This window comes from Lynx canadensis, chromosome A2, assembly GCF_007474595.2.
Source record: "Lynx canadensis isolate LIC74 chromosome A2, mLynCan4.pri.v2, whole genome shotgun sequence".
Taxonomy (NCBI): domain Eukaryota; kingdom Metazoa; phylum Chordata; class Mammalia; order Carnivora; family Felidae; genus Lynx; species Lynx canadensis.
In genome coordinates, this window is record NC_044304.2 from 6,637,514 (window position 1) to 6,709,602 (window position 72,089).

Consider the following 72,089-nt stretch of genomic DNA (forward strand, 5'->3'; position numbering starts at 1 on the left):
TATTTCTCTGTAAAATTACCAATCATTTTATATAACTGTAGCAGAGATATACAATAAAAAACATATGATCACCCTTCAACTCATTCCAGAATTAGTAAACATTTAAATGTTGACTTTCTGCTGTATTGGCTTCAGGTCATTTTTATAAAGTTATACACACACACACACACACACACACGCGCGCGCGCGAAAAGAAAGCACCTCTTTCTATACACCTCCTTTTCATTTTTTTTAATGTTTATTTTTGAGACAGAGAGACCTAGCATGAGTGGGGGAGGGGCAGAGAGAAAGGGAGACACAGAACCAAAACAGGCTCCAGGCTCTGAGCTGTCAGCACAGAGCCCGATGTGGGTCTCGAACTTGGGAACCACAAGATCATGACCTAGGTTGACAGACGCTCAACTGACTGAGCCACCCAGGCGTCCCTACCCAGTTCTTCTTTGTTCCCCTTCTCAGAGACAATACAATCTTGAATATGATGTCATCCCCCCATGCATGGCTTTATATTGCACATGTTTTCATAAACAGGTATAGGATAAAAGGCATTAACATCATATCTATCTGATAGGGAATGGAGAAATAAATAGTAATAAATATACCAACATAATCAGAAAATAAATTCCATAAGAATGCTCGTTTTACATGGTATGGGCTGTATGGTTCCATTTATATGAAGCTTTTAAAATGCAAGAGAATGTAATTTTCATAAAATGATAATACCAATCATAGTAAAAATCACAGGGGAGTAATGTATATAAAGTGAATGTAGTGGTTCCCCTGGGGAAGGAAAAGAATCAAGATTTGATGGTGCAGATTTATGATGTGGGGGTTTCACCTATATCTATATTATGTTACAATAAAAACACCTAGAATGAGGACATTAAAGTGTCTAAATTTAATGATGTCAACCAGTGGGAAACCTGGACCTTTGTTGTTATCTCTGCTATTTTTTGCTTGGGTTTATTTTTATTATGGATTACTACCTGAGAGATTTCAATATATATTTCATGTTTTCTCATGCTATAGACTTTCTGTCATATAAATTTTTATAGGTTTTTTTTTTTACATTTTTTGCTTTTATTATTATTTTTTAAATTTACAACCAAATTAGTTAGCATATAGTGCAACAATGATTTCAGGAGCAGATTCCTTAATGCCCCTTACCCATTTAGCCCATCCCCCCTCCCACAACTCCTCCAGTAACCCTCAGTTTGTTCTCCATATTTATGAGCTCTTCTGTTTTGTCCCCCTCCCTGCTTTTATATTATTTTTGTTTCCCTTCCCTTATGTTCATCTATTTTGTCTCTTAAAGTCCTCATATGAGTGAAGTCATATGATTTTTGTCTTTCTCTGACTAATTTCACTTAGCATAATATATAGGTTTTTATTTTTTCTCAACTTATAAATATGATTCATTTTACTATTTAATTCATTTTAATTGCTATATATTTCATCATCTGTCCATGCCAAATGAATATTGATATCATTCGTGTTCATTTCATACCTTTTCCACACAATGAAGGTTCCCAGCTAGAGGTTCAGCTCATAAATGCTTCCCTGAAATTTGCAGTTATCATGCTAGGGATGTACTCTTTTTTTATTGTCTTTCCTCTGTTGCCCACCCCACTGCTTCCTTCTGAGAACCGAAATATTCCAGGTGCCGTTGTTCATGGACCAAACAACACACACACAATAGGAAATGTTATTAGGAGGGTCCCATATACTCAGTGCTGTGCTGGCTGCTTGTTTTCTATGCATTGCTCATCACTGCAGCATCCCCATAAGACTTTGACAATTTCCACTCTACATCAGGGACACCAAGGCATCTCATACCATTGAACAATTTTCCCTATTCACAAAGCAAGTGGTGGTTTGGATTAAATTCAGAATGGTTGAGTCTAAGTAACACACCAAATGAAAAAGGCTGTCATGACCACTTCTGTCTCCCCCAGGCAAAGGAGAACGACTGCTTTACAGAAACATTTCTGTTAGGGCACTTGATTATCTTACGAGTATCTTATAAATCTGTACTCTCTTGAAAGTCTTTGTCTTCCAAAGGTCAATAACTGCTGTGATTTCCCTCTATTTCCTTAAGAGTCTATGCATTTTATTTTTTCTCTCATTTAGCTGTTCTTTAAAAAATGATACCCTACCTATCACCTTGGTCGGAAAAGTCCCCTTAGGATGGAGAACATCATTGACATAGTTGTCCAGTTTCTTTTAGAATGAATCACTAACACAGGTGACTAACATGTCCCTGGAGGAGTCCTATGAGTTTCAGGTTTATAAGCAACATTTTAAAATCTATGCTTAGGTGCAGAGGATATACTTGAATGGATGTCATGACCTACTGTACTTTTTCACACTGCTACTCTATTTCATGGGTACAGGTGGACATGCCTTGTAGCTGAGGGAAAAGATTTGAGGCATTTTTCAGGATGAAAATATTAAAATTTTAAAAGGAAATTATGAAACATGAGAGATGGTTTAAGAATGCTAATGCTGTATCATCCAGAGGCATTAACAATGATTGGTCAAGACACTCAACTCATCTCATATGAGGAATTTAAGAAACAGAACAAATGAGCATAGGGCAAAAAAGAGAGATATGGGCTAACCAAGAATCAGACTCTTAACTATGGAGAACAAACTAATGGTTACCAGAGGGGAGGAGGTGGGGGGATGGGTCAAATAGGTTATGGGGATCAAGGAAGGCACTTGTGTTGAGCACCTGGTACTATGAGGAGATGTTGAATCACTGTATCGTGCACCTGAAACTAATAGTGCACTGTATTTAAAATGCAATAAAATATTGCTGATTCAAATAAAAGATTTGCTGATTCAAAAGGGCACATGCACCCCAATGTTTATAGCAGCACTATTAACAATAGCCAAAGTATAGAAAGACTCCAAATGTTCATGAATAATGAATAATTAAAGAAGATGTAGTATACACACACACACACACACACACACACACACACACACAATGGAATATTACTTGGCAATCAAAAAAATGAAATCTTGCCATTTGCAACAACATGGATGGAACTAGAGTGTATTATGCTAAGTGAAATAAGTCAGTCAGAGAAAGAAAAATATCATGATTTCACTCATATGTGGAATTTGAGAAACACAACAGATAGAGGGGAAGGGAATGAAAAATAAGACATAAACAGAGAGGGAGGCAAACCATAAGAAACTCTTAAATATAAAGAACAAATTGAGGGTGCTGGAGGAGAGACGGGTGGGGAGATTGAGCTAAATGGATGATGGGCATTAAGGAGGGCACTTGTTGGGATGAGCACTGGGTGTTATATGTAAGTGATTAATCACTGAATTCTACTTCTGAAACCATTATTATACTGTATGTTAACTAACTTGGATTTAAATTTTTAAAAACTGCACTGTATTTAACTAACTGGAGTTTAAATAAATAAAAAAAAAAAAAGACCGTCAAATCAGCAGTCAGACAACCTGAACTCAGATCTAGTCTTTTCCACACACCGTGTACTTCACATCCATGATATAATCTCGTCTCACCTGAGTGTCCCCAGGGGAGAATGGAGCAATAATATGATTTAAGTCATCAGTAATTTGACAAACCTTCAGATGATTCTGAGCATGTCAAAGTTTGGGAAGCATACTCTGCAGGAGAGATTGGATAACTTTATTCTCATCTATTTGTTCAGAGGCAAGAAATACTTCTGAAGGAAGCACCATTCTTATTCATTTTAGACTCAGCACTTAGCACAGTGTGTGAAACAGAGCTGGTGATATAAGGGCCAATAGCGGGAAAAGAGGGAAGAAGATGATAGAGGGAAAAATTAGCAGAGGGAAAGATTGAAATGTTCACATTGATTCTAAATAGGTTGTTTTTCATTTTCATTTTTTAGAAGGCACTGGCTCTCAAACTTTGGGATATATCAAATTCATCTGGAGAGCTTGCCAAAACATCAGTCACTGGTCCTCACCTCAGAGTTTATCACTAGCATGTCTGGAGTGATACCAGTATTTGTATTTCTAACAAGGTCCCCATTGATGCTGCTGCCACTCAGTCGGGGACCATTCATCTTATTTTATTTTCACTCCATCTTTTCCATCAGATTCATTAACAACATGATACCCAGAAACAAAACAGGAGTTTCCGAATTCCTTCTCTTGGGATTGACGGAGGATCCAGAACTGCAGCCCCTAGTCTTTAGTCTGTTCCTGTCCATGTACCTGGTCACCATCCTGGGAAACCTGCTCATCATCCTGGCCATCAGCTCAGACTCCCACCTCCACACCCCCATGTACTTCTTCCTCTCCAACCTGTCCTTTACTGACATCTGTTTAAGTACAGCCACGATCCCAAAGATGCTGGTGAACATCCAGGCACAGAATCAGAGCATCACTTATGCAGGCTGCCTCACACAGATCTGCTTTGTCTTGGTTTTTGTTGGTTTTGAAAATTTTCTTCTTGCAGCAATGGCCTATGACCGCTATGTAGCCATCTGCCATCCCCTGAGGTACACCGTTATCATGAACCTCCGACTCTGTGGTCTGCTGATGGTGCTCTCACTGTTCATTAGTAGTGCCAATGCCCTGCTCCATAGTCTGATGGTGCTACGGTTTTCCTTCTGCAAGGACTTGGACATCCCACAATTCTTCTGTGAGCTTGGTCAGGTGGTCAAGCTTGCTTGTTCTGACACCCTCATCAATAATATCCTGGTATATTTTATGGCTAGCTTACTTGGGGGTGTTCCTTTCTCTGGAATCATTTTCTCTTATACTCAAATTTTCTCCTCTGTTTTGAGAATGCCATCAGCGGGCAGGAAGTATAAAGCTTTTTCCACCTGTGGGTCTCACCTGTCAGTTGTGTTCTTGTTCTATGGGACAAGTATTGGAGTGTACATTAATTCTGCAGTTACTGACTCTTCCAGGAAGACTAACATGGCTTCAGTGATGTACATTGTCGTTCCTCAAATGATGAACCCCTTTATCTACAGTCTGAGGAACAGTGACATGCAGGGTGTCTTGAAGAAACTTGTCAGTAGGATACCTTCTCTTCTGTGATTGTGCCATCCACTTTGGGCTGGGTGTTTAGAATAGATCAAAGTTAGAGGAGTCATATGAGGACTCGGATGCTAGAGTCTTCTTTCATCAAATGCCTCTAACATGACTAGATAACATAACAGCCAAGTACATTTTGACTTGGGATTGAAACCTGACGTTTACGTTTATTTAGCTTTGTTATGTTTGACCAATTATTGCAATTCCTCAATTTTTTCTCAGTTCCATAGAAGCAGAACCTGAGGCAGAAGTTAAAGTGTTATAATGTTTATATGGATGATTCTCAGAAAAAGGAAAGCTGTAGAATATGGATAGCTCAGAGACAGGATAGAAGTGCAGCTGTGGTCGGATCCAGACACTGGCTTCCATCTATCCCACAACAGACCGTGTCAGTGGAAACCCAAAGTCGGGCCTACAGTGAGGCAAGGGAGTTCACCTCTTACACCCCAATTTAGCAATCATAGAGACCATTCGCTGGTAAACTGTATTCTTTTGAGGCAATCTTAGCATTCACTATACACAGTTTTATTATCTATAAAATTGGTATGATGATATCATCTCAGCCTGAAATAATTATGAGCTAGTTGTACTTCATCAGTGAGGAAGTCTTCGGTTCTAATAAGAAAAAATTCCTATCTCTAATATGGTCAAACGATAAATAGTTGTTTGTCATTACTAGGACTTTAGAGATAGGGAATGCACAGGAACAGGGGAGTAGGCCTCACTCTGTTTCTCCATTTGGTGGCTTTGTCCTAGGACTGGTTCTCTTCAAGTCACAAGATAGTGGCAGCAAATATGGATGCCATACTTGTAACTGATTTCCAGAGACAGAAAATTGTCCTTCCCAGGGTCAGATGATAATAGGCCTTTTGATGGAGTCAACCAAAAGACATCTGGTGGAGGTTAAATGGTGGCCCTCAGTCCAATATGGCTAATATCCCAATCCCCTTAATTTGTGATTAGTAACTCATATATAATGGGGGCGCCTGGGTGGCTCAGTTGGTTAAGTGTCCAACTTCGGCTCAGGTCATGATCTCACAGTTCATGGGTTCGAACCCCATGTTGGGCTCTGTGCTGACAGCTCAGAGCCTGGAGCCTGCTTCAGATTCTGGGTCTTCCTCTCTCTCTGCCCCTCCCCTGCTCATGCTCACTCTCTCTCTCTCTCTCTCTCTCTCTCTCTAAAAAATAAACATTAAAAAAAAAAAGTAAAGTAACTTGTATATAATGAAAGGATGAACATACTTATTTGGAAAAAGGGCCTTTGCAAGAGATGTACTTATACTGCATTAAATGGGTGGGTCCTAACCATAAATGATACGTTTCCTTATAAAATAGATAGGAGTGAAGGAGACACAGAAAGGAAGAAGCAATGTGACCGTGGAGACAGATATTACATTGATGCAGCCAGTATTTTTTTAATTTATTTCTTTTGAGAGAGAGAGAGAAAGCACACAAGAGTGTGACCAGGGGAGGGACAGAAGAGGACTTGACAGGGGGCTCGAAACTATAAACTGTGAGATCATGACCTGAGCTGAAACCAAGACTTGGACGCTCAACCGACTGAGCCACCCAGGCACCCCTCATGCAGCCAGTATTTGATTTCCAGTATTTGATCATTCTTGTCCCGCAAAACTGTCATTTTTATAGGACCCTAATGTGTCTTTGTCACTCCTTAACATTGCCCAATTCTATGAATTAAATAAATTTGACCTTATATTGACCTTATTAGAAGTTTAAACTTAATGAATTCTCACCAACATCAGCAGTATGGCAGAATACGAGGTTCCTACACTGACCATACTGGTACACACAGATTAATTTCCTTTGAGAGAAACTCAGAAACTGGCTGGGTGGCTCATACATATCAGGGGACTGAGAAAGGACCTACATAGAAACAGGTAAGAAAAGTTGAGGTATGCTCACACCATCGACCTCACCCCCTGGGACAGCACCTCACAACCAGGAGAGAATCCCAGACTCAGCTTATCCCTGAGGAGTGAAGGGTTAGGACCACACACATAGGGCACCAACTTTTATGGTAAAACTTAGGGACTGGCTCCCAAATCATCTAGCTCTGAGAGCAATGTGGCTTGGCATTACAAGTCCCCAGATACCACAGGAAACCAATGGGCAGTTTTTACACAGGTACATGAGTATTTCTTGTGGTTATACCCCTGGGTTCAGCAAAGAGGGAGGATGCGAAAACACAAGGCTCCCACTTTTCTCCTGTAATGTGTTTGACTGCATGCTTCCCCAACTGTTGCCCAAGTTATGGGCTCTAATAAGCTATATCTGTAACCTGATTGGGCTCCTCTGTAAGCCTGAAATGGTTTCTGTACGCTTTTTTTTTTTAATGTTTTGTTTATTTTTGAGAGAGAGAGACAGAGCACAGGTGGGGGAGGGACAGAGAGAGAGGAAGACACAGAATCCAAAGCAGGCTCCAGGTTCTGAGCTGTCAGCACAGAGCCCAACACAGAGCTCAGACTCATGAACTGTGAGATCATGACCTGAGCTGAAGTCAGACACTGAGCCGACTGAGCCACCCAGGTGCCCTGGTTTCTGTACAATTCTGATGGAGGCATCAGATGTCCTGATTTCAACCTATTCTACAAACTTACAGTGATCAAAGCTGTGTGATACTCACATTAAATCAGACACATAGACCAATGGAACAGAACTGAGAGCCCAGAATAAACCCTCACATATACAATCAACTTGTATTTGACAAAGGAGTCAAGGATACTCAAAAGAGAAAGGATAATCTCTTTAGTAAGCAGTGTTGGAAAAACTATATATCCTCATGCATAAGAATGAGATTGAACCCCTATCTTACATCACTCACAAAAAATTAACTCAAAATGGATTAATGACTTAAACATAAGTCCTAAAAACCATACAACTCCTAGAAGAAAACATAGGGGAAAATCTCCTTGACATTAGTCTGGGCAACAGTTATGACACCAAAAACATAAGCAACAATTGCAAAAATAAATGTGTGTCTACATCAAACTAAAAAGCATCTGCACAGGAAAATGAAAGGCCTACCTATGGAATGAAATACTTATAAATCATCTATCTGATGAGGTTAATAGCCAAAATATATTTTAAAAAACATATAACTCAATAGAAAAAAATAAACACTGTGATTTAAAAATGGGCAGAGAAGGGGCGCCTGCATGGCTCAGTCGGTTGAGCATCCGACTCTTGATTTCGGTTCAGGTCATGATCTCACCGTTGATGGCATCAAGCCCTGAGTTGGGCTCTGCACTGACAGTGTGGAGCCTCCTTGGGATTCTCTCTTTCTCTCTCGCTCTCTCGCTCTCTCGCTCTCCCTCCCTCCCTCCCTCTCCCTCTCCCTCTCCCTCTGCCCATTCCCTGCTTGTTCTCTCTCTCTCTTTCTCAAAACAAACATTTATATAAAAATAAAAATTTAGCAGAGGAACTAAATAGATATTTTCTAAGGAAGACATATAGTTCTAGCAAATTTTTGGTGGAGTGTTTTAGGTTTTCTATGTATAGTATCACATCATCTGCAAATAGTGAGAGTTTACTTCTTCCTTGCTGATTTGGATGCTCTTGCCTTCGTTTTCTTGTCTGATTGCTGAGGCCAGGACTTTCAGTACTGTTAAATAACAGTGGTGACAGTGGAAATTCCTGTCTTCTTCCTGACCATAGAGGACAAGCTCTCAGTTTTTCCCCACTTAAGATATTAGCTGTAGGTTTTTACATACAAATGCCCAACATGTTCATGAAAAGATGCTCAGCATCACCAGTCATCACAAAATGCAAATCAAAACCACAATAAGGTATCACTTCACACCTGTTAGAATGGCTATCACCAAAAAGACAAGAGATAACAAGTGTTGGCAAGGATATGGAGAAAAGGGAAGTCAGGCCCACCATTGGTGGGAATGTAAATTGGTGTAGTCATTATGGGAAACAGTATGATGTTCCTCAAAAATATAAAAATAGAACTACCATATGATCCATCAACCCCACTTCTGGGAATATGTCTGAAGAAGATGAAATCACTGTCTCGAAGAGATATGTGCACTCTCATGTTCGTTGCAGCATTGTTTACAAATAGCCAAGACATGGAAACAACCTAAGTGTCCAACAGCATTAGATGGATAAAGAAATGTGATTGGCATATGAATGTATACACACACGGGTGTGCATACAAACTATGGAATATTATTCATCCATAAAAAAGAGGGAAATCCTGCCATTGAAGACATATGGATGGACCTAGAGGGCATTATTTGCAGTGAAATAAGTAAAACAGACAAAGGCAATACCATATGATCTCACTTATATGTTGAGTTCAAAATGAAACGAAACAAAACAAAAACCTGAGCCTCAAAATACAGATTGGTGGTCGCCAGAGGTAGGGACGGGTGGGGAGTGGGGTAGGTGAAATGGGTGCAGGTGGTCAAAAGGTACAAAACTCCAATTATACATCATGGGGATGTAATGTAATAAATCGTAGTGCATATTTTAAAGTTGCTAAGAGAGGAAATCTTAAAATTTTCATCACAAGAAAGAAATATTTGTAACTATTTATCATGACCACTACTAACTAATTGTGGTGATCATTTCAAAATATATATACAAATATTGAATCATTGTGTTGTACACCTGAAACTAATATAATGTTTTATGCCAATTGTACCTCAATCAAAAAATTAAAGATGGAGGTGACTGGGTGGTTCCATCAGTTGAGTGTCCAACTCTTGATTTCAGCTCAGGTCATGATCCCAGGGCAGTGGGACCAAGCCCCGTGTTAGGCTCCACACTGAGCCTGGAGCCTGCTTAGGATTCTTTCTCTCCTCTGCCCCTCCCCAGCTCGCACTCTCTCTTTTTCTGTCAAAAAATAAAAATAAATTTAACAAAAAAAGAAAGAAAAACCATAAATATCCAGCCAGGGGGGAAAAAAAGTAAAATAAAATAAAATGGTTTAAAGCTGAAAAAAAAAGAACTTCTGCAAAAAAGAAAAGCCATAAACAGATTTTTTAAATTTTTTTTTAATGTTCATTTATTATTGAAAGAGAGAGAGCGTAAGCAGGGTAGGAGCAAAGGGTGAGGGAGGCACAGAATCTGAAGTAGGCTCCAGGCTCTGAGCTGTCAGCACAGAGCCCGACATGGGGCTCGAACTCACAAACCGCGAGATCATGACCTGAGCTGCAGTTGGACGCCCAACCAACTGAGCCACACAGGTGCCCCCATAAACAGATATTTAACAGAGAGTAAAAATAAATGGTTCATAAATGTATGAAATAATATTCAACCTCATTGATAGGGGAAATGCCAAATAATAAAAGAATTTTATGCCTGCTAGATTATCAGTATAAATGAAAACATGCAGGTGATGATATGCATCACCAGGAAATTTTGGTGAGCTTGTTAAGTGATTCAATCACTTAGGAAAAGTCTTTAGAAATATCCAGGGGTGCCTGGGTGGTGCGGTTGGTTAAAAATCTGACTCTTGATTTCAGCTCAGGTCATGATCTCATGGTTCATGGGATCAAGCCCTGTGTTGGGCTCTGCACTGACCATATGGAGCCTGCTTGGGATTCTCTCTCTTTCCCTCTGTCTCTGCCCTCCCCCCCCCAATAAATAAACTTAAAAAAAAGAAATATCTAAAGGAGAAGAAGTATATTCATATACATAATTATTCCAAATATAAAACATTCTTTTCTCCTCCATTAAATGTTTATGATAATATTCAGGGGCACCTGTGTGGTTTAATCAGTTAAACGTCTGACTTCAGCTCAAGTCAGGTCATGATCTCATGGTTTGTGAGTTCCAGCCTGTGTTGGGCTCTGTGCTGACAGGTCAGAGCCTGGAGCCTACTTTGGATTCTGTGTCTCCCTTCCTTGGCCTCTCCCCTGCTCATGCTATGTCTCTCTGTCTCTGTCTCTCAAAAATAAACATTTAAAATAAAAAAAAAAGTTTATGATAATACTCAAACTGATTTGAAAAGCAATTTTCTTTATAGATGAAGACAATACCAACCAAAACATCTTTCAACCTCACAAGAATACCTATCTTGTCACAGACACTTAATAACAGAGATGAAAATAAATTACTGCTAAAATCACTTTGAAAACACAAAGATAGAAAAGGAATCAAGACACAAAATGCATACATTAAAATTTAACTTTTAACTTGTTCAAAAAGAAGAAAATTGACAAAATGGATAGGGATACATATGGGTGATAATAACATTGAATCCCATTGCCCATTTTACAGGGCAAATATGATCAAATACTGACAACTTCATAGGATTCAACCTCATAGAAGAACATCAAACAAAACAATAAATACAAAATGTAATACAGTGCTTGTCACTGGGGAGAGAGAGGGTAATGTGGCTGGGACACCATCAAGTGGATTCTTTGTGGCACTATTTCTTCACCTGGGTGAGAGGTATATGTCTTTCACTAGGCTACTGTTTTTTTTTAAATTATAGGTACATTTTATATACTATTTTGTATATATTTTAACAAGAAAACATTAGGAAACATGCTCATATTCCAGATTCTAAATGCATTCTTCCATAGATCCCTTCAATCTGTTACAACCATCTGGACCACAAGGGGAGCCAGACCTAAGAGGAAGCCACCATGTGGAGCAATGAATGAAGACTTATTGTCCAGTTCCTGCATGTTCCTACTTCTGAAGTCCTTACAACGAAACATCTCTTTTGTACAGCTTTATGGAGATATAATTAACAAAACTGGGTAAAGTTAAGGTGTACAAGGTGGTGACTTGACATACGTATACACTGAGTACTCATTACCACAAGACAGTTAATTAACATATCCTTCACCTCAAAAAACTTCATGTTTTGAGCATATTAGAATCAGGGGATCTTTTTCTTATTACAATCAAAGCCTTCCTCACTAATAAAGTTTAATTATCCCCTATCATGTCAAACCACTAAGATAACCTAATAATGCCAATGTATATTTAATGGAACTGAGCTTAGTGGAAGCTGATGTTGACCTCCACAGATACAGTTTCCAGTGACTGGACTGGGTGATCACTGAACTGGGGTAAAAATCTCCACATGTGGCCTCCAAGGAGTTCCAACACTGAAGTTCAATTCTCACAGTATGATTCTGGAATTGGGTAGAATCACCACATCCTCATTTAGATTCTTGCCCTGCCTTATCCACCTTATTCCACTTCTCTTCTGAAAACAAACCTCACAAAATCACTACCACAAGAACCCCTGACTCAGGTTCTTCTTTTGGGGAATCTAACTCAGAAACTGAGATTAGAGATTTGAAATCACTTGCCAAACACAACAGAGCTGGATAAAATGCAAATTCATTCTCCTAATGCACATGGCCATTATGATACCTTGTATTTCTAGAAGAAGTTGATGATGCAAAATTCAGACATTCTGTCTCACCCTATATTTTGGTCGCTTTGACTCATTCCAGAAATCCCAGTCCAATGCCAATGACATGGTCACAGAGAAGGTGTCCTACTTACGAGTTTTCTCAAGGCTCCCTTCATATCCCTGTTCCTCAGGCTGTAGATGAAAGGGTTCATCATTTGAGGGACAACAGTATACATCACTGAAAGCACCGCAGTGTTTCTGGAAGAGTTAGTAAAAGCAGAACTAATGTACACCCCCAAACCTGTCCCATAGAACAAAGACACAACTGACAGGTGAGACCCACACGTAGAAAATGCTTTATACTTTCTGCCCACGGATGGCATCCTCAAAACAGAGGACACTATCTGAGTGTAAGAGAAAATGATTCCACACACAGGGATACCACCGAATAGGCTAGTTGCAAAATATATCAGGATGTTATTGACGAGGGTGTCAGAACAGGCGAGCTTGATGACCTGAACAACTTCACAGAAGAAGAGAGGGATTTCGACGTCTGTGCAGAAGGTCAGCTGCAACACCATCAGACTGTGCATCAGGGCATCCACAGTGCTAATGCACAAGGAGACTAGAATCAGCAGGCCACAGAAGTGGGAGTTCATGATGACTGTGTACCTCAGTGGGTGACAAATGGCCACATAGCGATCATAGGCCATTGCCGCAAGAAGAAAACTTTCCAAACCACCAAAAGCCAGGACAAAGTAGATCTGGGTGAGGCAGCCTGCATAAGTGATGCTCTGACTCTGTGCCTGGATATTCACCAGCATCTTTGGGATCGTGGTTGTGCTTAAACAGATGTCAGTAAAGGACAGGTTGGAGAGGAAGAAGTACATGGGGGTGTGGAGGTGGGAATCCGAGCTGACGGCCAGGACGATGAGCAGGTTTCCTAGGATGGTGACCAGGTATATGGACAGAAACAGAATAAAGAGAAAGGGCTTCAGTTCTGGATCCTCTGTCACTTGCATAAGAAGGAATTCGGAAACTGCTGTTTTGTTGCTGGGTCCCATGTTGTCGATGAATCTGATGGAGAAGGTGGAGTGACAACACAATCACATGTGTGTTTTCTAGACCAGCAGGAGGAGCATCACCAGTGACAGACACTGTCTTAGGATGGGACAGAGACTAACAGAGAGGATTAAGAAGAAGGTGCCGTCTGTATGCATGTGATTCTGTTCCTTTAACAAAACCTGAAGCTGATACACCAGAGTGTCATCCATTGTTAATTCCCACAAGGATCAAGAGGAGGCCAATTCAAATATTGCACTAAATATACCATTTTTATTATTTGAAACATTTGGTAATTTTATAAAGAGAAACAGACTGGGGTCACAGTTAAAGACTGTCTGGATCCCCAGAGACCTCAGAGGCAGGCAACTGAGATAACGTAATTTTGTCAAGAACCAGGAATGGGAAGATAAAGTGACCTTTACCAAACTTCCTGCCTCCCACCACCACCAATTGCAAATACTTTTATAACAGCCATCCTGTTAGAGAAAAAAGCATATTTCTACTCAGTACGAAAATGTTCCTGGCCGTAGTAAACATTCATATGATATTAGTAAATCGGTGGTCCTTGAATATTGGTGCAAAGCACAAGGAAGATGACAGACAGGCAGGAAAACCATGGGTGGCTTTGATGCATGTGTTCTCCACAGCTTCCTCCAGATGAAACTATAGTAAAACACCTGCCCTCATTTCCAAACATTGATGAAGGGTCATTAGATTACCTGGTGGGTATTGTACTGGAATGATATGACATCTCCTCTGAATGTGCCATATGGAAGGTATACTCAGGAAGGGCAGAGGGACTGAGTGACCCTCAGGCTCCAGAGAAACAAGGATCATCTATGAGATAAGACTCAGATGTGCTACTTCTTTTCTGAAGAACTGTTGAAGCAGGTGGTCCCAGGGTGATTGAAGTCTCTGTATCCCTAGAGATGCAATTTCCAAAGGTCCTCATTAGCCAAGTAATTTTGCTGTCACTGTGATCCAGGGCAGTACAAATCCTTCAAGACCAAGACTCCAGAGATAGGAATCCAGGATGACTGCCTTTTTTTTTTTTTTTAATCTGAGGCTGGATATATACCATTCACTATACAATATATAAACATAAATGGGAAAAAAATCCTAAAATATATATCGAACCACAAAAGACCCCAAATAATCAAAGCAATCTTGAGCAAGAAAAGCAAAGCTGAAGCCATTACACTTCCTTATATCAAGCTATATTTCAAAGCTATAGTAATCAAAACAGTAGAATACTGGCATAAAAACAGGCCAATGGAACAGAACAGAGAGCCCATAAATAAACTCACACATATATAGTCAGCTAATATTTGACAAGGGTTCCAAGAATATTCAATAGGGAAAGGGTAGTCTCTTCAAGAAATGGTGTTAAGAATACTGGATATCCAAATGCACAGGAATGAAATTGGGTACATATCTTAACCCTACCAAAAAAAAATTATGAATGTAATCATATGGTATTTGTCTTTCTGAGTCTGACTTATTTCACTTAGCATAATACCCTCTAGGTCCACCCATGTTGTCTCAAATGGCACAATCTCATATTTTATATGGCTGCCTAATATTCCATTGTGAGTGTATATCACATCTTCCTTATCTTTTTTCCTCTATTTATGAGAGAAGGGAGTAGGAGATACAAGCATCCAGTTATGGAATGAATAAGTCATGGGAATAAAGGCACAGAATAAGGAATAGAGTCAATGTTCTTTTGATAGCAAGGTATCAGGATAACTGGTGGCTACACTTGTGGTGAACATGACATGACTTATCAACTTGTTGAATCATTATGTTGTATGCCTGAAACTAACCTAGCATTGTGTGTCAATTATACTCCAATTTATTTTATTTTATTTTTTTTAATGTATTTTTTTTATTGACAAATTGGTTTCCATACAACACCCAGTGCTCATCCCAAAAGGTGCCCTCCTGCAATTTAAAAAAAGTAAAATAAAGGGATACATATTTTTAAAAAATCAACTGGACAGGGCACCTGGGTAGCTCAGTAGGTTAAGCGTCCAACTTTGGCTCAGGTCATGATCTCTACCGTTCATGAGTTTGAGCCCCGCGTCAGGCTCTGTGATGACAGCTTGGAGCCTGAAGCTTGCCTCAGATTCTGTGTCTCCCTCTCTCTTTCTACCCCTTGCCCACTCACACTCTGTCTGTCTCTCTCTCTCTCTCTCAAAAATAAACACTAAAAAAATTTTTTTCATTAAAAAAAATAAACTCGAATGGACTATAAAGACTTAGAGGACCTAAAATTGTAAAACTTCTAGGATAAAACATAAGGATAAAGCCCCTTGGCATGGCCTTGGCAATGGGTTTGTGGGCACCAAAAGCACAAGCAACATAAGTAAAAATAAACAACTAGGACACATCATACTAAACAGCGTGCACAGCAAAAGGAAAGAAAGAACAAAGTGAACAAACAACCCACAAAATCGGACAAATATTTGCAAATCATACATTTGCTAAGGAGTTACTAACCAAACTAATAGCAAAAAACAGCAATCCCATTTAAAAGTGATCAAAAGACCTAAAAAGACATTTCTGCCCCAAAGACATACAAATGGCCAACAAGTATAAGAAAAGGTTCTCAAAATCACTCATCATTAGAGAAATGCAAACCAAAACTACAACGTGAAATCACCTTACACATGGTAGGATAGCGAAAGAAAGAAAGAAAGAAAGAAAAAAAGAAAGAAAGAAAGAAAGAAAGAAAGAAAGAAAGAAAGAAAGAAAGAAAGAACAAGGAAGGAAGGAAGGAAGGAAGGAAGGAAGGAAGGAAGGAAGGAAGGAAAGAAGGGAGGGAGGAAGGAAGGAGACTTTGGGGAAATGATGGGTATGTTTATGGTCTTGATGGTGGTGATGGTTTCATGAGGGTACACTTATCCCAAACTCATTGAGTTGTATATGTTAGTATGTATAGCTTTTTTACATGTCAATCATCTCTAAAATAAAGCGCTTTTAGAAATTAATTAGTCAATTATGTCATGGTTACACTATAAAAAACCCATCCATGCAAGTTCAATCCTCCTTCTTTTTTTCTTTAAGATTTTATTTTTAAGTAATCTCTACAACCCAACGTGGGGCTTGAACTCACAACTTCAAGAGTCACATCCTCTACCAACTGAGCCAGCCAGGCACTCCTCCTTTTTCTTTCTGATTGAGCCCCACTAAAGCTTGGGTCAGGCAGCTTTGGGCACAGCCTCCTGAATGTATTCAGAAGATATGCACCAGCATCAACTCTAGGACACTCCCATTTCCTGGATTAAGATGAGATATTTTTAGGATATTGGTGGTAGACTCTTCCAAACAGGGAAGACTTAACTGGCTCAGTCCTGGGTGCATCCATATATTGTCTATAATTCTTATGAGGCAATGATTGAGAAAAATTTCTCTAATGATGCTTTCAGGGTAAATAACTCATCAGGGGTTGCCTGGATGGCTCAATCGGTAGAGCATCCAACTCTTGATTTCTAGGTTGTGAGTTCCAGCCCCATACTGGGTGTGCAGATTACTTTTTAAAAAAGGTTCATCAGGGGTGCACGGGTGGCTCAGTCAGCGAAGCAACCGACTCTTGGTTTCAGCTCAAGTCAGGATCTCAGGGCTTCGTGGGTTCAAGCCCCATATGGGGCTCTGTGCTGACAGTGCAGAGCTTGCTTTGGATTCTCTCTCTCCCTCTTTCCCTGCCCCTCCCCCACTCAGACTGTCTCTCTCAAAATAAATAAACTGAAAAAAACTTTTTTAATATTTTTATTTATTTTTAAGAGAGACAGACAGAAAGAGTGGGGGAGGGGCAGACAGAAGGGGAGACACAGAATCCGAAGCAGGCTCCAGGCTCTGAGCTGTCAGCACAGAGCTGGACGTGGGGGTTGAACTCGTGAACCACTGTAGTTTATAGGATTTATCCTGGTCCAACTCCTGTGTCAGAATCCTCATAGACAGGCCTGAATAGACAGGCCTCATAGACAGAATCCTGACAGACAAGTGTCAAGACCAATGGTCATCCCTACAAAGGGATATAAAAAAAACAGATATGGAAGGAAAAACATTTGCTGACCATCCACTTCAATTCTGTGTCCGAAATTAAGACACATTTTAGAGAATTCTAGAACTTTCCACAAAATTGTGCCAGGGAAATTTTCTCCTGAGGATGGAAAAAAGCCCCTAGGGTTCAGAGTAGAAAATGAGCAGATCTATTAGGTATTGTTGCAAAAGAACATATTTATGTCAGATGATGAATAATTAGTCACTTCACAGGTGAATATGATCAGGGCATCTTCAGCATATTCCCATCCACAGCCCCGAAGGACTAGTAGACAAACACCTCTCCCTAGGTGAAAACCGTAGACTAGGGAACTTCAGAGTACCTAGCTGCCAGGCCTAAGGAATGGCATTCAGCATTGCTTTCCCTTTTTTTTTTTTTTAATTTTTTTTCCATGTTTATTTATTTTTGGACAGAGAGAGACAGAGCATGAACAGGGGAAGGGCAGAGAGAGAGGGAGACACAGAATCGGAAACAGGCTCCAGGCTCTGAGCCCTCAGCCCAGAGGCTGACGCAGGGCTCGAACTCACGGACCGTGAGATCGTGACCTGGCTGAAGTCGGACGCTTAACCAACTGCGCCACCCAGGCGCCCCAACTTTCCCTTTGATACTAAAGTAGATCATTGGAAGCCCTGTTTTCAGGGAGAATAAAAACACAGAATGAACTAAACTGTTGTGCAAAAGTGATGGTCCCTGAGTAAAGGCTCACGTGTGCCACCTAGTGACCTGAGCAGAGTGGCCACAGGCAGACAATTTGCAGTCTCTGTGGCCCTTCAGGGTTCAATATCCAAAGTTCCTCCTTGGTCAAATTCTTTTGCTATTCTGCTGATCCTAGGGTAGCAAAAATCCTTAAGGAACAAGGCTCAGAGAAGGAACAACTTACAACTGACTAATTCCCTCATCCCGGGAGGCCAAATGTTTGTGATTCTTGTCTGTCCACCTATTTCTTTTCACATCCATTCCAAGATTCTTTTGGATGCAGTTCCCTTCTGTAATTGGATTCTAGCCTTGCTTTCTAAGGTACATTCAAAGGCACCCTTTATGGCAACAATCTAAGGAGGACAGACAGGACATTTAAACTCAAAAATATGGTTTATTATATGGAGATGAATAGATAAGATGGATGGATGGATGGATGGGTAGATAGATAACCTATAAAATGCAAGAGATAATATGCATGATAATACAGCATATATACCCTAAAAAGCAAATTCTAAAGACTAACTACATGTATGGCTCATTGTAGTCTGTTTCTACATGTTATATTCAGTAGTTTCTAATGTATTCCCTATAATCAAAATGAACTATGCATGGAAAAGCAACCTCAGCAAAATGGCAGATTAGGCAGCCCAAAGGTCTTGTCCTCTCACAGAAACACTGGAAAAAAAAATAAGCAGAATTGGCACAACTTTGACAAAGCTCTTGAAAATAGTCAAAATTTATAGCAACCAGGTCACCTGCATAGCCCAGTCAGTTAAATGTCCAACTCTTGATTTTGGCTCAGGTCATGATCTGACAGTCATGAGATGAAGCCCCACACTGGGCTCTGTGTTGGACATGATGCCTGCTTAAGATTCTCTCTCCCTCTCTCTGTCCATTCTCTGCTAGGACTCTCTCTAAAAAAAAAAAAAAAAAAAAAAAAAATTATGGCAACCAAGTGAGTGCTCAATGAAGAAAAAAGCAATTTCTAACTGGGAGAAAAGCGTTGTGTCATTTTTACCTGTCCTTGCCCCTCCCCTTCCCCAGCATGACAAGAGTCAGTTCAGAAAAGGTCCCAGCCTGTGTTCTCAGTACGAGACCTGGGTCCAGGTATTGTGAAGAGGCAGAGTAGACCTTTTTTCAAATCATTCGGTATGTCTGTTGTAACTGGTCTGGGAGCTACCTGAAGGACTGACACAAAGAATGACCTCAGGCTGGAAAGATAGTAGGCATGGTTCAAAAACACCACCAAACATGTTGAGGAGGACACCTTTTGGGATGAGCACTGGGTGTTGTATGGAAACCAATTTGACAATAAATTTCATATATTGAAAAAAAAATAAAAAAATAAAATAAAATTCTTTGAGCTTAAAAAAACAAAAACAAAAACAAAAACACAAAAAACACCACCAAACTAGCAGCCTGTACACACCTATGGTAAAAGATTAAAGTCAAAACATAATGTAGTTCTGCTAAGCCCAAGAGCAAAACAGGAGAATTTTTCTTTAGGAAACTACGATGTTTAAAAGCAACTAAGTAGGGGCACCTGGGTGGCTCAGTTGGCTAAGTGTCTGACTCTTGATTTCAGCTCAGGTCATGAAATCATGGTTCGTGAGTTCAAACCCTGTGTCAGGCTCTGTGCTGACAGTGCAGGGCCTGCTTAGGCCCTCTCTCTCTGCCCCAACCCTGCTCTCACTCTCTCTCTCTCAAAAATAAATAAATAGGGGCGCCTGGGTGGCTCAGTCGGTTAAGCGTCCGACTTCAGCTCAGGTCATGATCTCACGGTCCGTGAGTTTGAGCCCCGCGTCAGGCTCTGGGCTGATGATGGCCCAGAGCCTGGAGCCTGCTTCCGATTCTGTGTCTCCCTCTCTCTCTGACCCTCCCCCGTTCATGCTCTGCCTCTCTCTGTCTCAAAAATAAATAAACATTAAAAAAAATTTTTTTTAAATAAATAAACATTTTTTTAAAAAATGCAACCAAGTATATGGAAGAATTTAGAAAGCCACATGCATGTCATGGCAAGACATATACTCTGAAAGACCAGAAGATTCTAAACTTTCACATTGATCTCTACATTCAGTGCAAACCTGGTTAAGTGTTGAAAAAGTACTGCAGCACAGATCCAATCTACAAAGACTGAGAGAGCTGTTTGTTTGTATCACTCCTAGCATTTAAGGAAATCTGTCAAAGCACTAGCTGAACAAAAGAAGGAATATAGATTTCAATGACCACATACAGTAAGAATTACACTCTTTGCGGGCCACCTGGTTGGCTCAATCGATTAAGCATCCATCTTTGGCTTAGGTCATGATCTCGTGGTTCACAAGTTCCAGCCCCACATCAGTGTAGTGTGCTGACAGCTTGGAGGCTGGAGCTTGCCTCAGATTCTGTGTTTCCCACTCTCTCGGCCCCTCCCCCACTCATGCGCACTCTTCGCGCGCGCTCTCTCTCTCTGTCTCTGTCTCTCTCTCAAAAATAAATAAACTAAAAAAAAATATTTAGGGGCGCCTGGGTAGCTCAGTCCATTACATCTGACTTCAGCTCAGGTCATGATCTCACCATTCCTGAGTTCAAGCCCCACACCAGGCTCAGGCTCTGTACTGATAGCTCAGAGCCTGGAGCCTGTTTCAGATTCTGTGTTTCCCTCTTTTTCTCTGCCCCTCCCCCGCTTGTGCGCGTGCACTCTCTCTCTTTCTCTCTCTCTCTCCTCTCTCAAAAAGGAACATTAAAGTTTTTTAATCTTTTAATTAAAAAAAATAATTAAAGTCTTTGCAAATACACTCTGGGAAAGTCCCTATAAAGACTACTGCCACTTTCAACAATTTTTCAAAGAGCAAATAGTAGGATTTCCTCATTTTTATGGCTGAGTAATATTCCAGTGTGTGTGTGTGTGTGTGTGTGTGTGTGTGTGTGAGATATATGTATAACTTCTTAATCCATTCATCCATTAATGGACACACATGGATGGACCTTGAAGGTATTAAGCTAAATGAAATAAGTCAGACGGAGAAAGCCAAATACGGTATGATCTCGCTTATATGTAGAATCTAAAAAATTAAACAAAACACCAAACTCATTGAAAAAGAAATCATATTTGTGGTCACCAGAGGTGAGAGGTGGGAGTGGAGGAAAATTGGAGCAAGGCAGTCAAAAAGTACAAACTTCTGGTTATAAGATAAATAAGTGTGAAAAATGTAATGCACAACATGATGACTATAGTTAACACTGCTATATGATATATAGGAAAGTTGTTAAGAGAGTAGATCCTTAGAAGTATCATCCCAAGGAGAAAATATTTTTCTTTCCTTTTTATTATGTCTGTATAACATGATGGATGTTAACTAAACCTACTGTGCTAATCATTTCACAATATACATAAAGCACTCCATCCTGCTGTATACCTTAAACTTATACAGTGATGTATGTCAATTATTTCTCAATAAAACTGTGAAAAAGAGGAGACTCGGATAGCCAGAGCTATTATTATACTATTGACTCTGAAAAGCAGAAAGAAAAAAGAATGAAGAAAAGTGAGCAGATCCTAAGGGACCTATAGGACATCATCAAGTGAAAAAACATATGCATTATGGGAGTCCCAGAAGGAGAAGAGAAAGTGAAAAGACTATTTGAAGATAAAATGAATAAAAACTTCCCAAACATGATGAAATAAATGAACCCACAAATCTAGGAGACCCAGTGAGCTCCGAGGAGGATCATTCAAAGATACTAACACCAAGACTCATTATCATCAAACTGACAAAGCGAAAGGGAAAAAGAGAATCTTGAAAGGAGCTCATCACGTACAAGAACTTACGAGAAAATCAACTCTGCACATACAATAGAGCCTCAATAAGATGAACAGTCAATTTATCATCAGAACCATGGAGGCCAGATGGCATTGGGATGATGTATTTAAAGTGCTGAAAAAAACTGTCAACCAACAACTTCATATCTAACAAAATTTTTCTTCCAAAAATGAGGGAGAAGTAAAACATTCCCAGAATAATGAGGCTGAAAGAGTTCATTACCCCTAAGCCTGCTCTATGAAAATGTCTAACAGATTCTTTCAGGTTAAAATGAAAAGACACTACACAGTAATTCAATGCTGTATGAAAAAAATAAAGATTTCTGATAAAGATAAATGCATGGACAAATAAAAAACAGTACTGTATTTTTGGTTAATAATTCCAGTTTTTATTTCCCATTGGTTGTAAAAAAAATGTAAAACATTTTAAATCTGTACTATTGGCAACAATGGATAAATATTTAATTTGTGACACAAAGAAGAAAGGACCAAGCAATATAAGAGCAGAGGTTTTGAGCAGAGGTTTTGCATGCTATTGAAATAAAACTGGCATGAATTCAAACTATATTTTTATAAATTTAGCATATAAAATGTAATGCCCATGATAACCAAAAGACAATTATTTGGATATATTCCAAAAAGACAACAAGAATGGATCCCAAAATATTTCTACAATAAATCAACAAGGAAAAAAGGAGGGCAATCATGGAAGAAATAGAGAACATATAAAGGTATCAGACATAAATAAAATAAAAATTTTCAAGGAAAAATTAAGTGTCTCCTTATCAATACGTATGTTAAAAGTAAGTAATTAAACTCTCCAATCAAAAGGTAGAGATTGGAAGAAAGATAAAGGAAACAAGATGTGAATGGGGCATCCGGGTAGCTCAGTTGGTTAGCATTAGACTCTTGGTTTCTGCTCAGGTCATGATCTCATGCTTTGTGAGTTCCAGCCCCACGTCGAGCTCTGAACTGACAGTACCAGAGCCTCTTTGGGATTCTCTCTCTCCCCCTCTCTCTGGCCCTCCCCTGATTCTTTCTGTCTCTCTCTCAAAATAAAGAAATAAACATAAAAATTTTAAAAAAAAGGAAACATGATGTGAATATAGGTTGTTTATGACACTCACTATGGATCCACAAACAGTAATAGGTTTTAAATGAAAAAATAGAAAAATAGACTCCAGCCAATTCATTGCCAAAAAAGAACTAATATCAGAGAAGAAAAACAGACTTTAAGTCAAAAATATTAAAATTAACAAAGAAAATAAGATGGAAAATAAATAGATACACAGAGGCAGGGATTAAAAGGTCTATAATCAAGATGATATAACAATTATAAACATACATACACTAAACAACAGGGCCTCAAAATACATGAAGCAAACATGACAGATATGAGGTAAGAAATACACATTTCCACAATAATACTTAGAGACTTCAATACATCACTTTCCACAAAGGTTAGTGCCCTTGGATAGATCAACAAGAGAGAACTTGAAAAACAGTATAAACAAACAAAACCAATATATGTAAACATTCCATCCAACCACAGTACAAGACCCATTCTTCTCCAGGATAGATCATATCAAGGCCACAAAGCAAGTTTCAATAAATTTAAAATATTGAAATCGTACAGTGTCTTTTCTGACCATCACAGTGTGAAGCTAGAAACAAGTAAGAAGGACAAATGGCAACTAACAAGTATATGGAAATTAAACAACACACTCCTGAAAAAACAATGGTATCTTACCCATGAGTTTTCTCAAGGCTCCCTTCATATCCCTGTTCCTCAGGCTGTAGATGAAAGGGTTCATCATTTGAGGGACAACAGTGTACATCATTGAAAGCACTGCAGTGTTTCTGGAAGAGTTAGTAAAAGCAGAACTAATGTACACCCCCAAACCTGTCCCATAGAACAAAGATACAACTGACAGGTGAGACCCACACGTAGAAAACGCTTTATACTTTCTGCCCACGGATGGCATCCTCAAAACAGAGGACACTATCTGAGTGTAAGAGAAAATGATTCCACACACAGGGATACCACCGAATAGGCTAGCTGCAAAATATATCAGGATGTTATTGACGAGGGTGTCAGAACAGGCGAGCTTGATGACCTGAACAACTTCACAGAAGAAGAGAGGGATTTCGACGTCTGTGCAGAAGGTCAGCTGCAACACCATCAGACTGTGCATCAGGGCATCCACAGTGTTAATGCACAAGGAGACTAGAATCAGCAGGCCACAGAAGCGGGAATTCATGGTGACTGTGTACCTCAGTGGGTGACAAATGGCCACATAGCGATCATAGGCCATTGCCGCAAGAAGAAAACTTTCCAAACTAGCAAAAACTAGAACAAAGTAGATCTGGGTGAGGCAGCCTGCATAAGTGATGCTCTGACTCTGTGCCTGGATATTCACCAGCATCTTTGGGATCGTGGTTGTGCTTAAACAGATGTCAGTAAAGGACAGGTTGGAGAGGAAGAAGTACATGGGGGTGTGGAGGTGGGAGTCTGAGCTGACGGCCAGGATGATGAGCAGGTTTCCCAGGATGGTGACCAGGTATATGGACAGAAACAGAATAAAGAGAAAGGGCTTCAGTTCTGGATCCTCTGTCACTTGCATAAGAAGGAATTCGGAAACTGCTGTTTTGTTGCTGGGTCCCATGTTGTCGATGAATCTGATGGAGAAGGTGGAGTGACAACACAATCACATGTGTGTTTCCTAGACCAGCAGGAGGAGCATCACCAGTGACAGACACTGTCTTAGGATGGGACAGAGACTAACAGAGAGGATTAAGAAGAAGTTGCCATCTGTATGCATGTGATTCTGTTCCTTTAACAAAACCTGAAGCTGATACACCAGAGTGTCATCCATTGTTAATTCCCACAAGGATCAAGAGGAGGCCAATTCAAATACTGCACTAAATATACCATTTTGATTATTTGAAACATTTGGTAATTTTATGAATAGAAACAGACTGGAGAGGCAGCTGAAGATTCTGTCTGGATCCCCAGAGACCTCGGAGGCAGGCAAATCAGATAATATACAATTATGTCGAGAACCAGGAATAGGAAGATTAGGTAAACTTTACCAAATTTCCTGTCCTCACTGCCACAAAATTGTAAGTAAATGCCACAGACTTGTTTAACAGTCATCCTGTTTTGTTTTGTTTTTTTTAAAAAGCAGATTTCTACTTAGGAAGAAATGGTCCTGGCCATACTAGAGAGTGGATACAACATTAATTAATGGAGACACCTGAGTATTGGTGCAAAGTACAAGGAAACATATGAAGAATATCACAGGCAGAAGGACCTTGGATAAGTTGGTTCTAATCATCCACTACATGTACTCTCTTCATGGCTTCCCTTGGATGAACCTGTAGTAAAACATCTGCCTTCATTTCCAAACATTGATGTAGGTTACCTGGCTGGTATCACAGTGTAATAATGATTGACATTACCCTCGAATGCACCATCTGGGAGATTTGTACTCAGAAAGGGCAGAGGGACTGAATGAGACCTAAGCTCCTGAGCAAGATGCATCATCTATGGGAGGAGGCTCAGATATGCCACTACTTTTCATAGGAAGGATTGCTGAAATAAGTTAGTGGTCACATGCACAGTGCAGTCTCTGTATCCCTAGAGATTCAATTTCCAAAGCTCCTCATTAGTCAAACAATTTTATTGTCACTGAGATCCCAGGGCAGTGCAAATCCTTCAAGACCAAAACTCTGGAAGGAAGGACTTCCCTGACCCTCTGTGTCCAGGTGCACACCATGTAAATTTCCTCACCTATGTCTGCTCATCTCCATTTCAAATGCTTGGTAAATGACACACCATCCTTCTCTAATTGGATAAGAGTCTTCTTGTCTTAGTTGTGGACAAAGGCATTGCTCTCTAATCAATGACATCAAGAATTTTGGTACCTATTTGGGATGTAAGAATACAGTGTGCAAGTTCATATATCTATTATATATATTTTAATATATCTTAAATATTATATATTTTATGCTATATTATATGTATATATTTAAATAAGATTTTTAGATTTAAATTCAAGTTATTTAACATACAGTGTTACGATGGCTTCAGGAGTAGAACCCAATGATTCATCTCGTACATAAGACACCCAGTGCTCATCCCAACAAGTGCCCTCCTTACTGCCCATCACCCATTTAACCCATCCCCCCCACCCAACTCTTCTCCAGAAACCCTCAGTTTGTTCTCTGTATTTAAGAGTCTCTTACGGTTTTTCTCCCTCTGTTTTTATCTTATTTTTCCTTCCCTTCTCGTATGTTTATCTGTTGTGTTTCTCAAACTCCATATATGAGTGAAATTGTATGATATATGTCTTTCTCTGACTGACTTATTTCACTTAGCGTAGTACCCTCTAGTTCCAACCATGTTGTTTCAGATGGCAAGATTTCATTCTTTTTCATCATTGAGTAGTATTCCATTGTGTATATATACCACATCTTCTTTATCTACTCCCCAAGTATGTTAACTAACTTTAATATAAATTAAAAAAAAAATAAAAATAAAACAAATATAGCAACAAAAAAAGGAATGCAGTTCTGAAACATGCTAAAACATGGACAAACCTTGAACACATCATGCTAAGTGAAATAAGCCAGATGCAAAAGTACATGTATTTTATGATGTGTCTTATATGAAATATCTAGAGTAGGAGAAATCATAAGAGACAGAAAGTAGACTAGAGGTTGTCAAGGGCTGGTTGTGTGACATTAGAATGAGTTATTGCTAAATGGCTACAGATTTTCTGTTTGATTCTGAAAAGCTGTGAAAATAGACGCAATGGTTGCCCAATATTGTGAATGTAATTTTGCCATTAAATTGCATACTTAAAAATCATGAAAGTTGTGTATGGTGTACAAAGTGGTCCAGTTTCATTCTTTTGCATGTGGCTGCCCAGTTTTCCCAAGACCATTTGTTGAAAAGACTCTTTTTTCCCATTTTTTTTTTTAGTTTTTATTTAAATTTCAGTTAGTTAACATATAGTACTATATTAGATTCAGGTTCACAATACAGTGATTCAATAATTCCATGTATCACCTGGTGCTCATCATGGTTCTCATCACCTGTTTAACCCAGCCCCACCCACCCACCACCTCTCAGGTAACTACCAGTTTCTTCTCTATAGTTAAGAGTCTGTTTCTTCAAAACAGATGAACAAAGGGGGAGGGAAGCAAAAATAAGATAAAAACAGGGAGACAAACCATAAAAGACTCTAAAATACAGAGAACAGATTGAAGGTTTGTTCTTTGTAAATGGGCAATGGGCATTAAGGAGGGCACTTGCTGGGATGAGCACTGGGTGTTATATGTAAGTGACGAATCATTAAATTCTATTCCTGAAATCATTATTACACTATATGTTAACTAACTGGGATTTAAATTTTTAAAAGAAGAAAAGTAAAACAGAATAAATGAGTTTGTTTTTTCGTTTGGCCTCTCTCCTTCTTCCCTTTGCTCATTTGTTTTATTTTTTTTAATGTTTTTATTTATTTTTGAGACAGAGAGAGACAGAACACAAGTGGGGGGGAGGGTCAAGGAGAGAGGGAGACACAGAACCCGAAGCAGGCTCCAGACTCCAAACTGGCAGCACAGAGCTTGATGTGGGGCTCAAACTCACGGACTGCGAGATCATGACCTGAGCTGAAGTCAGACACTCAACAGACTGAGCCACCCAGGTGCCCCATCATTTGTTTTATTTCTTAAACCACATGAGTGAAATTATATGGTATTTTTCTCTGACTGACTTATTTCCTTTAGTATAATGTTCTCTAGCTCCATCCCTATTGTTGCAAATGGCAATGCTTCATTCCTTTTTATGACTGAGTAATATTTCGTTGTATTCTTTATCCACTCGTCAATCAATGCACGCTTGGGCTGTTTCCATAATTTGGCTATTGTAGATAATGCTGCTATAAACATCGGGGTGCATGAATCCCTTTGGTTTAGTATTTTTTGTATTTTTGTTAGTAGTACAATTGCTGAATTATATGGTAGTTCTATTTTTAACTTTTTGAGAACCTCCACACTGTTCTCCACAGTAGCTGCAAAAGTTTGCATTCCCACCAACAGTGCAAGAGGGTTCCTCTTTCGCCACATCCTCACCAACACCTGTTTCTTGTGCTGCTGATTTTAGCTATTGTGACAGGTGTGAGGTGATATCTCATTGTTGTTTTGACTTGTATTTCCCTGAAGGTCAGTGATATTGAGCATCTTTCATGTGTCTGTTGGCCATCTGGATGTCTCTTTGGAAAAATGTCTATTCATGTCTTCTGCTCATTTTGTTTGGATTATTAGTTCTTGGGTGTTGAGTTTTATAAGTTCTTTATATATTTTGGATACTAACCTTTTATCAGATGTGTCATTTGCAAATCTCTTCTCCCATTCCATAGGATGCCTTTTAGTTCTGTTGTTTTCTCTGCTATGAAGAACCTTTTTTATTTTGATGAAGTCTCAATAGTTTGTTGTGTGCTTTTGTCTCCATGCCTCAGGAGACATACCTAGAAAGAAGTTGCTACAGCCATTGTCAAAGACGTTACTGCCTGTGTTTTCCTCCAGGACTTTTATGGGTTTAGGTCTCACATTTAGTTCTTCAATCCAGTTTGAGTTTATTTTTGTGTGTGATGGAAGTCCTAACCACAGCAATCAGAAACAAAAAGAAATAAAAGGTATCCAAGTCAGCAAGGAGGAAATAACTTTCACTATCTGCAGATGACATGATACTCTAAATAGAAAACCCAAAAGACTCCAACAAAAAAGTGCTAGAACTGATAAACAAATTCAGTAAAGCACACAAAAACAATGTACAGAAATCAGTTGCATTTATATGAAGCAATAATGAAGCAGCATAAAAAGAAAATAAGGAATTGATCCTATTTACAATTTTGTTTTGCACTAAAAACAAGATACCTAGAAATAAACCTAGCCAAAATGGTGAAAGACCTAGACTTTTATAACTATAATATACTGATGAAAGAAACTGAAGACACAAAGAAATGAAAAGACATTCCATGCTCATGGATTAGAACAAATATTGTTAAAATGTCTATACTACCCAAAGCAATCTATTCATTTAATGCAATCCTTATCAATATATCAACAGCATTTTTTCACAGAAGTAGAACAAACAATCCTAAGATTTGTATGGAAGCATAAAAGATCCCATATAGCCAAAGGAATTCTGAAAATAAGTTAAAAACAGAGAGGGAGGCAAATCATAAGAGACTCTTAAAGACAGAGAACAAACTGAAGATTATTGTAGGAGAGGTGGGTAGGGCAATGGATTAGATGGGTGATTGGCATTAAGGAGGGCACTTGTTGGGATGAGCACTGAATGTTATATGTGAGTGATGAATCACTAAACTCTACTCCTGAAACCAATATGACACTATATTTTAACTAACTTGGATTTAATTAAAAATTTTTTTATTTTATTTTTTATTTTTTAAAATTTACATCCAAATTAGTTAGCATAGAGTGAAACAATGATTTCAGCAGTAGATTCCTTAGTGCCCCTTACCCATTTAGCCCATCCCCCCTCCCACAACCCCTCCAGCAACCCTGTTTGTTCGCCATATTTATGAGTCTCTTCTGTTTTGTCCCCCTCCATTTTTATATTATTTTTGTTTCCCTTCCCTTATGTTCACCTGTTTTGTCTCTTAAAGTCCTCATATGAGTGAAGTCATATGATTTTTGTCTTTCTCTAACTAATTTCACTTACCATAGTACCCTCCAGTACCATCCATGTAGTTGCAAATGGCAAGATTTCATTCTTTTTGATTGTAAAATGAAAAAAAAAAAAAGAAAGAAAAGCAACACCAGTGGTATCACATTTCCATACTTCAAGTTACATTACAAAGCTGTAGTAATCAAAACAATACAGTACTAGCACAAAAACAGATACAAAGATCAATGGAAAAGAATAGAAAACCCAGAAATGAATCCACAACAATATGGTGAATTAATCTTTCACAAAGCAGGAAAGAATATCCAATGGAAAAAACAAATGGTGTTGGGAAAACTGGATGGCAACGTGCAAAAAAATGAAACTAGACCACTTCCTTATACCATAAACAAAAATAAATTCAAAATTATTAAAGACCTGAATATGAGACCTGAAACCATAAAAATTCTAGAGGAAAACACAGGCAGCAACCTCTTTGACACTGGCTGTAGCAACTTCTTTCTAGACATGTCTCCTTGGACAAGGGAAACAGAAGCAAAAATAAACTATTGGGACTTTGTCAAAATAAAAAGCTTCCGCACAGTGAAGGAAACAATCAATTAAACTAAAAGGGAACCTATGGAATGGGGGAAGATATTTACAAAGGACATATCTGATAAAGAGATAGTATGCAAAATATGTAAAGAATTTCTAAAACTCCACCCCCCCCAAAATAATCCAATTTAAAAATATGCTAGGTGAAATAAGTTAGTCAGAGAAAGACAAATATCATGATTTCACTTGTATGTGGAATTTAAGAAACATAACAGATGAACACAGGGGAAAGGAAAGAAAACTAAGATTAAAAACAGAGAGGGAGACAAACCATAAGAGAAGTTAAATACAGAGAACAAAGTGAAGGTTGCTGGAGGGGAGCTGGGTGGGAGGATGGGCTAAATGGGTGATGGGCATTAAGGAGGGCACCTGTTAGGATGAGTCCTGGGTGACACATATAAGTGATGAATCACTAGGTTCTACTCCTAAAACCAGTACTATACTGTATGTTAACTTGAATTTAAATAAATAAATTTAAAAATTTTTTTAATGTGCAGAAGACATGAATAGACATTTTTCCAAAGAAGTAATCCAGATGGCTAACAGACATATGAAAAATTTCTTAATATCATTCATCATCAGGGAAATACAAATATCTTTATTATTTTGGCATTTTACAATCAGCATTACTTTGTCTTAGTAGAAACGATGGCTTCCTCACTGATCAGGATCAATCTCGAACCACTGAGATAATCACATAATAACAGTTTTGTAGACAATAAAACTGAGTATAGTGAATGTTGATGTTACCCTGCACTGACACAGTTTACCAGTGACAGGTATCAGGAATTACTGGAGTATGAAAGAACAGCTCCTCCCATGTCTCACAATTGGTTTGTCTCTGGAGTATAATCCACATGGCCCTAACCATGAGATTAGGCAGAATCAAATCTCTGCTATAAAACACAAGCTTGCTTGATCCTTTTCCTGACCTATCCAACTTCTCCCACTTCTCTTTTAACATTTCAGTATAACCCTTGCCTTGGGACAGCTTGTGAGGAACCTACCAAAAACACCAAGCTTAGGAATGAAAACTTATTTTTGAAATACAACAGAGCTATACAAAGAACAAATCAAATTTCAACCCAAAATTACAATCAAGTTGCCCATGATGTTACCTAGTCAATTTAGAAGAAGTTGGTGATGCAAGAATCAGACATTCAGAATCACCCAATATTTCTGTCACTTTGATTCATTCTAGAAACCCCAGTCCACACAGATAACACAGTCACAGAAGAGAAGTTCTACTTATCAGTTTCCTCAAGGCTCCCTTCATGTCCCTGTTCCTCAGGCTGTAGATGAAAGGGTTCATCATTTGAGGGACAACAGTGTACATCATTGAAAGCACTGCAGTGTTTCTGGAAGAGTTAGTAAAAGCAGAACTAATGTACACCCCCAAACCTGTCCCATAGAACAAAGACACAACTGACAGGTGAGACCCACACGTAGAAAACGCTTTATACTTTCTGCCCACGGATGGCATCCTCAAAACAGAGGACACTATCTGAGTGTAAGAGAAAATGATTCCACATAAAGGAATACCACCAAATACGCTAGTTGCAAAATATATCAGGATGTTATTGATGAGGGCGTCAGAACAGGCGAGCTTGATCACCTGAACAACCTCACAGAAGAAGAGAGGGATTTCGACGTCTGTGCAGAAGGTCAGCTGCAACACCATCAGACTGTGCACCAGGGCATCCACGATGATAATGAACAGGGGGAGTAGAATCAGCAGACTACAGAGGCAGGGCTTCATGATGACTGTGTACCTCAGTGGATGACAAACGGCCACATAGCGGTCATAGGCCATTACTGCAAGGAGACTACTTTCTAAACTTGCAAAAACTAGAACAAAGTAGATCTGGGTGAGGCAGCCTGCATAAGTGATGCTCTGACTCTGGGCCTGGATATTCACCAGCATCTTTGGGATCGTGGTTGTGCTTAAGCAGATGTCAGTAAAGGACAGGTTGGAGAGGAAGAAGTACATGGGCGTGTGGAGGTGGGAGTCCGAGGTGACAGCCAGGATGATGAGCAGGTTTCCCAGGATGGTGACCAGGTACATGGACAGGAACAGGCTGAAGATGAGGGACTGCAGTTCTGGATTCTCTGTCACTTCCATGAGAAGGAAATCTGAAACATGTGTGTCATTTCTAGGTTCCATATTGGTGATTAATCTGATGGAAAAGACAGATTTAATCAAATGTGTGTTTCCGAGATTGGCAGGAGGAGCATCACTGGAGGCAAAAACCATCTTGGGATGGGATGGAGACTAATAGAGAGGAATAAGATACGGGTGCCTTCTGTATGTGTATTATTCTGTTTCTTTAAAAATGAAAAAGACTGAAGCTGATATTGTAGAGCATCAACAATTGTTAAGTCTGGAAAGGGTGACTAGGTAGTCATTTTTTACACTACATTGTTTATGATGTTCTGTTTATTAAACATTTGGTGATTTTATAAAGAGAAAACAAACTGGTGAGGCAGCTTAAGAGTCTGTCTGGATCCCCAGAGATGTCACAGGCAGGCAACTGAGATAATACATACATATGTCAAAGTGAACTTTTCCAAACTTCCTGTCCTCTTACCACTTCTAAACTGCAAGTAAATGTCAGAAAATTTTATAACAGTCATCATGTTTTTTGAAAGACAGATTTCTATCAGGAAGAAATGGTCCTGGCCACACTCGAGAGTGAATATGATATTAGTAAATGGAGCATTAATAAAAAGCATGAGGAAACACGTGAAGAAGACAACGGACAAACGGGAGGACCCTGGGTGAGTTGGTTTCAATCATGTGGTGTGTGTGCTCTCTTCACAGCTTCCCCTGGATGAACCTGTAGTCAAACACCTGCCCTCATTTCCAAACATTGAGTAAGGGGTGTTAGGTTACCTGGTTGGCATCATAGTGGAAGGATGACTGCCATCTCTGATGTACCGTATGGAAGATCTGCCCTCAGGAAGGGCAGAGGGATTGAGTGAGACCCAAGCTCCTAACAAGACAGATCATCTATGGGAGGAGACTCAGCTATGCTACTACTTTTCACGGGAGGAATTGTTGAACGAGGTGGGCACAGGCAGATTGCAGTCTCTGTATCCCTGGAGGTTTAATTTCCAAAGCTCCTCATTAACCAAGAAATTTTATTGTCACAGAGATCCCAGGGCAGTGTAAATCCTTAAAGACCAAGACTCTAGAACGGTGGAATTACAGGTGGTGCTTTCTTGACCCCGTAAGACCAGGTGTACACCATGTCCATCTGGGTCTGTTCATCTCCATTTCAATCCTTTGCAAATATAGGTACACCATCCTTCACTAATTGAAATGCAGTCTGCTTTTTTTTTTTTTTTTTTAGCTATTAATGAAGGGATCTCTACCCAAAGAATGACATCAGTAAGTCTGATACCAATTTTAGTTGTGAAAGTATAGTTCGTATATATTGATATAAATAATACATTTAAAACCAAAAACAGTAAGATACCTAGGAATGATGCTAACCAAAGAGGTTAAAGATCTGTACTCTGAAAACTATAGAACACTTATGAAAGAAATTAAAGAGGGGTGCCTGAGTGGCTCGGTCGGTTAAGTGTCGGACTTTGGCTCAGGTCATGATCTCATGGTTCGTGGGTTCGAACCCCACATCAGGCTCTGTGCTGACAGCTCAAGGTCTGGAGCCTGCTTCAGATTCATTCATTCATTCATTCTCTCTCTCTCTCTCTCTCTCTCTCTCTCTCAAAAATAAATAAACATTAAAAAACAATAACTATGACAAAATGAAGCAAATTGCTGAAGCCAGCGGTAAAAATATGTGAGAAGACAAGACTTAAGAATATATAGGCTATATTAAGCCATGTAAAATATGGAACACAATGATAACAGTTAAATCTTGTGGAGTACTTGCTACATGTCATGCGTTGTCCTAAGTGTTTACAATGCTTTTGAGGGTAGACTCATCAGCAGGAGTTACATTTCATACAATCAGTAATTATTTTTGCCACACCAAGGTTACATTAAGTGGATGGCATACAATCCTATTCTCAGGGAATAGATTAAAGGGGATATATTCAGGATGATTCCAGGCAATGTCAAGTAACAATAGAGCCAGAGTTCGACAGACCGTCTGTCTTCGGGCATCATATCTGGATAAGATGCCTGTATCTGTTGCAGCCATCAGTACCCGTGATGGAAACAAGCCCTAGACACAATCACCACATGGAAAAAAGAATAATTTTTCCTCTATATTCCCTACCTCTTAAGTAGTTATCAAGAATACATAACATTTCTGGGGCGCCTGGGTGGCTCAGTCAGTTGAGCATCCGACTTCGGCTCAGGTCATGATCTCACAGCTTGTGAGTTGAAGCCCTGCATTGGGCTCTGTGCTGACAGCTCAGAGCCTGGAGCCTGTTTTGGATTCTGTGTCTCCCTTTCTCTCTGCCCCTAACCCACTCGCATTCTGTCTCTATCTCTCTCAAAAATAAATAAACATTAAAAAAAAATTTTAAGAATATATAACATTCCAGGGGCACCTGGATGGCTCAGTCGGTTAAGTGTCCAACTTCGGCTCAGGTCATGATCTCACAGTTTGTGGGTTCGAGCCCTGCGTCGGGCCCTGTGCTGACAGCTCAGAGCCTAGAGCCTGCTTCGGATTCTGTGTCTCCCTCTCTCTGCCCCTCCCCCACTTATGCTCAGTCTCTCTCTCTCAAAAATAAATAGACATTAAAAAAAAAATAATATAACATTCCTTGGCTAAATCAATAACACAAGAAACCATAGGCATTGACATGGATGTGGAGAAAAAGAAAACCGTCATGCACTGTTGGTGGGAATGCAAACTGGTACAGCCACTGTGGATAACAGTATGAAGATTCCTCAAAAAGTTAAGAATAGAACTACCCCATGATCCAGTAATTGTGCTACGGATATTTACCGAAAAAATACAAAAACACTAATTTAAAGAGATACATGCATGCACCCTGATGTTTATTGCAGCATTATTTGCAATAGCCAAATTATGGAAACAGCCTAAGTGTCCATTGATAGACTAATGGATAAAGGCATGGTATATTATATATATATTATATTATATTTTTATAGCATATCATATCATATCATATCATATATTCAAGGGCTCCATGAATGGCCAGATTCACAATTTCGACTTTGGCTCAGGTCATGATCTTGCAGTTCATGGGTTCGAGCTCCACATTAGGCTCTGTGCTTACAGCTCAGAGCCTGGAGCCTGGAGCCTGCTTCAGAGGAGTGAAATCTTGCCATTCAGAGCACTTGAATATTATGCTAAGTGACATAACTCAGTCAGAGAAAGATAAATATGATTTCACTCATATGTGAAATTGAAGAAACAAAACAAACAAGCAAAGGGAAAAGAAGAGAGAGAGGCAAACTAAGAAATAGATTAACTATAGAGAACAAACTGATGATTACCAGAGGGGAGGTGGGGGGGCGAGGATGGGTGAAATGAGTGATGGGGTTAAGAGGACACTTCTCATGATGAGCACCCAGTATGCATTGAAGTGTTGAATCACTATATTGTACGCCTGAAACTAATATAAACCCTATATGTTAACTAACTGGAATTAAATAAAAACTTTTAAAAATATATATATATATATATATATAACATTCTTTATTGCTTGTGTCTTTAGAGGCACAGTTACTTTCTTTTAGCAGGAACAAAGGGTTTTGTTTTACTAATTAAGATAAATCATTTCACTATCATCTCAAGCCACTGAGATAATCAGATTATACGCAATTTTACAGATGATGAATTGAGTGTAGTAACAGATGCTGATAGTGTCTTTGCACAGATACAGTTTACCAGTGATCACTCAGGCAATTGCCAAATTAGGTATAAAAGATCAGCTCCTCCTGTGTTTCACAGCAGGCTCACTTTCGAGGCGCAGTTCAAAAGCATAATAATCTATGGAATTGGCCAGAATTTTGTCATATGACAAACAGACTTATTTGGATCCTCTCCATGATCCATCCAACTTCTTTTCTTTGAGTATTCAAACAAAGTCACCTAAATGCCCTACCTTGGGTTCAGCTTTATGGACCTGACAAAGAAACTGAGTTTGACAATGGAACTCATTCTTGAAACATCACAGAATTGTACAAAGAACAAATAAGTTTCAACCCAAAGTTAAGATGAAACTACCCATCGTGTTCTATAGTCATTTTAGAAGAACTGGGGATGCAAGAATCAGGCATTCTGGCTCACCCAATATTTGTCACCTTGACTCATTCTAGAAACCCCAGTCCACGCAGACAACACAGTCACAGAAGAGAAGTTCTACTTATCAGTTTCCTCAAGGCTCCCTTCATATCCCTGTTCCTCAGGTTGTAGATGAAAGGGTTCATCATTTGAGGGACAACAGTGTACATCATTGAAAGCATTGCAGCATTTCTGGAAGAGTCAGCAAGGGCAGAACTAATGTAGACTCCAAAACCTGTCCCATAGAACAAAGACACAACTGAGAGGTGAGACCCACACATACTTTATACTTTCCACCTGCTGGTGGCATCCTCAAAACAGAGGACACTATCTGAGTATAAGAGAAAATGATTCCACACAGGATACCCCCAAATATACTAGTTGCAAAATATATCAGGATGTTATTGATGAGGGTGTCAGAACAGGTGAGCTTGATGACCTGAACAACTTCACAGAAGAAGAGAGGGATTTCGAGGTCTGCACAGAAGGTCAGCTGCACCACCCCCAGACTGTGCACCAGGGCATCCACGATGCTAATAAACAGGGAAAGAAGAATCAAAAGGCCACAGAGATGGGAGTTCATAATGACACTGTACCTCAGTGGATGACAAATGGCCACATAGCAATCATAGGCCATTACTGAAAGAATACAACTGTCCAAACTTGCAAAAACCAAGACAAAGCAGATTTGGGTGAGGCAGCCTGTGTAACTGATGGATTTGCTCTGTGTCTCGATGTTCACAAGCATCTTTGGGATGGTAGTGGAGGTGAGACAGATGTCAACAAAAGACAGGTTGGAGACGAAGAAGTACATGGGGGTGTGGAGGTGGGAGTCCAAGTTAACAGCCAAGATGATGAGCAGATTTCCCAAGATGGTGACCAGATACATGGACAGGAACAGGCTGAAGATGAGGGACTGCAGTTCTGGATTCTCTGTCACTTCCATGAGAAGAAATTCTAGAATGCTTGTTTCATTTCTGAGTTCCATATTGTTGATGAATCTGATGGAAATGATGTGGTAACAAGGCAATGAAATGTTGATTCCTGGGCAAGCAGGAGTATCACCAAATGCAAGCACCATGTTGGGAAAGGAAAGACTTAAATGGAGAGAGATACCCTCTTTATGCATATTATTTTGTTATTTTGAAGAAAGATTTAAAGTTAGTAAAGCAACGAGTCAACAATTTGTTAATTCTGGAAAGAGTTGAGGAGTTGTCATTTTTAAAATTACACTACTCATTCTGTTTTGATCATTTGAAACATTTGGGGGCACCTGGGTGGCTCAGTCGGTTAAGCATCTGACTTTGGCTCAGGTCATGATCTCACAATTCATGAGTTCAAGCTCCACGTTGGGCTCTGTGCTGACAACTCAGAGCCTGAAGTCTGCTTTGGTTTCTGTGTCTCCTTCTCTCTCTGACCCTTCCCGGCTCATGCTCTTTCTCTGTCTCTCAAAAATGAATAAATGTTAAAAAATAAATAAATAAAAGTAAAATAAAATACAAAACCATTTGATAGCTTTATTACAAGAAACAGGTAATCAGACTGATAAGTCTATCTGGATCTCCAGCTCCTTCCACAGAGACCTCACAGCCTGGCAAAGAGATAAGGAATTAAAAGAGGGAAAATGCCCAAGCTACCTCTTGGTAACAATCACCGTATTTGCAAATGAGCATGTTCTTTCTGAGAAGGAAAATAGTATTTCCTTATAGAGAGAGAATAGGGGACTGGCAGAATGATAACTATTTGGGGACTGGAGGAAAGATACAAGGGAACATGTCAACAAGATAGAAGACAGGAAGGAGGCAAACAGATATCTTGATTTTAATCCTTTTATGTATGTACTCTTCTCAAAGTTTCTGCTGGATAAACGTAGTAAAATACATGCCCTCATTTCCAAACACTATGGGACATCGGTTTACCTAGGTGACATCACTGTGGAATAATGCAGGTCGACTCTGCTAGGTGTTGAATGATAGAGACCAGAGCTCTATCCATAGGAAGAGGAAAGGGACCAATTGAAGCACCAGGCCCCTGGGCAAAAGGGATCATTGCTGGGATGAGACACAGGTATGCTGTGTCTTTACTGGGGCAGGGCTGTTGAGTGAGGATGTAACAATTTATAGTCTCTGTGCCTCTGGAGGATCAATACCCAAAGCTCTTCATTAGCCAAACAATTATATTGTCATTCTGATCCCAAGGCAGTGCAAATTCTCTTAAGACTAAAACAATAGAAATGAGGAATTCCAGATGGTTGATCTTATGAGTCTAGGTGTTCACCACTCATTTCTCTACCTGTTTCTGCTCACATCTATATCACAGAGCTTGCAAATGTGGTCATGCCCTCCTTGGCTGAGTTCCAGTGTTCCTTTTTTTAAAGATAGAACCAGTGGGGGCACCTGGGTGGCTCAGTTGGTTAAGGGTCCACTTTGGCTCAGGTCATGATCTCACAGTTTGTGAGTTCAAGCCCCGCATGGGGCTCTCTGCTGAGAGCTTGGAGTCTGGAGCCTGTTTCAGATTCTCTGTCTCCCTCTCTCCCTGTCCCTCCCCTGCTCACAATCTGTCTCTGTCTCTCAAAAATGAAAAAACATTAAAAAAATTTTAAGATGGAACCAATGGCATCTGTATGTAATCAATGATATCAGGAAGCCTGAGAATTGTAGGTGTGAACCATATATACATAATTCAGCCATAAGAAGGAATGAAATCCTGACAGGTGCTACAATACGGATGAACCTGAAAACATTAGTGAAATGAGCCAGATAAAAAAGGGCAAATATTGTATAATTTTAGTTTAAGGTACCTTGAATAGGCAAATTCATAAAGACAGAAAGTAGAATGTGGTTACCAATGGAGGGAAGAAAAGGATTGATTTTTTATTGTGCTGGAATATATTAATAGGTGTGTCTGTGCTATTAAAATCATATTGCTATTGGCAGGGTGAGCAAGATCTCATCAGGAAATATTTCGGGGAAGTTTATTTTCCCTGCTTTTTTATTCTTGTGATATTGAAAGAACATTTCTGAATTTTCATTTAATGAGTCACTTGTTTTAGTGGCTCATTTGTAAAGTGCTTGAATTTCTTTTTAAACATTTTTTTTAACATTTATTTATTTTTGAGAGACAGAGACAGAGCGTGAGTTGGGGAGAGGCAGAGAGAGAGGGAGACACAGAATCTGAAGCAGGCTTCGGGCTCTGAGCTGTCAGCACAGGGCCCGATGCAGGGCTCAAACCCACGAACCGCGAGATCATGACCTGAGCCGAAGTAGGATGCTTAACCAACTGAGCCTCCCAGGTGCCCCAAAGTGCTTGAATTTCTTAGTCTTTACCTTTTGGATTGTGCTCATTCTTTTAAGAAATGCTTAATTTCTCTGTGGTAATAAAAAATATTTTCTTATATCATCTTCTGAAATATTTAATCCCTCTGATTCTTGTGTTTAACGCTTTGGTACATTGGAATGAATTTTTTTGGGGGGAGGAGTAGTAGTATAATATGTATAGCATAAAATTTACTACTTCAGCCATTTTAATGTGCAATTCCATGGCATTAAGAATATTCACAATGTTGTATGACTATTACCACTATCCATATCCTGAACATTTTTATCATCCCAAGCAGAAATTCTGTACCAATTAAATGATAGCTTTTTCTCAAAAGAGCTTTCAAAAGGAACCTAACACTTTGACTTTAGCTCATGTAGCTGGTTTCAGACAGCAACAGAATTCATTCGTGTTGTTTTAAGCTGCTAAGCTTGTGGTAAGGTGTTACAATGGCAATAGGAAACCAATACAGGACACTTATCTCAATGTGGGCTCATGATAAAAACAATGCCTTCTGGATGTCTCCTTGGAACGATTATGTTTGTGTTGAAACCTAAGGAGAGGCTGTTGGTTTTCGTTTCTGGGTCTGAAAGGTCTCTGCACTGTTGCAGGCATCAGGGACCACCAGGAAGACGACTGTAGGCAAAAGCCAACCCATGGCAGAGTGAAATGCAGCCCTGTGGTTCTCTGCCTGGACCTACAATATCCCTGAAGTTTTATCTATTTATTTATTTTATATTTGAGGAGAGAGAGAGAGAGAGCGAGCAGGGCAGGGGCAGACAAACGGAGACAGAATCTGAAGCAGGCTTTAAGCTCCGAGCTGTTAGCACAGAGCCCGACCCGGGACTCGAACTGAACGGGGCTCAAACTCACAACCAGGGAGATCATGACCTGAGCCGAAGTCAGACACCTAACAGACTGAGCCACCCAGGTGCCCCATCCCTGAAGTTTTTGTAAGGAAAGATAATTGTTTTCATCATCTGACCCTATTGGAGTTGAGAATTTTGCTTTATTATAGTTGAAGGCATGCATCCTCACTGATTGAGTTGAAGTATCTCACACCCCCTCCAAATATAAACTAATATAATCATGCCAATTTTATGGACGAGGAAACCGAGTTTAGAGAGTTAAAATAAATTGTCAAAGGTCACATGGCTATGTTTCAGCAGAGGTAGGATTCAAACCCAGCTGGTCTGATTCCAAAATTCTTACCCTCACCACTTGACCTCTGGTTTCATATATTCAATGTTGGTCAGGCTTTCTGGATCGCACATTATTTCTCTCTGTCAAATTGCAGCAGTGTGTGTAAGCCCAAAGCAGCTGACACATTAATGGGAAGCTGATATTCTAGAGATGAGCTTCCTCAAAGCCCCCATCATGTCCTTGTTCCTCAGACTATAGATAAAAGGGTTCATCATGGGGGTGACCACGGTATACATCACTGATACTATTGCACTCTTCCGGGAGGAGTGAGTAGCTGCAGAACTCAGGTATACCCCAAAACCTGTCCCATAGAACAAGGAAACAACTATTAAGTGTGACCCACAAATGGAAAATGCCTTATACTTTCCACCAGCTGATGGGATTTTCAGAACAGAGGAGACAATTTGAGTGTAAGAGATAATTATCCCAGAGAGAGGTACAACACCCAACAGGCTGGTCACTAAGTACACAAGGATGTTATTGATGAGGATATCAGAACAGGCAAGCTTGAGGACATGAGCTAATTCACAGAAAAAGTGGGGAATTTCCAGGTCTGTGCAGAAGGAAAGCCTCAGTGCCATCAAAGTGTGGAGAAGGGCATCCAGAACACTAATGAGGAAAGACAGCAGAACCAACAGCCTACAGAGCTTGGGGTTCATGATGGCCTTGTACCTCAATGGGTGACAGATGGCCACAAATCGATCAAAGGCCATCATTACCAGAATTCCATTTTCTAATCCAGCAAAAGTCAGGACGAAGCAGATTTGGGTGAGGCAGCCTGTGTAACTGATGGATTTGCTCTGTGTCTCGATGTTCACAAGCATCTTTGGGATGGTAGTGGAGGTGAGACAGATGTCAACAAAAGACAGGTTGGAGAGGAAGAAGTACATGGGCGTGTGGAGGTGGGAGTCATACACAATGGCCAGGATGATGAGTAGGTTCCCAAACACAGAGACCAGGTACATAGACAGGAACAGACAGAATAGCAGGGGCTGCAGCTGTGGATCCTCTGACAGTCCCAGGAGGAGGAATTCTGTAGTAGCTGAGAAGTTTCCGGATTTCACGTTCCTGAGGGGTTTGATAGAAAAGACGGAGGTGACAAGAAAACAAAACTTAAGAGAAACTTTCTTAAATACGTCTATCTGTTTCTCCTGCGTCCCTGTCTCCCATCTCTTTTCCTCTCCCTTTCTTGCTTTGCATTTCCCTCAACACTTACACACACACACACACACCATCCTGTCCCAAGTTCTTATATTCTATCAATTCTTTGTCAAGTAGAGGTACTTAACGAGTAGAAAAGAGGACTGAAAAGTCCTGTTAAGATGCCTCCAAGTAAATAATTCTAGAATAAAATCATTGACGGGGCGCCTGGGTGGCTGTCGGTTAAGCGTCCGACTTCAGCCAGGTCACGATCTCGTGGTCCGTGAGTTCGAGCCCCGCGTCGGGCTCTGGGCTGATGGCTCGGAGCCTGGAGCCTGTTTCCGATTCTGTGTCTCCCTCTCTCTCTGCCCCTCCCCCGTTCATGCTCTGTCTCTCTCTGTCCCCAAAAATAAATAAACGTTTAGAATAAAATCATTGAGGTGGTTACTCTGGAATACAGTTTGAGAAAATACAACCCTATGCGACAAGATATAGTAAATAAGAGATTTATTGGAACATAACCTTCATTTATACCTCATCCATGTAGCTTGTATGCTACCTCTGAGTTGAGTACTTGTGACATAGGCTTACAAATCTAAATCTTTACCATCTGGCTCTTTCCTGAAAAAGTCTGCCTACCTCTAGTCTAGAAGCCTAATTAGATTTAGGCTTAATGTTTTTTGAGGGGGGGGTGCAAACATTTTAAAGTATGTCTTTACATATATACTGTCTTGCTTCTTTTTTTTTTCAACGTTTGTTTTTTTTTGGGGGGGGGGGGGCAGACAGAGACAGAGCATGAACGGGGGGGGGGGCAGAGAGAGAGGGAGACACAGAATCGGAAACAGGCTCCAGGCTCCGAGCCATCAGCCCAGAGCCCGACGCGGGGCTCGAACTCCCGGACCTCGAGATCGTGACCTGGCTGAAGTCGGACGCTTAACCGACTGCGCCACCCAGGCGCCCCAATGTTTTATTTATTTTTGAGAGAGAGAGTGAGTGGGGAGGGGCAGAGAGAGAGGGAGACACCAGAATCGGAAACAGGCTCCAGGCTCCGAAGCCATCAGCCCAGAGCCCGACGCGGGGCTGGAACTCACGGACCGCGAGATCGTGACCTGGCTGAAGTCGGACGCATTAACCGACGTGCGCCACCCAGGCGCCCCACTGTCTTGCGTCTTGAAATAACTATTGTCTGGATCCACTAATGCCGCTGGGAGTTACAGAAAGCTGACATTCTAGTTCTGTCTTCATTTATTGGCTAAAATACTGTCCGTAAAGAGTAACGCTCCCTAATAGGTGGCCCCCTGAGGGTTGTGTTCTTAGAAGGCAAGATACATGCTTGAGTCCTGCATTCATCACTTGTTCAACAATAAACTGTTTTTCAGGCATTATCCAAAATGAACGTTGCATATCACGTACCATCTTTGGCCAGTCAACACTCCTCACTTGCCTACTGAGTCCTTTCGAAATGAACGCGCACAGATTCAGGTCTCCTTAACGGGTGAGGCATGAAAGTTGCTCTATACTCGTCAATGCCTTGATGCTTCAGTTTCCCATGCCTGTGTGCTCCCTCGTAGGGTATACTGGCTAACATCAAAACAGAGCACATCTGCAGGGCCTGAAATCAAGTTTAGAAAATGCTGCCAGATCAAAGGGAGGCTTGTGTGAATCTGTCACGAATTAGACAGCTGCGCATATGTCATTGATTTTAACAGACACTGGGCACAGGGGTCCCGTGCCACACTCACTCAGGGAACGAGGCTGCTGGGGGCCCACAGTCTGGCAGTTGTCGCATTGAATATGTGACCTTGCTACTCTGGTAGTGGTGGGTTTAAAATGTTTCACAAATTCCTTGATTCTTAGCCTACAGGAGACAGAAAAATAAGTATGCTGGGAAAATACGTTGCTGCAATTTCTCAAATGTTCCTCTCTGAAGCTAGAGTGAAGCTTTTTTTTTTTTTAAAACGTTTATTTATTTTTGAGACAGAGAGAGACAGAGCATGAACGGGGGAGGGTCAGAGAGAGGGAGACCAGAATTGGAAACAGGCTCCAGGCTCTGAGCTGTCAGCACAGAGCCCGAACGGGGGGGCTCGAACTCACGGACCGCGAGATCACCGACCTGAGCTGAAGTCGGCCGCTTACCGACTGAGCCACCCAGGCGCCCCCCTTTTTTTTTTTAAACAGAATAGTGGGAGAGAGAATGATATATAAGGGTCTTATGCAAATAAATAAAATTGTTAAATGTGCATCCTCATAGTCCTAAAGAGAAAGTATCTCTTAATTAGCTAACCCTGCCTGATATGGAGGCCTCTGAACATTCGAGCCCCCAGAAAGGCTGGTGAAGAAAAAGAAGGAAATAGAAGCAAATACACCTGGATAATTACACTTCAGGGTAATGTTGGGATTTAAAATAATAATGCAAAATGTTGACATGGTACATGTAAAAGATACATTTGAGTGTGTTTTATCTAATTATCTTTATATTCAGGAGAGAAAAAAAATGACAATTATAGAAGCTTCTTACCTCTTCCTCACTGGTAATTTCTAAAATAAAACACACATGGGCAGCTCTTTCTGCCCACAGGTCCTGTCTCCATGCTTTAATAAAATTCACATTTTGGGGCACCTGGGTAGCTCAGCCAGTGTAAGCATCCGACTTCAGTTCAGGTCATGATATTATGGTTCATGAGTTCAAGCCCACACTCGGGCTCTCTGCTGTCAGCACAGAGCCTGAAGCCTGCTTCAGATCCTCTGTCTCCCTCCCACTCTGCCCCCTCCCATGCTCACACTCTTTCTCTCTCAAAATAAATAAACATTAAAAGAATTTTTTAATCACTTTTGCACCAAAAAAAATAATAAAAATAAAAGAGAGCATGAAAGGTTTTTTTGCATCTTGTGTTCATGAAACACAGCCAGATCAACACTGAACCATCCTGCACACCTAGAAAACTGATTTAAGGATTAACACAACAATCTGCACAACCTGAACCACAGAACTCGGCAGGTACACCACGTGGAGAAGTGAACTGGGGGAGAGAGAAGCCGCAGAGGGCAGGGAGTTGTTTTGGCTTGTGCAGAGAGGACAGAGATGGGGGAGAGTATGGGAAAAGCACCCCCCCCCCCAAAGCAGCTGGAGAGAAAGTGGAAAAGTGGAAACAGCCGCAGGGGCTGAACTAAAAAGGGAGAAAGGAGAGGGTTTAAATGCCAATACGAATCTACAAACAGGGGGGGCGCAGAGTCTGAAACTCTCCAGTTCCATACCTGGGGGTGCTCTGGTGGGAAGGGCGAATCCCCAGGAGCACAGTGGAGTCCGGGGGGCTTCGGGCCACACGGGGAGAGGCGGTTCCCCTGCCGGGAGGACAGCCGGTAGAGGCTGTGCGGCCCCCACACAGGCAAAGGTGCCAGCAGACCGGAGAACAACCACATTCGCTGGTGCTGGAACAAGGACGTTAAGGGGAAACCTGGTGCCAGACGCGTGTCGAGATTTTCCATAATCCCTGAAACGCTGCTGCTACAGATCATGGGAGCTTTTTCCGGGGCGGGGTGGCGCCCAGCCGCAGTCTCTGGGTCCGAGGCAGCACAGTCCCGAGAAGGGTCCTGGGTGCGGCGGCACCGGCCATTGCTCGGTGAGACCCTCCCCCAGAAGGTGTGAGCGGGACAAAACCGCAGCCCCTCGGAAGTGAGGGGTCGGGAAACAAAGCCGCATCTGAGATAAAACTCAGCAGGGAGGTGCCGCCTGCAGCCTGATGGCTTGCTGAAGGACAGGGTAAGAGCGGGGATCAGATGGAAGCCGAAGACAAAGGACAGGTGCGCGATTGCTGCTTGGGGAGACACAGAATTCCGATACTAGAGCCTGGGTAGATGCCATTTTCACCCCTCCCGCGCATGCGCGCACACACCTACCAGCGCCACAATTCGCCCCAGTAAACTAAGCAGCGCCACCTAGTGGAGAACGGAGCCGTTACACCAAGCCCCGCCCAACAGGGCCAACCTCACTCTTCAGGAACCACAAGTCTCTCCACCTGCTTAGTTTACGGACTATAAAATGCTTCATAGTGACTTTTAGGAGAAAACGATGTAATTTCAATCATATTTTAGTCTTGGTCTATCTATGTCAATTTTCTTTTTTTCTTTTCATTTCTTTTCTTGAATACAGAAAGAGAAAAAATTTATTTTTATTTTCAATTTTTATTAAATATTTTCTTTATTTTTTCTACCATATTTTTACTTTTTTGTAATTTTCAAATTCTATTTTACTTCCATCATTTCATTTTATTCTATTTTATTGTATTCATTTTCTCAAATTTTCAAATGGTTTCCTTTTTTTTCGTGTTTTTTCTTTTTTTTCTGTTTTTCCCGTTTTTTCTCTAATCTATCAAGCTCCTTCCAATAACCAGACCAAAACCACCCAGGATCTATAACTTTATTTGATTTTTTTGTGTGTGTGTTTTTAATTTTTTAATTTTAGTTTTTTACCTTATTAGTTCCTTTTCTCCTTCAAAATGACGAAATGAAGGAATTCACCCCAAAAGAAAGAGCAGGAAGAAATGACAGATAGGGAATTAATCAACATAGTTACAAGCAAGATGTCTGAACCAGAATTTAGAATCAAAAAAATAAGAATACTAGCTGGAGTCGAAAACAGATTAGAATCCTTTTCTGCAGAGATAAAAGAAGTAAAAGCTAGTCAGGATGAAATAAAAAATGCTATAACTGAGCTGCAACTCCAATGGATGCCACAGTGGCAAGGAGGGATAAGGCAGAGCAGCAAACCAGCAATATAGAGGACAAACTTATGGAGAATAATGAAGCAGAAAAAAAGAGGGAGACTAAGGCAAAAGAGCACGATTTAAGATTCAGAGAAATCAGTGACTCATTAAAAATGATGATGAACAACATCAGAATCGTAGGGGTCCCAGAAGATGAAGAGAGGGAAAAAGGGGTAGAAGGGTTATGTGAGTAAATCATACAGAAAACTTTCCTAACCTGGGGAAAGACATAGACATCAAAATCCAGGAAGCACAGAGGACTCCCATAAGATTCAACAAAAACCGACCATCAGCAAGGCATATCATAGTCAAATTCACAAAATACTCAAGCAAGGAAAGAATCGTGAAAGCAGCAAGGGGAAAAAAAAGTCCTTAACCTACAGGGTAAGACAAATCAGGTTTGCAGCAGCCCTGTCCACAGAAACTTGGCAGGCCAGAAAGGGGTGGCAGGATATATTCAGTGTGCTGAATTGAAAAAATATGGAGCCAAGAATTCTTTATCCAGCAAAGTTGTCATTCAAAATAGAAGGAGAGATAAAAAGTTGTGCAGACAAACAAAAATTAAAGCAGTTCGTGACCACTAAACCAGCCCTGCAAGAAATTTTAAGAGGAACTCTCTGAGGGGAGAAAAGATGAAACAAACCAAAAAAAAAAAAAAAAAAAAAAAAAAAGACCAAGAGCAGCAAAGACTAGAAAGGACCAGAGAACACCACCAGAAATTCCAACTCTACAAGCAACATAATGGCAATAAACTCATATCTTTCAGTACTCACTCTTACCATCAATGGACTAAATGATCCAATCAAAAGACATAGGGTAACAGAATGGATAAGAAAACAAGATCCATCTATATGCTGTTTACAAGAGACCCACTTTAGACCTAAAGACACCTTCAGATTGAAAGTAAGGGGATGGAGAACCATCTATCATGCTAATGGTAGACAAAAGAAAGCCAAAATAGACATACTTATATCAGACAATCTAGACTTTAAAATAAAGACTGTAAAAAGAGATGAGGAAGGACATTATATCATAATTAAGGGGTCTATCCACCAAGAAGACCTAACAATTGTAAACATTTATGCTCCAAATATGAAGCACCCAAATATGTAAATAAATGTATCACAAACATAAAGAAACTCATTGATAATAATACCATAAGAGTGGGGGACTTCGACACCCCACTTACAACAATGGACAGATCATCTAAACAGAAAATCAACAAGGAAACAATGGCTTTGAATGACACACTGGACCAAAAGGACTTAACAGATATATTCAGAACATTTCATACTAAAGCAGCAGAATATACATTCTTCTGCAGTGCACACGGAATATTCTCCAGAATAGATCACATACCAGGACACAAATCAGCCCTACACAAGTATAAAAAGATCGAGATGATACCATGCATATTTTCAGACCACGACGCTATGAAACTCGAAATCAACCACAAGAAAAAATTTGGAAAAGTAACAAATGCTTTGAGACTCAAGAACATTCTACTAAAGAATGAATGGGCTAACCAAGAAGTTAAAGAGGAAAATAAAAAGTACATGGAGGCCAATGAAAATGATAACATCACAATCCAAAACCTCTAGGATGCAGCAAAGGCGGTCATAAGAGGGAAGTATATAGCAATCCAGGCCTTCCTAAGAAGGAAGAAAGGTCTCAGATACACAACCTAAACTTACACCTAAAAAGCTGGAAAAAGAACAGCAAATAAACCCCCAAACCAGCAGAAGACAGGAAATAATAAAGATTAGAGCAGAAATCAATGCTATTAAAAAAAAAAAAAGTAGAACAGACCAATGAAACCAAAAGCTTGTTCTTTGAAAGAATTAACAAAATTGATAAACCCCTAGCCAGTTTGTTCAAAAGAAAAAGGAAAGGCCCCAAATAAATAAAATCAAGAATGAAAGGGGAGAGATCACAACCAACACTGCAGAAATACAAACAGTAATAAGAGAATATTATGACCCATTATATGCCATTAAAATGGGCCATCTGGAAGAAATGGACAAATTCCTAGAAACATATAAACTACCAAAACTGAAATAGGAAGAAATAGAAAATTTGAACAGACCCATAACCAGTAACGAAATCTAATTAGTAATCAAAAATCTCTCCCAAAAACAGAGTCCAGGACCAGATGGCTTTCCAGGGGAATTCTACCAAAGGTTTAAGAAAGAGTTCACACCTATTCTCTTGAAGCTGTTCCAAAAAATAGAAATGGAAGGAAAACTTCCAACTCTTTCTATGAAGCCAGCATTACCTTGATTCCAAAACCAAAGACCCCACTAAAAGGAGAACTGTAGAGCAATTTCACTGATGAACATGGACGCAAAACTCCTCAACAAGATATTAGCCAACCAGATTCAACAATACATTTAAAAAAAAAAATTATTCACCACGACCAAGTGGGATTTACACCCTGGGATGCAGGGCTGGTTCAATATCCACAAAACAATCAATGTGATTCATCAGATCAATAAAAGAAAGGACAAGAACCACATGATCCTCTCAATAGATGCAGAGAAAGAATTTGACAAAATATAGCATCTTTTCTTGATAAAAAACCCTTAAGAAAGTAGGGATAGAAGGATCATACCTCAAGATTATAAAACCATAAATGAAAGACCCAACGCTAATATCATCCTCAATGGGGAAAAACTGAGAGCTTCCCCCCTAAGGTCAGGAACAAGACAGGGATGTCCCTCTCACCACTGTTATTCAACATTATATTGGAATTCTTAGCCTCAGTAATCAGACAACACAAGGAAATAAAAGGCATCCAAATCAGCCAGGAGGAGGTCAAACTTTCACCTTTCGCAGATGACGTGATACTCTATATGGAAAACCCAAAAGATTCCACCAAAAATCTGCTAGAACTGATCCATGAATTCAGCAAAGTTGCAGGATATAAAATCAATGCACAGAAATCAGTTGCATTCCTATACACCAACAATGAAGCAACAGAAAGAGAAATCAAGGAATCGATCCCATTTACCATTGCACCAAAAACCATAAAATACATAGGAATAAGTCTAACCAAAGAGGTGAAAAATCTATACACTGAAACTATAGAAACCTTATGACAAATTGAAGAAGACACAAAAAAAGGAAAAATATTCCATGCTCCTGGAGAGGAAGAACAAATATTGTTAAAACGTTGATACTACCGAAAGCAATCTACATATTCAATGCAATACGTATCAAAATTACACCAGCATTCTTCACAGAGCTAGAACAAACAATCCTAAAATTTGTATGGAACCACAAATGACCCCGAATAGTCAAAGCAATCTTGAAAAAGAAAACCAAAGCAGGAGGCAACACAATCCCAGACTTCAAGCTATACTACAAAGTTGTATTCATCAAGACAGTATGGTACTGGCACAAGAACAGACCCTCAGATCAATGGAACAGAATAGAGAACCCTGAAATGGACCCATAAATGTATGGCCAACTAATCTTTGACAAAGCAGGAAAGAATACCCAATGGAAAAAAGACAGTCTCTTCAGCAAGTGGTGCTGGGAAAACTGGACAGCGACATGCAGAAAAATGAACTTGGACCACTTTCTTGCACCATACACAAAAATAAACTCAAAATGGAAGAAAGACCTAAACATAAGACAGGAAGCCATCAAAATTCTCGAGGAGAAAGCCGGTAAAAACCTTTTTGACCTTGGCCACAGCAATCTTACTTAACACATCTCCAGAGGCAAGGGAAACAAAAGTAAAAATGAACTATGAGGACCTCATCAAAATAAAAAGCTTCTGCACAGTGAAGGAAATCATGAACAAAACTAAAAGGCAACCAACGGAATGGAAGAAGATATTTGCAAATGACATATCGGATAAAGGGTTAGTATTCAAAATCTATAAAGAACTTACCAACACAACACCCCAAAAAACAAATGACCCAGTGAAGAAATGGGCAAAAGACATGAACAGACACTTTTTGAAAGAAGACATCCAGATGGCTAACAGACACATGAAAAGATGTTCAACATCACTCATCATCAGGTAAATACAAATCAAAACCACAAATGAGATACCACCTCATACCTGTCAGAATGGCTAACATTAACAACTCAGGCAACAACAGAGGTTGGCAAGGATGCGGAGAAAGAGGGTATTTTTTGCACTACTGGTGGGAATGCAAACTGGTGCAGCCACTCTGGAAAACTGTATGGAGGTTCCTCAAAAAATTAAAAATAGAACTACCCTTTGATCCAGCTATTGCACTACTAGCTATTTATCCAAGGGATACAGATATGCTGTTTTGAAGGGGCACATGCACCCCCATGTTTATAGCAGTGCTATCAACAATAGCCAAAATGGGGCGCCTGGGTGGCGCAGTCGGTTAAGCGTCCGACTTCAGCCAGGTCACGATCTCGCGGTCCGTGAGTTCGAGCCCTGCGTCGGGCTCTGGGCTGATGGCTCAGAGCCTGGAGCCTGTTTCCGATTCTGTGTCTCCCTCTCTCTCTGCCCCTCCCCCATTCATGCTCTGTCTCTCTCTGTCCCAAAAATAAATAAACGTTGAAAAAAAAAATTAAAAAAAAAAAACAATAGCCAAAGTATGGAAAGAGCCCAAATGTCCATCCATGGATGAATGAATAAAGAAGATGTACAAATATGTACAATGGAGTATTACTCAACCATCAAAAAGAATGAAATCTTGACATTTGTAACTACGTGGATGGAACTAGAGGGTATTATGCTAAGTGAAATTAGTCAGTCAGAGGAAGACAAAAGTCATATGACTTCACTCATATGAGGACTTTAAAAGACAAAACAGGGGCGCCTGGGTGGCTCAGTCGGTTGGGCGTCCGACTTTGGCTCAGGTCATGATCTCGCGGTCCGTGAGTTCAAGCCCCGCGTCGGGCTCTGGGCTGACCGCTCAGAGCCTGGAGCCTGTTTCGGATTCTGCGTCTCCCTCTCTCTCTGACCCTCCCCTGCTCATCCTCTGTCTCTCTCTGTCTCAAAAATAAATAAATATTTAAAAAAAATTTTTAATAAAAAAATAAAAGACACAACAGATGAACATAAGGAAAGGGAAGCAAAAATAATTTAAAAACAGGGAGAGGGCCAAAACATAAGAGACTCTTAAATATAGAGAACAAACAGAGGGTTGCTGGAGGGTTGTGGGAGGGGGGATTGGCTAAATGGGTAAGGGGCATTAAGGAATCTACTCCTGAAATCATTGTACTATATGCTAACTAACTTGGATGTAAATTTAAAAAATAAATTAAATTTAAAAATTTTAAAAATAAATAGCAAAAAATAAAGATAAAATATACATACGTGATCTTTTCTGCTTAACACTCTTTGAACACATAGTGAGTAAAAAGAAAGGGGATAATTAATTCCAAAATTTTTCAATTGTCCATGGAAGTCATTATAGTGAAGCTCTGTGCTTAGATTCATAGATAAATCCATTTCCCCTTTTATTTACTTCCTTAATGCATATCCCATCAGTGTCTTTCTCTCCCATAATTTTTCCTTTCTTACTGCAGTTTCTGGAAATGGAAATTAACCCTGTTTATCCAGTAGCAAAGATCCCTCCTATTTTTGCCTTAATCCAGGTCTTTCATTTATATCATAGATAATGTAAAAATGTTATCTTTAGGGGCGCCTGGGTGGCTCAGTCGGTTAAGCGTCCGACTTCAGCCAGGTCACGATCTCGCGGTCCGTGAGTTCGAGCCCCACGTCGGGCTCTGGGCTGATGGCTCGGAGCCTGGAGCCTGTTTCCGATTCTGTGTCTCCCTCTCTCTCTGCCCCTCGCCCGTTCATGCTCTGTCTCTCTCTGTCCCAAAAATAAATAAACGTTGAAAAAAAAATTTAAAAAAAAAATGTTATCTTTAAAGTTCTCATCACAAGAAAAAAAAATGTGTAACCATGTGTGAGGATGGATGTTATTGGAACTTATTTTTGTAATCATTTTTGCAATATTTACATATGTCAAGCCATTATGTTGTATTCCTAGAACTATTACAATGTTATATCTCAGTTATATCTCAATTAAAGAAAAATTTAAGAGTAAGCCATAGATCAGACACCACCCCCCCCCCCCGCCCTTCCTATTATTCCTTGTTTGGTCACCTTAGTGCCTGCTCCAGGGGAGGAGTCCCATGTGGACCAACACAGGAGCAGCTCCAAGCCTCTCCTGTCTCATCTGCCTTATCCAGATTCCTGAGAAATTGAATCCTGATGCCCACAAAAGAGGCAATAAAAGATTGTCATGGGCTGACAATGTCTAAGCATCTGCCTACCATTCTTATGAAGTAACGAGCTGAAAGAATTTCTGTAACAGTACCTCAAATATACTGTAGAATCACAAGATGTGTACGGTTGAATGGTACAGTGAGTCCGTGTAAACTGAGCCCTTTGTTTAACAAATTGAGGTCCTGAACAAAGAAAGACAAGGGATCATAAAACAAACAAACAACCATCAACCGTGTTAGGAATAAGACTTGAACCCAGACACTCCTTGGCTTAATCATGAATCCCCCAATTGTAACATGGATCTGTGACATGGGAAAGCCCCTGGACCTCTCTGAGCAGATTCAATTTTCTCATGTTTATAATGGCAACTGCTTAAAAAAAATACATAAAGGTTATTCATTGTGCGGATGAAAAATGAATAGATGAAAAGCACCGAGCAGTATGGGGCCTTGCAACGACTTTTCCTATCACTTTTGGTTTTAGTTATGGACAAGTCCTGATGTCTAGAAGGGAAGCTGAGAGTAAGCCGGAGAGACAAGGAAGGACACCTCAAGAATATAATCTCAAGGCTGGTAGTAGGATTTGCTCAAATCCCCACTGGGAGCCTTCAGTATAATGAAATAGAGGAAAGAAATCATCTACATAAACATCTTTTTAAAAAATTTTTAATATTTATTTACTTTTGAGAGAGAGAGAGTCAGAGTGCAAATGGGGGAGGGGCAGAGAGAGGGAGACAGAATCGGAAGCAGGTTCCAGGCTCTGAACTGTCAGCACAGAGCCTGACACGGGGCTCAAACCCATGAGCCATGAGATCATGACCTGAGCTGAAGGACACTTAACTTACTGAGCCACCCAGGCACCCCATAAATAAACATCTTTATAGGAATACATACATAAGTTATGGCAAAGGTCACGGTACACCTTGTTACTTTAATATTATTTTATAGTATATCATCCTTAATTTTTTAAATGTTCATTATTTTAAATATGCAAAATCAAAATATTTACATTAGTGCTAGCTGTATAAAATTAAATAAAAATTTATTAAAGGAGGGCACCTGGGTGGCTCAGTCGGTTGAGTGTCCAACTCTCGATTTCAACTCAGGTCACGATCCCAGGGTCGTGGTGACAGCCTGCTTGGGTTTCTCTCTCTCTCTCTCTCTCTGCCCCTCTGCAGCCTGCACAGACATACATGCTTGTTCTCTCAAAAATAAGTATTTTAGGGGCGCCTGGGTGGCGCAGTCGGTTAAGCGTCCGACTTCAGCCAGGTCACGATCTCGCGGTCCGGGAGTTCGAGCCCCGCGTCGGGCTCTGGGCTGATGGCTCAGAGCCTGGAGCCTGTTTCCGATTCTGTGTCTCCCTCTCTCTCTGCCCCTCCCCTGTTCATGCTCTGTCTCTCTCTGTCCCAAAAATAAAATAAAAACGTTGAAAAAAAATTTAAAAAAAAAATAAGTATTTTAAAAAATAAAATATATGATTTCACTCATGTGGAATTTAAGAAACACAACACAGATGAACATAGGAGAAGGGAAGAAAAATAAGATAAAGAGGGAGGCAAACCCTAAGAGACTCTCATATACAGAGAACAAACTTGAGGGTTGCTGAAGGGGTGGTGGGTGGGGGAATGTGTGAAATGGGCGATGGGCATTAAGGAGGGCACTTTTGGGGATGAGCACTGGGTGTTATATGTAGGGGATGAATCCGTGGATTCTACTCCTAAAACCAAGACTACACTGTATGTTAGCTAACTTAAATTTAAATTTTTAAAAATGGTTTTAAATCATTAAAGGAGAATAGTCTATATGATAGCTATAGCAGGATGAAATTTATATAAATATAAATAAACCAGTTTTTCATGTTTTATGTTCTATTTAAGTATCCAAATAAGGACAAAGTGACAATGAAGGGCTCAAGCCCACCAGCCAGCATGATCAAATTCAAAATTGTGCCACACCTGCTGTAGTTTTCTTTTTGCTTTAAGTTTTAAAGTTCATTTATTTTGAGAGGGAGAGAGAGCATGTGCATGAGCAGGGGAGGGGCAGAGAGAGAGAAGAGAGAATCCCAAGCAGGTTCCACAGTTAGCACGGATCCCACGAACCATGAGATCATGACCTGATCAGAAATCAAGAGTCAGATGCTTAATTGAGCCGCAAAGGCACCCCCAGTGTTCTTTATTAATAAAACAATGCAGATCTCCGTGAAGCCCCCGCATATTCCTACACAATCTCAATACTGACCTCCCTTCCCCACGGTTAAACAGGATCCTGAAGTCTTGCCTGTATCATTCCCCTGGAATATCTCATATGAGTAATGATGTATCCACAAGCATCGTATGCTTATGTTACTCTATGTATTACATGCTCCTATCTGTTAGACATAGTATCAACTATTCAATTTAGCAACTATTTTGGCTTAATCATGGTCTTTTCTATATTTATCAAAACTGACACAAACAGATCTGGTTTATCAAATTTAACATACATTCTCACATCAATGGGCATTTGGGTTTATTACAATTTTTTCCTATAGTAGAGATTTATGAGACACGTTCACACGTACTGATAGTGTTAAACTACGCATAGCAAATATCCACCAAATTCCCTAGTGGTAACCTCTGGGACAGGAAGAGGGGAATAAATAATAGAGAGGATTTGTCCATAATGATACAGTTATCCCTGTCTGAGGGCGAAGAAAGGTCTTTCTGTGTGGGACTTGGATCTAAAACTCAGTTTAAAATATAATAATAGGACCTCATGTGTATGTATAATACTTTACTATTATATGGTAATATAATAGTATATTATATCACCAGTCATATGGCTGTTTATATTAATGCTCACTGTGCTGTTCTGAAGGTTTAAAATATTCCATATTTTTTGCAGGGATTTTCAAAGACTGGAAAGGTAGACTAATGTGTCTCAACCTCCTCTCCCAAGGTCGTCAGAGTTAAGAGGTAGGGACAAGACTTAAGTTCTCCTTTAAGGATAAAACCTGAAACCAGATATGGGAAAATTGAGAAGCCAAACTCACCCATCCCAGTCTTACAGCCGAAAGAAAGAAAGAAAGAAAGAAAGAAAGAAAGAAAGAAAGAAAGAAAAAAAATGATGGAAACCAGAGAATTGTAGAGTCATCTGTCCAATTTTTGAAGGGGCGAATTCATGCTCAGGTGGTAAAAGACAGAGTCCCTGGAATTTCAAAGGCAAAGTAGGAACCAGAAATGAAAGCTAATTGCAAATTCAATGTAACCTAATCTTACTTAATCCTTAATCCTTCTCTGACTTCCCGGATGTCCTCCAGATGGACTGATTTTATTTTATTTTATTTTATTTTTTTTTTTTTTTTTTTTTTTTTTTTGCTGGTAAAGTAACTAACTGTTTTATTTTTTTTTTTATATGAAGTTTATTGACAATTGGTTTCCATACAACACCCAGTGCTCATCCCAAAAGGTGCCCTCCTCAATACCCATCACCCACCCGCCCCTCCCTCCCACCCCCCATCAACCCTCAGTTTGTTCTCAGTTTTTAACAGTCTCTTATGCTTTGGCTCTCTCCCACTCTAACGTCCTTTTTTTTTTTTTTTTTTTTTTTCCTTCCCCTCCCCCATGGGTTCCTGTTAAGTTTCTCAGGATCCACATAAGAGTGAAACCATATGGTATCTGTCTTTCTCTGTATGGCTTATTTCACTTAGCATCACACTCTCCAGTTCCATCCACGTTGCTACAAAAGGCCATATTTCATTTTTTCTCATTGCCACGTAGTATTCCATTGTGTATATAAACCACAATTTCTTTATCCATTCATCAGTTGATGGACATTTAGGCTCTTTCCATAATTTGGCTATTGTTGAGAGTGCTGCTATGAACATTGGGGTACAAGTGCCCCTATGCATCAGTACTCCTGTATCCCTTGGGTAGATTCCTAGCAGTGCTATTGCTGGGTCATAGGGTAGGTCTATTTTTAATTTTCTGAGGAACCTCCACACTGCTTTCCAGAGCGGCTGCACCAATTTGCATTCCCACCAACAGTGCAAGAGGGTTCCCGTTTCTCCACATCCTCTCCAGCATCTATAGTCTCCTGATTTGTTCATTTTGGCCACTCTGACTGGCGTGAGGTGATACCTGAGTGTGGTTTTGATTTGTATTTCCCTGATAAGGAGCGACGCTGAACATCTTTTCATGTGCCTGTTGGCCATCTGGATGTCTTCTTTAGAGAAGTGTCTATTCATGTTTTCTGCCCATTTCTTCACTGGGTTATTTGTTTTTCGGGTGTGGAGTTTGGTGAGCTCTTTATAGATTTTAGATACTAGCCCTTTGTCCGATATGTCATTTGCAAATATCTTTTCCCATTCCGTTGGTTGCCTTTTAGTTTTGTTGGTTGTTTCCTTTGCTGTGCAGAAGCTTTTTATCTTCATAAGGTCCCAGTAATTCACTTTTGCTTTTAATTCCCTTGCCTTTGGGGATGTGTCGAGTAAGAGATTGCTACGGCTGAGGTCAGAGAGGTCTTTTCCTGCTTTCTCCTCTAAGGTTCTGATGGTTTCCTGTCTCACATTTAGGTCCTTTATCCATTTTGAGTTTATTTTTGTAAATGGTGTGAGAAAGTGGTCTAGTTTCAACCTTCTGCATGTTGCTGTCCAGTTCTCCCAGCACCATTTGTTAAAGAGGCTGTCTTTTTTCCATTGGATGTTCTTTCCTGCTTTGTCAAAGATGAGTTGGCCATATGTTTGTGGGTCTAGTTCTGGGGTTTCTATTCTATTCCATTGGTCTGTGTGTCTGTTTTTGTGCCAATACCATGCTGTCTTGATGATGACAGCTTTGTAGTAGAGGCTAAAGTCTGGGATTGTGATGCCTCCTGCTTTGGTCTTCTTCTTCAAAATTCCTTTGGCTATTCGGGGCCTTTTGTGGTTCCATATGAATTTTAGGATTGCTTGTTCTAGTTTCGAGAAGAATGCTGGTGCAATTTTGATTGGGATTGCATTGAATGTGTAGATAGCTTTGGGTAGTATTGACATTTTGACAATATTTATTTTTCCAATCCATGAGCAGGGAATGTCTTTCCATTTCTTTAAATCTTCTTCAATTGCCTTCATAAGCTTTCTATAGTTTTCAGCATACAGATCCTTTACATCTTTGGTTAGATTTATTCCTAGGTATTTTATGCTTCTTGGTGCAATTGTAAATGGGATCAGTTTCTTTATTTGTCTTTCTGTTGCTTCATTGTTAGTGTATAAGAATGCAACTGATTTCTGGACATTGATTTTGTATCCTGCAACTTTGCTGAATTCATGTATCAGTTCTAGCAGACTTTTGGTGGAGTCTATCGGATTTTCCATGTATAATATCATGTCATCTGCAAAAAGCGAAAGCTTGACTTCATCTTTGCCAATTTTGATGCCTTTGATTTCCTTTTGTTGTCTGATTGCTGATGCTAGAACTTCCAGCACTATGTTAAACAACAACGGTGAGAGTGGGCATCCCTGTCGTGTTCCTGATCTCAGGGAAAAAGCTCTCAGTTTTTCCCCGTTGAGGATGATGTTAGCTGTGGGCTTTTCATAAATGGCTTTTATGATCTTTAAGTATGTTCCTTCTATCCCGACTTTCTCAAGGGTTTTTATTAAGAAAGGGTGCTGGATTTTGTCAAAGGCCTTTTCTGCATCGATTGACAGGATCATATGGTTCTTCTCTTTTTTTTTGTTAATGTGATGTATCACGTTGATTGATTTGCGAATGTTGAACCAGCCCTGCATCCCAGGAATGAATCCCACTTGATCATGGTGAATAATTCTTTTTATATGCTGTTGAATTCGATTTGCTAGTATCTTATTGAGAATTTTTGCATCCATATTCATCAGGGATATTGGCCTGTAGTTCTCTTTTTTTACTGGGTCTCTGTCTGGTTTAGGAATCAAAGTAATACTGGCTTCATAGAATGAGTCTGGAAGTTTTCCTTCCCTTTCTATTTCTTGGAATAGCTTGAGAAGGATAGGTATTATCTCTGCTTTAAACGTCTGGTAGAACTCCCCTGGGAAGCCATCTGGTCCTGGACTCTTATTTGTTGGGAGATTTTTGATAACCGATTCAATTTCTTCGCTGGTTATGGGTCTGTTCAAGCTTTCTCTTTCCTCCTGATTGAGTTTTGGAAGAGTGTGGGTGTTTAGGAATTTGTCCATTTCTTCCAGGTTGTCCAATTTGTTGGCATATAATTTTTCATAGTATTCCCTGATAATTGTTTGTATCTCTGAGGGATTGGTTGTAATAATTCCATTTTCATTCATGATTTTATCTATTTGGGTCATCTCCCTTTTCTTTTTGAGAAGCCTGGCTAGAGGTTTGTCAATTTTGTTTATTTTTTCAAAAAACCAACTCTTGGTTTCGTTGATCTGCTCTACAGTTTTTTTAGATTCTATATTGTTTATTTCTGCTCTGATCTTTATTATTTCTCTTCTTCTGCTGGGTTTAGGCTGCCTTTGCTGTTCTGCTTCTATTTCCTTTAGGTGTGCTGTTAGATTTTGTATTTGGGATTTTTCTTGTTTCTTGAGATAGGCCTGGATTGCAATGTATTTTCCTCTCAGGACTGCCTTCGCTGCGTCCCAAAGCGTTTGGATTGTTGTATTTTCATTTTCATTTGTTTCCATATATTTTTTGATTTCTTCTCTAATTGCCTGGTTGACCCACTCATTCGTTAGTAGGGTGTTCTTTAACCTCCATGCTTTTGGAGGTTTTCCAGACTTTTTCCTGTGGTTGATTTCAAGCTTCATAGCATTGTGGTCTGAAAGTATGCATGGTATAATTTCAATTCTTGTAAACTTATGAAGGGCTGTTTTGTGACCCAGTATATGATCTATCTTGGAGAATGTTCCATGTGCACTCGAGAAGAAAGTATATTCTGTTGCTTTGGGATGCAGAGTTCTAAATATATCTGTCAAGAGATGGACTGATTTTAAATAACTGTTCAATTTCGCACAGAATTTATTAGAACACATCAGATTACCTTGAAGTCATCAATGGGTAATTCACCCTTCCTCTAGATATTGAAGGATAGAGATGGGAAATCTGTCCCCAGGAAGGGCAGGTGGGCCAAGTCAATTGGGCTCCTGGGCACGAGGGAGCATCTCAGAAGGAGACCCAGGTGTGCTGTTTCCTGACCTGAGCAGGTCTTTGAGGGCAATGGTCACAGGTAGACTCTACAGTTTCTGTGGCCCTAGGGGCTCAATTTCCAAAGCTCCTCATTAGCCAAATGTGTACTGTCATTTCTTCTGCAAGACAATTCAAATCCCTATGGAGCACAGCTCATAGAAAGAAATCCTGGGGGCACCTGGGCGGCTCAGTTAAGTGTCTGACTTCAGCTCAGGTCATGATCTCATGGCTTGAGTTCAAGCCCCACGTTGGGCTATGTGCTGACAGTTCAGAGCCTGGAGCCTATTTCAGGTTCTGTGTCTCCCTCTCTCTCTGCCCCTCACCCACTCACACTCTGTCTCTCAAAAATAAGCATTAAAAATTTTTTTTTAAAAATAAAGAACTCCTGGGTGACTGATTTCCTGACCCTGAGAGGGCAGACATACATCATTCTTTTCCCACGTTTCCTCTCACCTCCAGGCAGGAAACTTAATTCTTGGATTTCTTGGGTCTGACCTTAAGAGAGCTGATGAGTTTTTCATTAAACCAATTCCTGGCTTTCTCCAAGTCAGATATTATCACTGGAAGAATCAGAGTGGTGTGTAAGTCCCCACAAGGACAGAGACTGGGGATACAGAGCATATCTCACCAGATCATCTCGTCATTCTAAGAATTTTTTTGTTTTTAACTGAAGTTCCTTTGTGAATGAGGTTAGTTCCATTATAGTAAAGAGTTCAGAGAAACCAATTTTCTAGTTACTTGGGCAGGACTTTTGGAGGTTGCCTAAAAAACAGACATCAAAACCAACAATCATAGGGCACCTGGGTGGCTCAGTTGGTTGGGCACGTGACTCTTGATTTCAGTTTAGATCATGATCCCACGGTAGTGGAATCTATTCCTACATCGGGCTCTGCTGCTGAGCGTGGACAGTGCTCAAGATTCTCTTTCTCTGTCCCTCTCCCCTGCTTGCGCTCACTCTCTAAAACAAAACAAACCACCCCCCCAAAAAAAACTAAAAATTAATTGCATTAACATTAGGAAAAAGGAATATACAGGAACTCTGTACAGTCTTTTCAACTTTTCTAGGAAGTGCAAAACTAGTTCAAAATTTTTAAAAAGTTAAAAATCAAAATCGGTCCTATCTATGGCATACACATCAAAATAACCAAAATGAAAAAGACAATATAAAATACTAGCAAGATTACAGACATATATATTGTCACAACTACTTTGTAAAACTGTCTGGTAGTATTGAATAAATGTGATTGTGTGTATTCCCTATGACCCACAAACTGCACTCCTAAAATATTAGCCCAACAAAAACAGATACAACTGTGAACTAAAACATGTGCAAGAATGTTCATAGCAGGTAAAATATCCCAGCTATAAACAAACCAAACATCCAGAACAGTTGAATGAATAAATTGTGTGTATTCGTACAATGGAAAAGCTATGTATCGATGAGAATAAAATTCTGCTAAATGAAGAATATGCTAAATGAAGAATATAGATGCATCTCATAAAGACAACATTGAGCAGAAGCCAGGCACAAATGATAATGTATCAGGTACAATAGTGCAAATAAATCCGTAAACATACTAAAAACCCATCAATTTTATACTTCAAATGGGTGAAATTTACGACATGTAAAGTATATCTCAATGAAGCTCTTAAAATGCATGATTCCAGGGGCACCTGGGTGGCCCAGTTGGTTAAGCGTCCAACTTCAGCTCAGGTCATGATCTCGTGGTTCGTGAGTTGGAGCCCCATGTCGGGCTCTGGGCTGACAGCTCAGAGCCTGGAGCCTGCTTCAGATTCTGTGTCTCCCTCTCTCTCTGCCCCTCCCCTGTTCAAGCCCTGTCTCGCTCTGTCTCTCAAAAATAAATGTGAAAAAAAATTTTTAATAAAATAAAATCTTTTTTAAAAAATGCATGATTCCATAGAGTACATATATTCTGGTGGCAGGAATTAGAGTGATTAGTGAGTGGAAGGAAGCAGTGAAGGAGGATTCTAGTGCTGATAATGTTCTAATTCTTGCCCAGTGTGTGTAGTAGTTAATAGAGATGTACTCTACCTTGTCAGATATTCATTGGGTTGTAAATTTTTTAACAATTATCTTAAGTAGAAACAGTGTGCTGTGAAAAGTATAGAATTTCAAAGATTCAACCATTCACAATTTTGGTGGGAAGATTCATTTCAGACCTTGTGTCAGGAAATGGTAGGTTAAGAGACATGATCTGGATGAACTACAAATGCAACTTAAAGTCTTTATCAAATAGATAAAGATAATAATAGATAAACACACCTATATCCCTATTATTAACCCTATAATAATTCAACTTTTAAATTATATATATAAAAAGTTTTTTAAACCTGACGTGGGTTATATTGGTTAGTGACAGCAGTCATTTGTAAATAAAACAACCTTCCTCCCAAGACACACATGAACAGACACTGTAAACATGGTGGCTTAAAACATTAGGCATTTATTTTTCTCAAGTAACAAGCCTTGGAGATACTAAAATTTTTTCCTTTCAGTTGTCAAGCGGTCACCTATCTATGGGATGAATAAAGGATTGATCACAATCATTACATAACTTAGATTTCTCCCACAGATTATTCAGAGGCTTTGTCCCATTCGTTACATCCAGTTTTTCTCTGCATTTGCTTGTATGCCATAAAGATCGAGAGTTCAAGAACTATTCCAAAGGGACATTGCTAGGAGTTTTGTCCAGCATGAGTGCTCTCATGATGCCTCCGAAGGGATATGAGCTTACTGAAAGCACGACCACAGACATTGCACTGATAGGGTTTTTCGCCAGTATGCACTCTCTTGTGCACGGTAAGATTACCCCTTACATTGAAGGTTTTCCCACACTGATCACACTTGTAGGGTTTCTCCCCAGTGTGGGTTCTCATGTGTATTGTAAGGGATGCATTCCTCCTAAAAGCTTTTCCACACTCACTACACTTGAAGGGTTTCTTCTCCCTGGTGTGCTTTTTCATATGTCTCCTATGAGATAAGACACCACTGAAGGCTTTCCCACATTCCTTACACTCATATTGTTTCATCCTCATGTGAATTTTCTTGTGCAAAATGAGGAAATAATTCACTCTGAAGGTTTTCCCACACTGATGGCATGCAAAGGGTTTCTCTCCAGTGTGAATTCTCATGTGTTCTTTCAGGCACGAGTGGTCCCTGAAGGATTTCCCACAGTCCTTGCATATACACGGTTTCTCTCCAGCATGCATCTTCTTGTGCACTATGAGATTACAGCTCATTCTAAAAGTTTTCCCACACTGACCACACTTGTAAGGTCTCTCTCCAGTATGTATCCTCAGGTGTGTCTTCAGGTATGACTCACTACTTAGTGCTTTTCCACAGAGGTTACACTCAACGGATTTCTCTCCAGTATGGATTCTCTTATGTCTTTTAAGGTACGGGAGAATACTGAAGGTTTTCCCACAATCATTGCAGGCATAGGGCTTCTCTCCAGTATGTAATATCTTGTGTGTGTTAAGCCTAGACCTTCTACTGAATGTTTTGTTGCACTGATCACACTTGTAGGGTTTGTCCTTGGAATGAATCTCTTCATGTTGTCTAAGAAGTGAACTATCTCTGAAGGTTTTTCTACAGTCACGGCATCCATAGGGCTTCTCCCCAGAGTGAATTCTCTTGTGCCGATTAAGATAAGAGCTTGAACTGTAGACTTTCCCACACTGGTTACATTTAAAAGGTTTTTCTCCACTGTGGGTTCTCATGTGCAATGTAATAGATGAGCAGCTCTGTAATACTTTACTACACTGCCTACCTTGAACAGAGTTGTCTCTAGTGTGAGTTTTTTCATGCTTCTTAAGGTAGAAGGTTGAATTTAAGACTTTGCCAGAGTCACTGAATTCATAGGATTTCTCTCTTGTATGTTCTCTCTCATGTGCACCTAAGAAAGAACTCCTGATAAAGGTATTTTTATCTTTTTTACATTCATAGAATTTCTCCCCAGAATGAACACTGTCATGTGGGTTAAGGTGAGAACAATCTCCGAAGGGTTTCCCAGGGTGAAGGCGTTGATGGGGTTTCTCTCTGGGATGAATTATCTGATTCTGAGCAATGCTAGATTTCATGCACAAGGCAATTTTATTCCGTTCAATGGGTCTGCCTCCATGAGTTTGTTCCTATTGGTTAAAATGAGTTATGATCACAAGATTTATCACATCAATCGTATTGATTTGAGAATCCCCCCCAACATAAATTCTGACATACACTTAGAATAAGAGTTTACTTAGTATTTTCTTAGAGAATATACACAGCTCCTGTCTGAGTTTATCAGCATGAATAAGAGGAATGTTACACCAGATGGCTCCCAACAGGGTCTCTTTAGTGTTTAACATATAATTGCTTTGGAGTAAATTATGTCTTAAATATTTAATGTCTAACTTCCATTATGAATGTATTTACTTTGGGGATTCTCTGAAACCATTTTTAAAGCTAGGATGTGAGTTTCCTTCCAACTCATGATTTATAGAATTTTCCATTTTCTATTGTTAAAATAAGAACCTCAAATTACCCCTTAGTTCATGAGTTCCTTTTCCATTACATGGAATTCTGGACTTCTAATAGAGAGCAAGAAATTCTCATATGACTCTTACCTTCTTGCCATGTAGTGCTTCTTTCTCCAAAACATCTTGTTTATGTTGTGATTGTGTGGTTTTAGGGAGAACTATCCCATCTGAACAAATTGGGGGGAAAGTAAGTTTTGGGAAAGAAGTGGTGACAATATGTTGGCAAAAGCAGGTAAACCCCAAATCCAATCTGAGACAAGTAAGAAACAACCTAGAATATAAAATGATGGGATGGGGGCGCCTGGGTGGCTCAGTCAGTTGAGCTTCCAACTTCAGCTCAGGTCATGATCTCACGGTCTGTGAGTTCGAGCCCCAAGTCAGGCTCTGTGCTGACAGCTCAGAGCCTGGAGCCTGATTCAGATTCTGTGTCTCACTCTCTCTCTGACCCTCCCCCGTTCATGCTCTGTCTCTCTCTCTGTCTCAAAAATAAAATAAAACAGGGGCGCCTGGGTGGCGCAGTCGGTTAAGCGTCCGACTTCAGCCAGGTCACGATCTCGCGGTCCATGAGTTCGAGCCCCGCGTCAGGCTCTGGGCTGATGGCTCAGAGCCTGGAGCCTGTTTCCGATTCTGTGTCTCCCTCTCTCTCTGCCCCTCGCCCGTTCATGCTCTGTCTCTCTCTGTCCCAAAAATAAATAAATGTTGAAAAAAAAAATTAAAAAATAAATAAATAAAATAAAATAAAATAAAATAAAATAAAATAAAACATTAAAAAAAAATTTAAATGATGGGATGTTTAGGACACAACTAAGACCCGTGTGGACTTCTCTTCAAATAGACCCTAACCTTAGGAAGACAATGTACAAGAAAAATACATTCTTGATCAAAGGAATGATATTTACATGCCTTAGTGTTTTATATAATTTACTGAGGAACGTTTTACCATGATTGAAAATTATGTTAACAGGCAAAGACCAAGGCTATATATGCAAATGGGAAGAATTAGACAGTGATTCTAAATGTAAATATTAAAAGGCAAGACAGGTCTTTCTTTCAGAACATAAGAAAGTATGACAGGTTAAAAGCCAAATACTAGAGAACTCTGAAGTTACACAAATAAGCCCACACCAAATGGTCTCTGCTTTCTCCTCAAATTTAAAGGGTATTTGGTTTAAGTTTCCTGTTTGACTTTTCATAACATACCTCCCTCTCAGCCCCACCAGATCTGGTACAAAACATTCATATATGTCCACTGCTCACTTGAACAAGTATCTTGGTGATTTCTTGTCTCTGATTTCATTTCATCTTCCTGCTGCATCTGGGTGATCAGAGCAGGTCTGCTGAGCTGCTTTTCTATAATGGGGAACAATGCACATGAGAGACCCATGCGGTATACAACAAAAACCACCACAAAACTGTGGTAACAACAAAAACCACCACAAAACTGTGGTAACAACTTCATCTTTGAGGTTCTGAAGATAGGTAAGTGTGACTTCAGAATACACACACACACACACACACACACACACACAAACACACAAAACTATTAGGTTACAAGATAAAAAATCATATACAATGTATCAATTTTATTTCTATATACCAGCAATGAATATCATGGAAATGAAATTAAGAAAACAATTCCATTGATGATAGCATCAGAAAGAAAATGTTTAGGGGCGCCTGGGTGGCGCAGTCGGTTAAGCGTCCGACTTCAGCCAGGTCACGATCTCGCGGTCCGTGAGTTCGAGCCCCGCGTCAGGCTCCGGGCTGATGGCTCGGAGTCTGGAGCCTGTTTCCGATTCTGTGTCTCCCTCTCACTCTGCCCCTCCCCCGTTCATGCTCTGTCTCTCTCTGTCCCAAAAATAAATAAACATTGAAAAAAAAAAATTTTAAAAAAAAAAATAAAAAAAAAAAAAAAAAAAAAAAAAAAAAAAAGAAAGAAAATGTTTAAGGATAAATTTCACAGAAGACTTAGGCATTGAGAATTACAATACATTGTTAACAGAACCTACAGATCTCTATGGGTAGAAAATATAAAAATGACCAATCAGAGATGAAGAACCCAATAATTTATTTTTTTTTCCCAACGTTTTTATTTATTTTTGGGACAGAGAGAGACAGAGCATGAATGGGGGAAGGGCAGAGAGAGAGGGAGACACAGAATCGGAAACAGGCTCCAGGCTCTGAGCCATCAGCCCAGAGCCTGACGCGGGGCTCGAACTCATGGACCGCGAGATCGTGACCTGGCTGAAGTCGGACGCTTAACTGACTGTGCCACCCAGGCGCCCCAAGAACCCAATAATTTAAATTAAAAGTACACCAGAGGGGTGGCGCCTGGGTGGCTCAGTCGGTTGAGCATCTGACTTTGGCTCAGGTCATGATCTCACGATTCATGGGTTCAAGCCCTGCATCGGGCTCTGTGCTGATAGCTCAGCAAACACTTAAAGCACTACCAAACATTTAAAGAGTGATTATCTATTCTTCTGAAACTATTAAAAAAAAAAATTGAAGAGGAAGGAAATTTTCCAAATTCAAAATTCCAAATTCATTAGATTCCAAAAGCAGATAGACACTACAGTAGTGCCTGGCTGGCTCAGTTGGTAGAGCATGTGACTCTTGACCACATTGGGCAAGGAGCCTACTTAAAAAAACAAACAAACAAACAAACAAACATTCCAATAGATATTTTTTCCCCAAAGACATACAGATGGCCAACAGGCAGATGAAAAGATGCTTAACTTCACTAACCATCAAGAAAATGCAATTCAGAACCACAATGAGCTATCACCTCACATCTGTCAGAATGTGAGGAAAAAGAGGGTTGCACTGTTCGTGGGAATGTAAACTGGTGCAGCCACTGTGGAAAACAGTATGGAGTTTCCTCAAAACATTAAAAATAGAATTACCGTATGATCCAATAATTCCACTACTAGGCATTTACTCAAAGAAAATGAAAACACTAATTCAAGAAGATATCTGCACCTCTATGTTTTTTGCAGCCTTATTTACAATAGCAAAAATATGGAAGCAACCCATGTGTCCGTTGACTAAATAAATGGATAATAAGTAAGATGTGGTATATATATACAATGGAATATTAACCATAAAAAAGCATGAAATCTTGCCACTTGCAACAACATGGGTAGATCTAGATAGTATAATGCTAAGTGAAGTAAACCAGAGGAACACAAATACCATATGATTTCACCCATGTGTAGAATTTAAGAAACAAAACAAAGAAAAAAAGACAAACCAAAACCAAAACAAATTCTTAACTACAGAGAACAGATGGTTACCAGAGGGGAGATGGGTGGATGATTGAAATAGTAAAGGAGATTAAGCATATGTGCACTTATCTTAATGAGCACTGTATGTATGAAACTGTGGAATCATTCTATTGTGCACCCGAGACTAATATAATATATGTTAATTATATTTCAGTTTTAAATATAATTAATTAATTAAAATTTATAAAGACCTCTATGAATGAGAGAACATCCCATGGTCATGGACTGGAATAATTAATAATGCTAAATTAGCAACTCTCCAGATTGATCTACAGATTCAATGTGGCTTCCCACATTGGAATCCCACCTGGATTCTCTGTGGAAATTGACAAGCTTACTCTAAAATTCATATGAAAATGCAAGGGACCCAGAATAGTCAAAACAATCTTAACAAAGACAAAGTTGGAGAATATACATTTCCCAATTCAAATCTTACTTCAAAGCTATGACAGCAACCAACAGCATGGAACTGGCATAAGATAGAAATATAAACCATTGCAGAGGCACCTGGGTAGTTTAGTTGGTTAAGCATCCAGCTTCGGCTCAGGTCATGATCTCACGATTTGAGAGTTCGAGTCCCACATCAGGCTCTGCACTGGTGGTGCAGGCGGGCCTGCTTGGGATTCTCTCTCTCCCTTTCTCTCCCTCTGCCCCTTCCCCATTTGTGCTCTCTCTCTCAAAATAAATAAACCAACTTTTTAAAAATATATAAACCATTGGAATAGAATTGAGAGTCCAGAAAATAAGTTGGACTTTATTAAAATTAAACCTTTATGCCACAAATGATACCATGAAAAAAGTGAAAAGGCAACACACAGAATGTAAGAAAATGTTCGCAAAATTATATATCTGATAAGGGATCAGTATCCTGAATACATAAAGAACATTCACAACTCAACAGAAAAAAAAAATGGCAATCTAATTCTTAAATGGGCAAAGGATTTAAAAGGATATTTCTCCAAAAAAGATATATAAATGCCCAATAAGCACATGAAAAGTTGCCTAATATCATCAGTCATTAAGTAAATGCAAACCAAAAGCACAATGAGATACCATTCTAAAAACATTAAGATAGCTATAAACAAAAAGACAGGCAGAAATAAGTGTTGGCAAGAATGTAGAGGTTTTGGAACATTTATACATTGCTGGAGAGAATGTAAAATAATACAGCCAACTTGGAAAACTGGCAGTTCTTCAAAATGTTAAGCAGAGAGTTACCAAATGACCCAGCAATTCCACTCCCAGGCACATACCAAAGACAAATGAAAACATATGTCCACAGAAAAACTTGTATTACATGAATGTTTGTAGCAGCACTATTCATGGCAGCAAGAGCCAAAAATCTAAATGTCCATCAACTGGTGAATGGACAAACAAAATGTGTTATGTTTACACAGCAGAATATTATTCAGCCATAAGTAAGAGTTAGGTAGCGATATATGCTATAACATGGATGAACTTAGATATGATGCTATGGGAAAGAAGCACATCACAAAAGACCACATGTGGTATGACTCCATTAATATGAAATATTCAGAATAGACAAATCTATAAGTTATTGCAAGGATCTGGAAACTGAGGAGGAATGAAATGCCCTGTAGGCAAGGCAATGGAAATGTTCTGGGATTAGACAGTGGTGATGGTGGTATAACTCTGCACGTGCTAAAAACACAAAACAGACACACATATGCAACACATTGCTTTGTATTCTCTAAATGGCTAAGCTAGGGTAGGTAAATGATATCTTAATACAAGCTATTTTTCTTAAATGTAAAAATCTACAAAAGCCTACAAGAAGGGTGCCTGGGTGGCTGACTCAGTTGGGCATCCAACTTTGGCTCAGGTCATGATCTCATGGCCTGTGACTTCAAGCCCTGCATCGGGCTCTGAGCTGACAGCTCGGAGCCTAGAGCCCGCTTTTGATTCTGTGTCTCCCTCTCTCTCTGCTCTTCACACTCTGTCTCTCCCTCACTGAAAAATAAATAAGCATTTAAAAAAAAAATAAAAAGCCAACTTTAAACAAAACAAAACCTACAAGAAACCTATAGCTTATACCACAAGGTAACTGGGACTTACGCATGCCAGAAATCCATGCTCAAACTCAATAAATAGAGGAAGGAATTGTGTCAGCCTTACCCAGCGATGCCAAGTTTCTGTAGTTCTCCAGCATCACATCTCTGTACAGTTTTCTCTGACGTGGATTCAACAACACCCATTCCTCCTCGGTGAAGTCCATGGCCACATCCTCAAAGGTTATTGAGTTCTAAAATAATTAACACATTTTGTCTCAACCAGCAATTAACCCCACCAGCATTTTTGGGAAGCGGGTCATGGTGACCTCACTGAGAATGAAAAACCTCTTTCATAGTAATTTCAAAATCCTAGGACTCAGTCCTCTTCCCTCTCACTTCTTTTAAAAAATTGTTTTTAATGTTTATTTACTTTTGAGAGAGAGAGAGAGAGAGAGCATAGCAGTGGAGGGGCAGAGAGAGAGGGAGACACAGAATCTGAAGCAGGTTCCAGGCTCCGAGCTGTCAGCACAGAGCCCGACACAGGGCTCGAACTCACGAACTGCGAGATCATGACCTGAGCCGAAGTCGGCTGCTTAACAGACTGAGCTACCCCCACACACCACCCCCCCGCCACACACACACACACTTCTTAAGGATCTTGTTCGGTCTCAAGAATTTAAAGCATCTCTAACACATAATGAGATGTATCTCTCCACTTCTAGGCTAAAAGTTTTTATAGTCTGACTCTTATTTTAAGGATTTTTTAAAGTTTACTTGAGAGAGAAAGCACAAGCGGGGAAGGGGCAAAGCAAGGGAGAGAGAATCCCAAGCAGGCTCCCCTCTGTCAGCGTATAGCCTAACACAGGGCTTGATCTCACAAGACATGAGATCATGACCTGAGCCGAAATCAAGAGTTGCACACTTAACTGACTGAACCACCCAGGCTTCCCTACAGTCTTACCCTTTCTATCTCCAGGATCCACCACAGGCTTGAACACACTGCAGGTAAAACACTTGCTAAATGAATAAATTTTTCCATACAGAATGACCATACATTTTATATCCTTTTACTTCCCCTAACATCATTAGGCAGCAAAGATGACTGAAAAAAAATTTGTAAATAGTAGAGTAGCGGAAGAACTTTGTTGGAAGTCCCTGAGCCGCCATCAGGTCTCAAGATCATGGATGGGTTGTAAGGCTCCTACGAAAATTCAAAGGGAAACCTCACTGACGTGGTGTTGGGAAGCCAGCAGGGGAAGCTCTCGCCCCCTACCACTAGTGGTCATTGCAGACCCAAGGGGAAGAGTCAGATCTTGCAAATCCTTCCTTTACTACCCCAGCAGGAGGAAAAGATTTTCTCCTCCTTAAGCAACAGCCCAGGGAATGAGACTGCCTCAACTTAGCCAATGGAAAGCCACTATACATTGAACTCCCAATTTATTCAATAGATAGTTTGCTTATAGGAGCCTTCCAACTCCCTCCATTCCTCTATGAAAGAGGTTCCCCTTCTCTGTTCTCCAGACTTGCCTATAGTTTTGCTATAGCTTTCTTGTCCCAAACTGCAATGCTCTGCTATTCCTGAATAAACCCATTTCTGCTGGTAAAATCACTGACAAGTTTTATTTTTTAAGGCTAACACTCCAGAGTGTTGGCAGGAAACACATTCACTCCAGGAAAGAATTGTATTGTAGGAGAAAGAAAAACATTCCTGACTCACCTGTAACACAGAGTGGATGTTTTCCACCTCTGTGACCCTCGCATGGGCATGAGCAGGGTCTAGAACAGGCAGAGATAAAAGACAAGGTGACATGGGAGTCTAGGCACATCCAATATTGTTGACACTCACGAGCCTAGAAATTGCCCCACATCAGTTGAGTCACCCCACAC

The 72,089-nt window shown here is 40.0% G+C and overlaps 6 protein-coding genes and 1 pseudogene across 6 annotated transcripts; 1 reads left to right on the forward strand and 6 right to left on the reverse strand.

Annotated features, from left to right (window-relative positions):
• The first annotated feature begins 4,098 nt into the window (after positions 1-4,098).
• On the forward strand, positions 4,099-5,058 carry LOC115503420 (olfactory receptor 7G2-like). Its single transcript, XM_030299620.1, has one exon. It carries the CDS (start codon positions 4,120-4,122, stop codon positions 5,056-5,058), a length of 939 nt encoding a protein of 312 aa, XP_030155480.1. The 5' UTR covers positions 4,099-4,119.
• A 7,476-nt stretch (positions 5,059-12,534) lies between these two features.
• On the reverse strand, positions 12,535-13,488 carry LOC115503438 (olfactory receptor 7G1-like). Its single transcript, XM_030299642.1, has one exon. It carries the CDS (start codon positions 13,468-13,470, stop codon positions 12,535-12,537), a length of 936 nt encoding a protein of 311 aa, XP_030155502.1. The 5' UTR covers positions 13,471-13,488.
• Positions 13,489-23,750: 10,262 nt separating this feature from the next.
• Positions 23,751-24,722, reverse strand: LOC115527551 (olfactory receptor 7G1-like). The gene has a single exon (XM_030335266.1). The coding sequence runs from the start codon at positions 24,702-24,704 to the stop codon at positions 23,751-23,753; it is 954 nt and encodes a 317-aa protein (XP_030191126.1). The 5' UTR covers positions 24,705-24,722.
• Positions 24,723-31,577: 6,855 nt separating this feature from the next.
• LOC115503429 (olfactory receptor 7G1-like) lies at positions 31,578-32,534 on the reverse strand. Its single transcript, XM_030299633.1, has one exon. It carries the CDS (start codon positions 32,511-32,513, stop codon positions 31,578-31,580), a length of 936 nt encoding a protein of 311 aa, XP_030155493.1. The 5' UTR covers positions 32,514-32,534.
• A 4,107-nt stretch (positions 32,535-36,641) lies between these two features.
• On the reverse strand, positions 36,642-37,582 carry LOC115503448 (annotated as a pseudogene).
• Positions 37,583-41,225: 3,643 nt separating this feature from the next.
• On the reverse strand, positions 41,226-45,756 carry LOC115527560 (olfactory receptor 7G3-like). The gene is made up of 4 exons (XM_030335276.1): positions 45,566-45,756; positions 43,983-44,098; positions 43,654-43,727; positions 41,226-42,212 (listed from the first exon to the last, which is right to left on the reverse strand). The coding sequence occupies exons 1-4, from the start codon at positions 45,754-45,756 to the stop codon at positions 41,226-41,228; spliced, it is 1,368 nt and encodes a 455-aa protein (XP_030191136.1).
• A 17,308-nt stretch (positions 45,757-63,064) lies between these two features.
• LOC115527567 (zinc finger protein 2 homolog) lies at positions 63,065-64,108 on the reverse strand. Its single transcript, XM_030335288.1, has one exon. It carries the CDS (start codon positions 64,106-64,108, stop codon positions 63,065-63,067), a length of 1,044 nt encoding a protein of 347 aa, XP_030191148.1.
• Between the last annotated feature and the right edge of the window lie 7,981 nt (positions 64,109-72,089).

Coding starts and splice junctions, on each gene's coding strand:
- LOC115503420 (XM_030299620.1), top strand. CDS start 4,120: ATGATACCCAGAAACAAAACAGGAGTTTCCGAATTCCTTCTCTTGGGA.
- LOC115503438 (XM_030299642.1), bottom strand. CDS start 13,470: ATGGGACCCAGCAACAAAACAGCAGTTTCCGAATTCCTTCTTATGCAA.
- LOC115527551 (XM_030335266.1), bottom strand. CDS start 24,704: ATGGGACCCAGCAACAAAACAGCAGTTTCCGAATTCCTTCTTATGCAA.
- LOC115503429 (XM_030299633.1), bottom strand. CDS start 32,513: ATGGAACCTAGAAATGACACACATGTTTCAGATTTCCTTCTCATGGAA.
- LOC115527560 (XM_030335276.1), bottom strand. CDS start 45,756: ATGATCTGTAGCAGCAGCGTTTCAGGGATTATGGAAAATCTCGACACG. Junction 43,728..43,982: donor CCAGCAGCCTCGTTCCCTGA/GTGAGTGTGGCA, acceptor TCACCCGTTAAG/GAGACCTGAATCTGTGCGCG. Junction 42,213..43,653: donor GTGTTGACTGGCCAAAGATG/GTACGTGATATG, acceptor GTTTCTCTTAAG/TTTTGTTTTCTTGTCACCTC.
- LOC115527567 (XM_030335288.1), bottom strand. CDS start 64,108: ATGAGAACCCACAGTGGAGAAAAACCTTTTAAATGTAACCAGTGTGGG.